The following is a 64,990-nucleotide window of genomic DNA, read 5'->3' as shown; positions in this document are numbered from 1 at the left end:
GACACCCTTGGTACAGGAAAACACTGCAGCTGAAACCGAGTTCGTTGTTCAACTTCCACAGTTGGATGATGTTGACTATGTTCGCCGTGATGTCGACCCAACTGAAGTTGCAAACATCCATCGTGTGAATTCACAGCCTCAACAATTAGATGATTTCATTGTCGATGATGACAACGAGGGTCTAAATACCGAAGAAGACAACTCCTTAGAATTAGAGAGTGACAGTGATGATAATGCTGTATATGTAACTGATGATGAGGATGATGAATTGTAATTGACATAGTGTTTTAAATAAAATAAAAATTACAACCCCTCTTCTTTAATATGTTTGCAATATGTTAGTTTATTTTAAATAAACAATATGTGTTGTATATGTAGTATGTCTACACCGTGTGGCGACGGTTCGAAAAAGAAAGGCGTCGTAGGTAAATACAAGGGCAAGAATGTTGAGGAGGAGCTCTCCAAAACACAATACGCCAAGTTACCGATTGAGGTGCACGCAGACCGGCACCCCCGTAGGCAAGAACGGAAAAAAATTCAACAATATGGCCAAATGGATGACTCGGATGTCTATCCCCATTAATAAATTCAAATGGGAAGATGTCGGTAGCCGACATCAACGCACTGTGGGATAGACTTGAGGTATGCCTTACTAATTTTTTTAATTTCTAAATTACTATACTCTTATTAAATTGTAATTAATGTATTAATGTGTAACTTTTTGCAGACCAAGTTTATCCTCCCACGAGATAACCCTACATTCGTAGACTACGGTGAGTACGAGATGTCAAAGGGTTTACGTGACCGAGGCGTACCGCAAGAAGAAGTGGATACAAAACATTGAGGAGCTTGGACAGAGAGGCCGACATGTCACCTCCCGAGGGAGTAACTCAAGAGGTGTGGAGTGATCGCATCGCTTATTGGAGCACGTACAAACAAAAGGTACATTTTTTAAAATTTTAAATTTTGGTAATGTTTAATTTATATAGTCAATAATAAATAATTAATTGTTAGAAAAATTATTAATTTCGGGCGAGAGCGTGAAAAATAAAGAAAGTCGGGGTAAGATGAAATTTTTAGGAGGTCGGGCTCCAAGCCCATTGTTTCACATGTTGTCGAAGGGGTAAGTTTATATTTAACTATCATTCATTTAACTTTTTCTATTAAAATAACGTACTAATATATTTTCTCTTGAAAATAAGGCTAACCCCGACACGGGAGAATCGCTAATTGCGGTGGAAACTTTTCAAAAGTTTCACCATAAAGGCAACGATTGGCGCAACGAGTTCGTGCAACAAGCTTACGTAAGTTTACGTTTTAATTCAATTTTTATTTATTTCTTTCAATTTATTTTGTGTTAAAATTAACCATTTAACTTACTTGTTTAATTGTTTTAGGAGCAAATGGTTGAAATAGCGCAACTCAACCGGCGCCCACTTTGCAGATGAGCCCGAAGAGCTCGCTCGTCGATCCTACACGCACCCCCGAGACTTACCCGTTATGACGCAAGTACTCGGGGAACGATCTCGGCATCTTAGAGGCTTTGGTCATCTCCCCGGCCCGAAGGGAGTTGGGGCCAAAAGAGCACTGCCACGCATCCTTCGGCCCCAACCGACCGTTACAATGGAACAAGACGAGGCTTTACGAGAAAAAGTGGAGGAAGCGGAGCGTACAACTCAACATACGAGGCAAAGAAGTATGAGACACAACAACTCTACCTCGGACGATTCCAAGATCGGTTTGAGTATCTTTCTCGAGCCGTGCCGGTTTCAACTTGCCTCCCATGGATCTTCCACCATTGCCCACTCTGGTGCCGGATCATCGAGCCGTCGTCGGTGCTGGATCGTCATCGCAGCCTCCCGAGACTCGTAGAAAACAACGATGACGACATTACCCGCCTATAGTAACCGTACTTTTTATTATCCGGTTCGAACATTTAACATTTTGTTTATATACTGATTTTAGTAGTAATTAATGTTGGTTTATCTTGTAATGTAAATTATGTTGGTTTATTTTGTTAATATAATATTATAATTATTTAAAAAAATATAATTAATTATATTTAATTAATTAATATTAAAATTAATTAAATATAATTAATTAAATTTTTTTAAAAATAAAATTTAATACTTTTGCCGGCGCAATAGTGCGCCGGTAAAAAGTGGCAAAAACAATTGGCGCCAACGGTCAGATTGGCGCCAATAGTTTTGCCGGCGCATATCTGACCGTTGGCGCCAATAGATTTGCCGGCGCACTATTGCGCCGGCAAAACCTAATCATAGCAGGTTCAAGGCGGATAAGGGCATTTTTTAACACCGGCGCTTATTTTTTGCGGCGTTATTCCTCGCCGGTAAAAGGACGTTTTACGGCGCGCTAATGTACGCGCCTAAAAGTCCTTTACCGACCAAGCTTCCCAGATAAGCTTTGCCGGCGCACAACTGCGCCGGCAAAGCTTTACCGGCGCAGTCAGTGTACTTTTGCCGGCGCAACAATGCGCCGGTAAAAACTGGATTTCTTGTAGTGATATATGATTTCATTCATAAATTTTGTTCTTATCAATTCTATTCTTAATAAAATTGTTAGATGATCTTACTATTCATATGCATTATGATACGAATATACACCATACTAATTCGTTATACATAAATAATAAGATTTCATCCTTCATTTCCTTCAATTAAAATGCTGTATCATTTTAATTATTTTCGTTAATGATTTACCTTTAATTCTAATAATATTATAAATTAAACTTATTTAATTTATAGAATTATATTATGTATAAAAGATGCTAATACAATTTTATTAAAGACAATAAACTTATTTACACTACTCACATACTTAAATAGCTTTTAGAAATGACAGTATAAATTGTAAGTCATGGTGCCTTGTTTTCAGGTTTAAGTGTTCTATTTTTTTTTTTTTTTCTTCAGTTCTTTGGTGGAAGACTATCAATGGGAGTTTCTTAGGTTAAGCCTATTGAGAATGTACTCAAAATCTCAGTTGATGCAGCAACTTTTGACCACAGTTCATCAAATGATTTTAGGTTGGTGGCAAGAGATCACAACGGGTATTTGGTGGAGGCCAAAACAGTCTATCACAGGGGTACAATGGCACCAGACATGGCTGAAGCTTTAGCCATTAAAGAGGCGTTAAGTTAGATCAAGGATCATGAATGACATAATGTTGAACTCGAGTCCGATTGTCTCTCAATTGTCTAAGCTATTCGAAGTAACATTACCATGGTTTCGCATCTTGGGGGAGTGGTAATGGACTATCGACAACTTTTATCTATTTTAAAGAATGTTTCTTTGTTTTTTATTATACGATCTGCTAATATGACTGCGCACAATTTTATTAGAGCGTAATATTTTTTTTTCAAATATAGTTTTTAGTGAGATGAATATTCCTACTCAATTATAATCTTGCCTTTTGAGTTATTTAATAAATTAATAAAATTTCATTTTGCATTCAAAAAAGTACTTAGCAGACAAAACAATAATACAGCTGGTCCTGGTACAGCTCTAATACTTCTTAATCAAATGTAATTTTCTGAAAAATAGAAAAAGAAAAAAGAAAAAGAAACATCTTAAAAGAGAAAAGATTGAGTTGGCTGGCTCTATGTGGTGCAAGTCAGATAAATACCTTAAAGTTTAAGATGATTGTCGTTTTGTGTTATACCTTAGATTTTAGAACAAGTAAATGCGGAGAACGAGGCAACGAGGCACTGTCATAAAAGAGACAGTTGTCGAATACCTATTTGTTGTAGTATTACGTAAATGACGTGGCATATCAGTCCCATATTTTTCTCACTTTTTATCTCCAAACATGCCATGTGCATGTCCCCACGTACTTTACTCTTCTTTAATCTTTCCAAAGAAAAGAGAAAATTATAATGCATACGTCTTTTAGCCTATATGGTATTATTTTTATAATATTTATCATTACTTTCAAAAATTGACAACCTCCAACCCAAACTAATTAATTAATTTTTCAACTTTTTAGTTTGATTATTTTTTATGAACAAAAACGTAATGTAATTATTTAAATTATGTTATAGTTTTTTAAATAACTTTAAATTTATTATTTTGAAAAAGAATTCAAACAATATTTTTCTCAATGTATATTTTATTTATTTGATATCGAGGTTAAAAAAAATTACAAAATGGTGCAAGATTATACACTATCAAGATTTTTTTAATTTCAAACGACCCAAACTGGGACCTAAACTCCGGACTCAGACTTGGACTCGAATTCGAACCTGAATCTCGTACCCCGGATCCCAAACCCTAACCCTAGCCCCGAACTCTAAACCTGAAACTGGACCTGGACCAGAACCCTGGACCTGGATCCAAACCAAACCTTTGATCTGAACCATGGACCCAGGCCTGGAGTATAGGCTCATGGTTAGGTTACGAGTTCGGGTTCTAGGTTTGGGACTCAAGTCTAGGTTCAGGGTTTGGGGTCCAGGTTTATGGTCAGGGTGTGGGTATGTGTTATAATAGGTTTGGGACCCGAGTTCAGGTCCTACTCTGGACCCACACCCGAACCCTGGACTCAGACCCGAACCCTAGACCCCAACCTGGTCCCGAACCTCAAACCCGGATCCATACCCTGACCATTGACCCAGACTCAAACTCTGAACCCCGAACCCGGACTCAGGTCCCAAACCTAAACCCAGACTTGTACCCTGACCATGGACCCAGACCCCAAGTTCGAGTCTGAGTTGAGGTTCTGGGTCTGGAGTCGGGGTTCAGGTCCGGGTCCGAGTCAGGCTATGGGTTCGAGGTTGGCGTTGGCATCGACCACATACCCTTTGTAAATATTATAATACAAGCTAATACAAGTCATTTGTTATGTATTAAATAATACAACTCACATTATATTAAAATTTATGGTCATAATAATTGGTACAATACAATGTTTTATCCAAACATAGTGTTATTTGTTATTTAATCTAATACGACCCTTTTACAACCTACCAAATGAGCTCTAATGATTTTTTTTGCTGAAATCAAAACTTCATAAAACCAAATAAAGGAGGCAAGATCAAGAACAAGATCAGTCATTAGTAGCAAGAAAGGGTGCTAATTCCTCTTCAAAAAGAAATCGAGCAACATCATGGGACGCAGCCCAAGGTGCCAAATTGTGAGCAACATAATTATCCTTACGATGGATCCAAAACACACAGCTCTTAACATCAAAGTTTAAACAAGAAAATAAATACAAAAAAGATTAGAAAGTTTCTAGGAGGGGATGTTAGAAAAAAAAATTTATAGGAAGAGATAGAAGAGTTTCTCACAGCATGAACCATATTAAAACAATACGAGAAAAAATTGGCCTCCTTACAATTCATCAACACACACAGGAAGAAAGCATGGCAAAAAGCCCCAACATTCAACTTCAAATGTTGAACCACATCTGACTTTAGCCGTCACAATATCAATAAAGTCGCCATCATTGTTATATACCATAGTAACAGTAAAGGTCATATCACCACGAATAGCCGCATTTCATAGAAATTAAGTTTTTCGAAACGAGATGGGTTGTCAGCCATTCAACCAGACGATCATTAGAACAAGACCCCTGTCTCTCCACACCCCTGCAGTATTCATTAACAGTAGCCAACATGTTGGCAATAATCGCATAAGGGGGAAGATCCCTAATGAAAAAAATTGATTTCTAGCGTGCCAAAGGAAAAAAAACAAATATAATTAGTAGAAAATTGAAAGAACTATCACTAACAAAAGTCGAAATAGAACCAGTAGCTGAAGAAAAAATCCAGGCAACAATCTTGGAATCAGAGTTGAAGCTAATCAAATCACTACGAATTGCATATGGGCTGGAAAACCAACAAGCTCTAGCAAAAGGGCAGTGAGAAATAGATGGACCAGAGAATCAACATTACCTTTACACAAATGCAATGAGATTTGTTCCCAAACACAACACGAAGCCCATCACCACATGGGAGAACGTTCTTTCTCACCTTCCAAAGAAAAAAATTTACACGCTTCTGGGTAGGGGCAATGCAAATTCTTTTTCCACAAGCTATCTAAACCACCAAGTCTTGACTTAATCAACAAAACATAAGCTTTCCTAACAGAGAATGAACCATTGGTTACGTTGAATCTCACCAAATAAGCTTATCTTGACCCCACTAATGATAGCCTCGAGTTTATGACCTTTCAAACTAACAAAAGGCGTGAACCAATCACCAAGAAGGCTCACATCGAGATCGCCCGCCCCCTTGATACTAAGATTGTTAAGCATAACTATTTTTGGTTGTTGAATTCTTGGATTGAAGGCAGTTGTATACTCATCCTAACTGAGCTATGGATCTAAGAAGAATGCCATATATCAAATACTTTTTCCATCAACAAAGAGCTAACAAGTCTTTGCCCGAATAAAATTCCTAAAAGCCATAATGCCTCGAGCAAATTTAAAGGCCAAATCTGGAAGAGACGAACTCCAAAAGGAATCACCACGTTTGTAATATTTAGCTCGAAAAACATGACACCACAAACGGTCATCACCTTTTTTCAAGAAACCAGGCGAGTTTCGAGATCAATGCCATATTTAGATCAAAAAACTTCTTGATCCCTAAACCACCAAACTCCTTTGGCATGCAAATAGAATCCTAATTGGTTAAGGCTAAGTATTGATTCTTCTCAGAGCAACCAAGTGCATGTTTGACATCATAACTAAAAACTATTTTTTGTTTTTAAAAATAGAAAATTATTTTTTGAAAACAATTTGGCTTGTTTGGCCTTATTTCTTGAAAACAGTTTTCAGAAAATAATGTTACAAAAAATAAGTATTTTGAAAACAACAAAATGTTATTTTTTGTTTTAAAAACCAATTCACTTTTGGTCAATATTATTTTTAAAAAACACTAACCAAACGTGACTTGTGTTTTAAAATTTCAAAAACTATTTCTTATTCTCATTTTTTAAAACAATTTTCTGAAAACAAAAAACAGAAAACAATACTAAACATGCTTCATTCCACCAAAATTTTCAAACGATCGTGTCCAATTCAAAACACAGGGTATTTAGGAGAAGAAAGATAAACATAGAAAAAAGCGGGGCAGCGGCAGCCACGGAGCCCTTAATAAAGTTACCCTCATATATAATATATAGGGAAAGACTATGGTAGGACTTAGCAAAAGTTCCCTACCGGTAGGGTACTTTTTTTAACCATTGATTTTAGATCGGATGGTTATTATAGTTTAAGATATATATTCTTATCATACAACTAACTCTATACAATAAAAATTTTATACTTTCTAAAAAAATATATTTATCTTTAAAAATAAAAAAATATTAAAACTTAAAAAAAGGGACCCTTAATTTTCTCACTCTCCATTACAATATTGTTCTTCCAAAAATCTGAACGGCATTCTCTGCAGCAAACCCACGCCATCTCTCCAACCAGCCCAGATAACCCCACAACGATCCCAGGACGACACGATGGCGACCCGACGGCGAACTCATTGTGAACTACCGAACCCGGACGACGTAAACACATACAAACAATAGGATTTTACTTAGGGAAATTTACATGGTATACTAACTTTTGTCATTTTTTTACAAAAATACTGTTAGGCGGAAGTTTTTACTTTTTTACTGTATTTTTTTATAAGTTTCACACTGCAGTATATTGTGTTAAGTTTTCACTGGTGTTCTACTGGTGTTTTACTAGTGTTCTACTGTTGTTTTGAGTTATTCTGCTTTGTGTTTTACTGGTGTTTTATAAAAACACAGTATTTTTGAAAAGATTTCGTGTGACAGTATTTTTGTAAAAGTTAACCCAAATTTCAGTATTTTTGTAAGTTTCCCTTTTACTTATTACTAAAGCTTAAAAAAAATAAAGCCCAAATCTTAAATAACAGGCCTACTCTTACCAGCCCGTGCGTGTGAATGACAGAAATAATCTGATACATTTTTTTTAGGGATTTTTTTTAAGAATATACTAAATTAAGTAACTTTTTACAAAAATGACGTTTTTTTTTAAAATGAAAACAAAATGACGTGACACGTACAAAGAGTGTGTGTTTTAAAAAATTGGGCCGAAAAAACCGGGATTACAAGCCCAATATACAAATCGTTAAAAATAGAAAATTACCATAAAAACGTCAACTACATATACGGAAACTTAACATAATAAAAATAACGTCATTTTTGAAAATAATTGCCAAAATAAGGTGGCCCATGAAAATTTCCCTTTTTTTTAATCAAACTTATATATATTTTTTCCTTTTTAAAGCTCTGATTAGTTAATATTACTTCCCTATAGCATAGGGTCATTATACTTGGTCCTACCATATAAATTCCCATAATTTATATTTAAAGTTACCCTCATATATAATATACTAGGTGATTGCTACGTGCCAAGCCACGTAGTGTTAGTTTTATTTAATATTTTAGTTTTTTATTTTAATTAATAATTAAAATAGTATAATTATTTGAACGATTTGTTTTATAAAAATAAAATATGTGTCAGTATATTTAGTAAGTAAAACATAGTTGTGTTATAATAATGTATGTTATTAATAGTAAAATGTACATTAATCTTCTAATTGAAAAAAGTTCTATTATCTCATTTCATATCTAATAATAGCTACACAACTATATATTTATAGACTTTCACATTCTTTACAAATTACTAATAAGCACCAATAATATTTTCATATTCTAATATTTTTCAACCTTCTCCTCTTGGTGATAAAATTAAAAATAAAACTAAAAATAAGCACAAACATATAAGGTAAATACTAATTACAGCCCATTTCATCTTTTTTTTTTAATTATTTTTTTAAGCCCAAGCCCAAAAATCTCTAAGCCAACACAATCAATCTTCTTTTATAATAAAATTTTAGAAATTATAACACTTCACAGTGCTCATCAAATTTATTATTTAGAAATAACTTTGGTATAAAAAATAAATAATAATAATAAAACTTTAACATACTGTGTATATTTGCATATATTCAATAATAAGAAATACTCAACAAATAAATTTTCAAAAAAAAAATTCTCCCAGATAGGTTTGTTAGAGAGATATGTAGCTAAGATGATTTTTTTAATTTAAAAAGAGATTATTAATATTTAAAAGATTGTTTATTTAAAAGATTGTTTAATTTTTTGGTTTAATTATTGGGTTTATTTTTTAACGACAGATCAAACCTAATCGTTAAATTTAACAGAATATTCTTTTATTTTTAAAGCTCTGATTAGTTAATATTACTTCCCTATAGCATAGGGTCACTATACTTAGTCCTACCATATAAATTCTCATAATTTATATTTAAAGTTACTCTCATATATAATATATATTTGACTCTTTGTGGGGAGGTTTTATGTTTTCGAACTATACAAATATACCATGACAGTGTCTATTAGATAAGGTAAAATACCATAAATCTTGATGACTTGTAACTAAATGGTCCTGTCCTTCTAAGATCTATTTGCATTAAAGGAGTTTCCTTCTTTGTCGTGTCTACCAAGCTGTTGTTACTTAATAAATTTTAGCCTTTTCTATTAACAAAATTTATAAAAACAAAATCTAAAACTTGGAAACGACTAAAAAAGAGGAAGCTTATATTTATAATCAGATGACATAACTTGTAAAAGAGAAGAAAAGGACAAATGATAAATATTTCAGCACTCCCAAATTGCCCATGCCATACATATGTCTTCTTAATATGGTGTGATTAAATTTTTTCAAAAATATATATTTAATTTAAATGATTAGTAATATTTATTTCTATGTTTTTTTTTCATATATTTATGTCAATTAGGTATTTTTTTTTTTTAACTTTTGTGAAGAGTTGTATTAGAATTACTATTATCTAATTATTAATTTAAATAATAATAATAAAAATTAAATTTAATATAAAATTATATTTTTTAAATATATTAAAATTAATTTAATTTTAAATTTATTTATAAAAAATATATTTAACTAACTTTATTAAATAATAAAATAAGTAAATAAATTTAAATATTTTGAATAATATAACTAATAAAATTGTTAATTAAATATGATTAATTATTTGAATTAACGTCTAATTTAAATTAAAATTAAAATTAATAAAAAACATTATTTAAGTTTATTTATACTTTTAAATAATTATCGAAATTATATTTTAATAAATAAATTAAATTTAGATAATTATTTAAGTGAAGCTTCTTTGCTTTGTTTTTTTGTTTGATCTGAATGCTAAAGTAATTCTATTTGGATTGGGACAGTACCTTCTATTGCTAGTCCGTTTGTTGGATTGGACTTGCCTTTCCATTTGTAATCTTTGAGTTTGGCTAAATGGAATAGCTTCCTTTCAAAAAAGGAAAAATGATTTACGGCTAGTTATATATATATACCAAGAGAAGTCTCAAACTTTTCTCAAAAATGTCACTTCGTTCTCAAATTTTCATTTGCACACTCAACTCCCTAAACTCAATTAATCTGCCTCACATACTATTATTGGTGGGAGACTCGAATACTTGCATTAGTGCAATTTGTGTTTATGAAAAGCTACCAACTCGTATTACAAGTTAGAAATAGTGGTAGACATGGTATGGTCTTCTCATCATTATTTACATGATATTATTGTAGGACTGGTTTAAAGTAGTTTGTACTGTTTTTCAACCTTAAAAGAAATGATTCAATTTTAATGAGGCTGCATTATTGTGAAGCTCCCTTTTACCAATAATTGACTGAAAAAATAAACTGACATGATTTACTAAAAAAATCTAGTAGCAGTGTAAGTGATATACAAAAAAAAAAAAAAAAAAAAAAAATCCAGAATAATCGATGAAACGTACAAATTAAAATTATGTAACCGGTCAAACTGTCGAAATTAGTCATGCTATATATATATAAATATACTAGGTGAATGTACGTGCCGAGCCACGTATTGCTAGTTTTATTTAAAATTTTGGTATTTTTAAGATTTTGAATGTATTTTATTTTTAAAGATTACAAATTTTTTGTTTGAAAAGATTAAATATTTATATTTGAAATATTATTTAATAATGTATTAAAAATAATATTAGTGTAATTATAAAATTGTAAATAAATTTATTATTGGAGTAGTAGATTATTCTATTTAGTTCTTTTTTTAACATAGCATTGTAATGTAAGTTTATATTTATAAATATTCTGTAAAGTGTTAATATTATATGAACATCTCCATTTATAAAGCTAAAAAGTGGGTCAATGACAGAAGTGGTATATCTGCAATCACACAAAGATAGAAGTGGTATTTCTGCTTCCTATGCTTATCCAGAGAAAATATTAGATAACGTAATGTTAACTTTAATATATAAAGATTTTTCTTTTTTAAAAAATAAATAAAAAAAATATTAATATTCTCCCAAAATAGGTTTGTTAGAGAGATATGTGGGTAAAATGATTTTTTTCATTTAAAAAAAGATTATTAATATTTAAAAGATTGTTTAATTTTTTGGGTTTAATTATTGGGTTTATTTGTTAACGGGAGATGTTAAATTTAACAGAATATTCTTTTTATTTTTAAGAATATTCTGTTAAACCAAGAATTGCCGTTAGATAGGCACTTTTAATATATAAAGATATATATTTATATATATATTTTTTTTGAAAGAAATTAGTCATGCTATATGAAACACAATTGGTAAGTGTAAACAGAAAATAACGTTGAATGAATGATATAAAAGACTAGGTTAGGTCCAACTCCAATAAATGAGCTCTGAGTCAGCCAACTATCATTTTATGTGTAAATAGCCTTCACAACTATCATTTTTTTTTTCTATTTCAAATCTTAATTGTGCTGTTATCATGGATAGCTCTACTTTTCTTTTTACAAAGAAACTATGTGAAATTTGAAGTTATCAAATACGTGAGAAAAATTTTCTTACTTAACCAAGTGAAAAGGATGATATTTGAGTAAGAATCATAGATCAATCTTTTATTTTATTATTTATGCCAGGAATTTTCGCTAAGCATAAATATTGCACCTTCTATAAAATTCAAATTTCAAAATGCAGCTCTCGGCAGAATAGAACATTGGCAGGAAACAATTTGATTTGAGAGCTCTCCTTACTAAAAAAAATTTATCAAAAAAAAAAACCCTCACATGTTCATATACATAGTGAGTATGCCTCTGGAACAAATAAAATTAAAAATCAAAAATGCATTTCATATCAGGGGCAAAACCAGTACTCAGAACTATTACTAAGAGAAATACTGAATAGGTAAGTAAAGTAAGTACATAATATTTTTTAAAACAGTAAAGTATTTTGGGAAGTCATATGGTTATTCATCATGCATAAACTATTAGACACTAACCGTCTCATCACAGGTTGGACAATCTTTAGATGGTAATGGTACATGGAGATCGAATCGACGGTGGATGGATGGAAGGTGATTCAACCCAGCCCGATTATCAGCCATTGCATCTGCAATGCATTCAGCTGTTGCCTTCTCACCACTGCATGAGAATAAATAGGGGATGGAAATATACTAGATTATAATTGGTATGCTCTGAAAACATGACGCAGGGTATCTCAATATCAGATATTGGGTAAGGCTGCAGATGGGCCATAAATACGTTTGGCTTTAATTTTCATTGGACAAATTTGAACATGAGCCAAAATCCCATACTCAAGTACCCACTTGATTCACCAAATTTTAATTAAATCTACTGTTAGCTGAAACTTTTAATAATATGCATGGGATTTAATGTGCTAAATAAAAACTCCGCACCACAGAATGAGCTTTTAATAGAGAAATAACTACCATCTTGTCATTGAAGAAGAAAACATACTTGGCTCATAAAATTACATGGTCTACACTCCAGTGACTCCACACCTATAAAAGTGAAAGCTATATGGAAAAGAATTTTCTTTTTCCATTGGTAATTTTTCCCTTGATATTGCACCCTCGCTGATCCTCTGAACAGAGTGCACCGCAATGCCTGCCATCCATTGCAGGTTTCACAGTTCCTGCACTTCAAGACCAATCATTGAGTACTAATTACTATGCCAACCACAGAATAATAATAATTCCAATATCTAAATCAAAACAGTTAATTATTCTTAGATCACCAATTATACCTATAGAAAAGAAAAGAAAAATTTAAAACCCATTTATCTTAAAGAAAAATGAAGTATAAAGCTTATATAACAACAAGAACTCTTTGAGAAATTTCGTTTTGTTAATTGGAAAGGTTGCAAGGTTTGGATTGAGTTGAGGGGCACAGAATGGAAAAAGAAGCAAGCAGTGGTAGAGTTGTGTTATAAGTAAAACAAAAGATGCATTTATTTTGCTGGGACCAAATTGTGGGCTTATAGTTCCCAATTCTGTCTCTTTCATCGAAAAAAGAAGAGAGAGAAGGGTGTATACAAAGTTTGCCCTATCCTTCAAGAATTTTAAGTGGCTATAGAAGGACCAGCAACTACCACAAATGTTCATATTCATGGCAGTTTCTCCACCTCAGAAACCCTTCACTCTCAACCACGTCAACCCCTTATCATCAATTCCTTCTTTCTCAAGTAAATTCCTTATCATTTCAGCCCTGATGTCATGCCATTGTGTTAGTACCATTATTCTCACAGTTCTCCTTACTCTTTCTCTTCAATAATGGCAGATGAAAGTACGGGAAGCCGGCGGGCTTCCAATACTCAGCTACTAGAGGAGCTCGAAGCACTCAGTCAATCTCTCTATCAGTCTCACACTGCTGCTGTCACTCGAAGAACAGCCTCCCTTGCCCTTCCTCGAAGCTCGATTCCTCCGATATCATCCAATGATGAGATCGTCCCTAGTGCTGGAGTTGCAGCCAAAACTGAGGCCGTTAAAGTCAACAATAAACCTCTTCGCAGACGCCTGTCTTTGTCCCCATGGCGGTCTCGTCCAAAGCTTGACGAAGGAGGTGATCAGACAGAGAGTCAGCCTGCTAGGGGATCGAATCAAAGAGAGTTCAAGAAGTTGGAAGAAAAGCCTAGTTCAGAAGAGAAAAAGGGGCTTTGGAACTGGAAACCAATTCGTGCACTTTCCCATATTGGAATGCAGAAAATAAGTTGTTTGTTTTCTGTAGAAGTAGTCACAGCCCAAAACCTTCCAGCTTCAATGAATGGTCTCCGGCTCTCTGTATGTGTTAGAAAGAAGGAAACGAAAGACGGGTCAGTTCAAACAATGCCATCGAGGGTCTCACAGGGGGCTGCTGATTTCGAAGAGACCTTGTTTATTAGGTGCAATGTTTATTCCAACCAGGGTAGTGGAAAGCAACTCAAGTTTGAGCCTCGTCCGTTTTGGATATATGCACTAGCAGTTGATGCGCCAGAGCTTGATTTTGGCCGGAGTTCAGTGGATTTAAGGGAACTGATTCAAGAATCTATTGATAAGAGCCATGAAGGAGCTCGAGTTCGACAATGGGACACAAGTTTCAATCTTTTGGGAAAGGCTAAAGGAGGCGAGCTCGTATTGAAACTTGGATTTCAAATCATGGAAAAGGACGGAGGAACTGGGATTTACAGTCAAGCTGAGGAACCCAAGAACAAGTCCAAGTACTTATCATCCACTTCATTTGCCCGAAAGCAATCGAAGATGTCGTTTAGTGTTCCAAGCCCAAAATTATCTAGCAGAAAAGATGCGTGGACACCTTCACAGATTGGAACAACACCTAATGATCTTCATGGCATTGATGACTTGAACCTCGATGAACCAGCTCCAGCTCCAGTACCATCAACATCAAGAGCTGAGAATAAGCCAAAAGAACCAGACAGCAAAGCAGAAGACCTTGATATTCCAGATTTTGAAGTAGTTGATAAGGGAATTGAATTCCAAGAGACTAAAAAGAATACTGCGGAGGAAGATGAAGAAGAAAAGGAAAGGGATTCAGTGAAGTCTATTGGAGAAACATTAGCTGGAAATGAAGTTGTAAAGGAAATTGTTCACGATCAAGTTCATACTAAAAGATTGTCAGAGCTAGATTCCATTGCGCAGCAGATAAAAGCTCTTGAATCCATGATGGGAGACGACCATAAGTCAGCACATATAGATGAAGATACTGAGTCGCAGAGATTAGACGAAGACGAAGATAAGGTGACAAGAGAGTTTCTTCAAATGCTTGAGGCGGAAGAAACTAATGAATATAAATTCAAGCAAGAAGATATTCCTACTATGCAACTCGAAGGAGCAGAGGAATCTGAAGAAAAAGAATCATCGAAAGCTTACCTCCCGGACCTTGGGAAGAACTTGGGCTGTATAATCCAAACCAGGGATGGCGGATACTTGGCCGCCATGAATCCTCTAGATACTGAAATATCAAGGAAGGAGACCCCCAAATTGGCTATGCAAATCTCAAGACCGTTTGTGATTCCGTTGAATGAGAATGAGCCCTTGAGTGGGTTCGAGTTCTTTCAAACAATGGCAGCCATGGAGCTCGACGAACTAACTTCGAAAATTCAGGGCTTGATGTCCATGGACGAACTGATGGGTAAAACTGCCGAACAGGTGGCGTTCGAAGGCATAGCTTCAGCGATCATCCATGGCAGGAACAAAGAAGGCGCAAGCTCGACCGCGGCTCGGACGGTTGCAGGAGTCAAAATAATGGCGACAGCTATGAATTCCGGGCGGAAAGAGAGGATCTCGACTGGAATTTGGAGCCTAAGCGAGAATTCAATGACACCAGAGGAGATCCTTGCGTTCTCGCTTCAGAAGATAGAGGTCATGGCGATGGAAGCTCTCAAAATCCAAGCGGAAATGACAGAAGAAGAAGCCCCATTCGACGTTTCACCACTAATTATTCCAAACACTAAACGCACTCATCCCATTTCCTCTTCCGTTCCATTGGAAGATTACAGTAGACACTCCAAAGGTTCAGAAACGCTGGCAATGGCGGTGGGGATTCAACTGAGGGATCCCATTAGGCGATACGAGGCAGTGGGAGGACCCATGATAGCTCTAATATACGCGAACCCAGCTCCAGAAGAAGAGGAGGAAGAAGAGGAAGAGAAGAGATTCAAGTTGACAAGCCTCCATGTGGGAGGGGTGAAGGTGAGAAACAGAGGAAAGAGGAGCGTTTGGGACAGTGAGAAGCAGAGGCTGACAGGCATGCAGTGGCTTGTATCGTACGGAATGGGAAAAGCAGGGAAGAAGACGAAGCAGAGTGCGTCGTCCAAAGCTCAAGACCTCTTGTGGAGCATCTCCGCTCGTGTCATGGCTGATATGTGGCTCAAGTCTATTAGGAATCCAGATGTTAAATTTACTAAGTGAACCTTCTTTCATTATTTATTTTCTTTATTATGTGAAGAATATATTTTATACGGAAATATATGTTAATGCTTATTATACTTTGTAGTTTGTACCAATGAAATGTGAATGAATAATTCAAATTGTTTAGAATAAAATTTCATTCATAAATTTGATATCATATTTATCCAGCCTATGCACTTGACACAAAGTTCAATTTCTGGGTGCTCACAATGTGAAAATAATCTTCCTTTCTGGGTTCAATTTCTTGTTCTTGTTGTTACAAAAACAAGACATTATGATAAAAACTATCATTTCATAACAAAATTATTACAATAATTATATAATTTTCTGCTTAAAAAGAATACCACATTGTGACTTGTTTTATGGTATAAACTATAAACTAAAACTAGTGCAAGATATTAAGCCCCAAGTAAAACATATGTATAAACTTGGATACAATCAACCAAAAATATTACTAGCACCATTTTTAATCGCCTCGAAGCATTCACCTTCAAAAAAACCACCATCTACGCTGCCGACGTGTACTCTGCAAGGGCATGGCGTTAGATCACAGAAATTACATCATTGGAGAAAGAATAAATTTGTTTCTCTTTCCCATATGTAGTTTAATGAGAACATTCAACATGTTATAGTGATACAGTGATAAACACTAAAACATTCTTTGCTAAGCTATCAAAATCCAAAATCCAGTTGAAGTTTACTTGAAGTCGGATTTGAGGGAAAAAGCAGGCAAATCAGTACAAATTAACGTGGTAATGCATGGCTATAGACTAAAAACATAATGTGCGAGATGGAATTGTCCTAACAGGGTAGCAAAAAGAATTTATTTATTTTGGGCATCTTTCCATGCAGAAAATGAATCACCTCTGATAGTTGCTTCACACAGTTTTAGGAAATTCAAGTTGACCAATAATTTATAAGATCGTAATGCAGTTTAAGGAGGAAAGAGAGAAACCTTCTGATTCTTATCTTGAGACTTCAGTATAACAGGTTGAGAAAGGATAGTGTTATCAATGTTTCGTACATATGGCCGCACCTTCTCCTCCAACAACTCATTCAACTGAATATTAAAAGAGATCAATAAAATGACTGAAAAAAATAGCAATGGTTTTATAGTACAAATGTGGCTAAAAGATGATATATAAATAATAAATTGCAACAGTACTCAGAAAACTACACACCAGGAGCAACTGCTAATGAAACTTTTTACCCCCATGGCATGTCATGTATTATTGTTAGTCCCTATAGCTATTATTTTCATCTATATTCTCCATCTTTACATTATAAGTGGTTCTGAATTTTATTAGTCAACACCTCAATTATAAATTACGTTAGATTGTATTCCGTCCTCTTCATGATTCTTCCAAAATTGGAAGAACAAAAGATTGTGACATAAACAGTGATTTCAAATCTCTACCCTGATCTATATAATTCTTTTTGAACCTTTTCAAGACACTCCCTCCTCACACTTTCTCTCCTAAAAAAAGAAGATGTTTATTATTATGGACGAAAATATAACCCAATCATTCCATCCACGTAAAACTCAGAGTTTACAAACCTTTTCTTGGCGCCATTTGTTTTCCCACTGAGCATCCAAAATCTTATCAGCAAGTTCTCTTTGGGCATTAAGAAGGATGGTCATCTCATAAAACTTTTCAGGATCTTTAAGGTCCTCCTTGCTCCACGAAGAGGCATTCAAAGGAAGGTCCAGCTCCTGCGACTGTTATACAATCAGTTTAGAAGGCTTATGCATCTTTTCCCTGACATGTCATATATAATATAAATCGAATGTATTGCATAAGACCCTTGTATCTATCAAAGCTAGAAATATGTAGATAAGAACAACAAACACCTATCCAAAGGGATAAAAAAATTGATAAACAAATAGAAATGCATGCAGAAGAGGGACTTATTTATGTACTGAAAAAGGAAAAGAATACAAACACTGAAAATTTAGGGCTCAAACTACAGTTAGCATTTTACGAGACAGTTTTTTCTAATTAAATTATATTTTTTTAGCCATCTAAAAACTCTTACGTAATCACCAAGTACAACGTATCACTAACCACAACCCCCAAAAGGAAAAAATAGCAGAGTATTCATGACGTTTATTTTTAACAAAATTGACGGGCTAAAGCCTGTGGAAATGTTGAAAACAAGACATATAAGAACAATAACAAGTCCAGGCAATGCATACCCCCCAATTTTTTGGCCTTTGTGGAGGTATGAAATTCATTACTTCTGCTTCAAGTGTCTTCTTGGCTTTGTAGTATGGAACATTTTTCACTATAACAGGATCCTCCCTGGCACGAGCAGGATCTATAGAGATTAATGCCTGTCATAAATTAATGACTTTGTTACTTATTTATTTCCAGAAAAACTGAATATCAAATTCATCTGCACAAAGACAGAGGAGTTGCAATGGCAGGGAAAATTTACACAACATCTTAATGCTGAATTAGCATTCCTTACCAAAAGCTTTTTATTCAACTTAAGCATTTGAACATAACAGTTTTCACCTACAAAGTATCTATAAAATCATATGGTCTGTATGAGAAGCACACTCTATCGACTGCAAAAAATTCACACATTGTACTGATGCACTGCATAGTTCTTACCTCCTGCAAGTACTCCCATCCAGGCTTTCTCTTAGCCACAACATCACGAAGTTGATCATATCGCATGGATTCCTGATTCACAATATGATATGGTTAAAGCACTATGGAAAATACAAGTACAAACAGCACTATCATTGTTTGATTAATTAAATAAATAAAAGTATACTAAAATAATTTAACTTTCATTTTGTGATTAAAAAATTAGAAAACAAAATTGTTACCAAACGGCACCTAAATAAATAAAAGTATACTAAAATAATTTTCATTTGGACGAAGTAACAATTTTGAACTAGAAAGGGAGGAGGCATAATAAACCAGCAACACCTTGTATTGCCACCAAATTTTCTTCTTGATATTCTCATCATACTCAAAACCACCCACGACCTCAGGCAAGGTAAACAACCAAAATGCAGCAATACTGGGATCTTTCATGCTATGAACTATATGCTGAAACAAAGGAAAGAAAAAAAAAATATTACATAAAAACAAGAGATTTGATCTCAACCAAAGTAGTAAGAAAAAGGAAACAGAACAAGCTCTGATACTTGCCTCAAAGGGATAGTCCATCTTTTTCATAACATTGTAGGCTTTCCAAGGAGGTTCCATTATCTGCAGAAAATATAAAATTAGTCAGGATGACTGAAATACAACTGTTAAGTGCAAACAGATAAAGTTGAATGGATGATATAAGACACTAGGTCCAACTCCAATAAATGAACTTTCAGTGCCTACAATTTTTAGCTAATAGTATAACCATGAAATGCAGAAAGTTATCTTAAATTCTTACTAACCAATAGTATAACCATGCAATTCTGAATGAAGCATAAACTATATTTGATTTAGTTGCATTTGGAAATCAATATGTGAAAATAGCCTTCAAAACTATCATATTCTATTTCAAATATTGGAGGAGATTGCATATTTAGGTTTCACTTTCCTTTTTGAAAGAACCCAAGTGAAATTTGAAGTAATCAAATGTGTGAATAAAAATTTCTTACTTAACCAAGTGAAAAGGATGATATTGAGTAAGAATTATAGATCAATCTTTTATTTTTTATGCCGGATTTTTGCTTAGCATATTGCACCTTCTATAAAATTCAAATTTCAAAATCCAGCACTCAGCAGAATAGAACATTGTCAGCAAACAATTTGATTTGAGAGTTCTCCATAGATAAAATAAAATACTAGAAAAAAAATGAACTCACATCATCTGCAGAGATCCTGACTTGTAATTTGTGTTTGCATTCTGGACAACTCATTACACCCTGCGATACTAGAAAACATTACATGTAACCTCTAATATTAATATGGTAAACATTTATACATATCTATGCCCGGAACAAATAAGATTTATAGAATTATATATGCATTTCTTATTAGTGACAAAAGCATAAAGTATATTATAGTCAGAACTATTACCCAGACAAATACTCATTAGATTACTAACGTACATATTTTCTATTTCCCTATTTTTTTAAGAAAAAAAAAAAACAATAGTAAAGGATTTAGGGTCATATGGTAAACTCCTAGACAATTACCGTCCCATCACAGGTTGGGCAATCTTTAGTAGGTAATGGTGCATGGAGATCGACAGTGGACGGAAGGTGAATCAACTCAGCCCGATTATCAGCAATTGCATCTGCAATGCATTCAGCCGTCGCCTTCTCACCACTGCATGAGAATAAACAGGGGATAGAAATATACTATATTAAAATTGGTATGCTTTGAAAGCATAATGCATGGTATCTAATATCCCATATTGGGTGAGGCTGTACATGGGCCATCCCATGGATAACTTTGGATCAATTTTCATTGGAAAACTTTGAGCATGTTGACAAGAGCCAAAATCCCACTTGATTCACCAAATTTTAATTAAATATACCATGAGCTGAAACTTTAAGAATATTTTTCTATTAGCATTTTTAGTTAGTAAACACATGTCACATGATTGAAATATTTTTCAGTTAGCATTTTAAGTTGGTAAACAAAGGTCACATGAATGGGATTCAACTGATAAAACCTCTGCATCATAGAATGAGCTTAATAGAGAAACAACTACCATCTTGTCATTTAAGAAGAAAACATACTTAGCTCATCAAATTACATGCACCTTAAGAGTGAAAGCTATATGGAAAAGAATCTACCTTTTCAATTGGTAATTTTTTACTTGATATTGCACCCTCCCTGATCCTCTGCACAGAGTGCAACGCAGTGCCTGCCATCCGTTGCAGGTTTCACAGTTCCTGCACTTCAAGACCAATCTCAAGTAGGAATTTTTTTCCAACCTCAACAAAAAATCATGCACTAATAATTACTTTGAAATTCAGCCACCGTAGACATTAGACAGGACAGGATGATCCTTCTACCATCAACTGTCAGTTTAGATTGCACTAAGATGGAAAGAAAAATAAGTTTTTCACAGCATTTACATGAATGGGCTTCATAAAGGCAGTAATAAATCAACTTTGAAACTGGATTAAAAAAAGAAAGGCATGCAACAAACAAAAATTATGGATGTGGGACCTTTTCATTCCAGGAAATCAAATTACAGTAATTAGTAAATGCAAGCTTGGCAGTGGCGCCTCAAACAACTTTAAGATATTGCATTACAGAAGGACTGAGTGCAAATAATACATTACCAATGGGAAGAGTGCATAATAAGATAAGAGGGAAAAAAGAAGAAGACCACAATACAATGAAGTCACAAGGAAAAGTAATGGCGATGCTGGCATTACCTCTGACAAATCACTTTTTTTCCCAGATCCCATGCTATGTCATAAGTCCCCAGAGTAGCTACAGCCTGCATTTAGCCAATGTTGAAAATATAAAATTTCACAACAGCAGACAATACAATGCAGTATATTTAGTGTCGTTCCAAGAATATCAAGGCCATGTAACAGACTTATTCCATTACGAATACCTTCCAAATGATAATATTACTCAAACAAAAGTTTGAATTCATCCCATGAAGGCAAATTATTAAGAAAAAGACATGCGGACAGATGACCCATGTATCCAAATGGCTAATAAAAACCAAAAAGTAGCAGAAAAAATTGTTAAGATACTAATAAATTGTATGTACTCTAAGAACTCAAAACGCAACGTTAAGGTCCAGTGAGACAATTCAACAAACATCTGGTGGTTCATAATAGCAGACAAATTCGCATACTGGGATACATAAAACCCAAAAAAAAAGGGATTAATAAAGGAAAGTCGTGGACATAAAAACAACTCACAAAAATTGAAGCGTAAGAGAGCTTGGAGAGTAGCTCAGGGACACCAAAGCCACGTGGAGCAGAGCCGGCAATGTCGATAGCGAGAGTAAAAGGAGAGAGAACAAGCTTAATGGGGAAGTCGAAAATGTCAATGAGTTGTTGGCCATAGCGAGTTGTGAAGAGCTTGTACTGAATATCAGCAAACTTCTTCAAGCTCTTGACTAGCTTTTCTGTTCCTCGAGACATTGCAATTTAGAGAAACATCAAGATAGAGAACAGAGATAGCGTAGAGAGGATAGAATATAACATCGTCTAGACACAGAAGCCGGCTTATATTGGCACAACTCATCATCATAACTGGGTGGGTCAACTTAAAGGCCCAAACACTTTTGGGCTTTTCTTGGGTTTAGTGGGGCTATTGGGCTTATAGTTAGTTGGTCTCAATTTTAACATATTAATTATATGTTTTAAAAAAGAAATAATATATTAAAATTTAGTAATTCACTACTAAATCTCTTATGTTTTAATTTTTATACACTTAATCACCTTATTTTTATTTTGGCACAACTCCTTTAAGTTTACTTTCTTTATAAATTTGAGGTGAAGATAAAACTTCGACCACTGTGTACGCTTGTGTAAACGTGAAGATAAAACTTCAAAGTCAATCCAGTAAAAATCTAATTGGTATTTAATGATGATATCCAGTTGGTACCTCAAATTCACAAAGAAAGTAAATATAAGAGGATTTTGTTACAAAAAAAAAAAATAAGCGAGTTAAGTGTATAAAAGTAAAACTAAGAGAGTTTCGCCGCAAATAATACCTTAAAATTTTAAAAATTTACATAATAAACCAAAAATTTAGAATAAAATACAAAAAATAGTTCAATATGAAAAAAATTCATTTTTACGCTTTGAAATTTACTATTTATGAAAATACCTTTTCAATAAAAATAATAAATCATTTTTTTATTATTTTACCGTTTATTTATAGTTGTCATAATGTTATTTTTCTAGTTGTTTTATAGTTTATTATAGTTGATTTTATAGTTATTGTAGGTTAATTTTTAATTATTTTTTAGTTATTTTCTTATTTTTTGTTGAAGAAAACATATTTTTATAATTTAAAAACTTTACAAACATATTTTTGTAAATAAAAACTTAAGATCGTAAAATTATGAATGAAACATAAAAAATAAATATTTTTGATTTCTTAAAATTTATTTGTTAAAAAAAATTTATTAATATAAACCTTAAATATTCTCATATTCTTTTTTAATAATATTATTCCAAATTTAATAAATTAAATGATTTTTTCATCAGCTAAAATGATTATTCTTTCAAATATTAGAGAAAATGTTATGCCAATATAATATATATTAATAATTTGTATTAAAAATTAAATTAAATTTACTTTTATTTTTATTACATCCAACATAATTTTTAAGTAATCCAAAAAATAAAATAGCAATTGTACTAAAAAAAATAGCAATTAATTTATCCAATTGAAAGTGACGGTTTTATGATTTATTTTTCCCCCACATATGATTCGCCTACAAAAGGTATTTATTCCCATTAAAGCATTTTTGAAGCTTTAATTTGGTCGACTCATATAGACATATACTGCTGTCATCAAAGGATATTATATATTAATTGCGAAACCAGCTTCTGAAATTACATAGAAAAATATAAAGCATCAATAATATATTTTAAGATGCTTGACCTCACAATTAGTTTTTAATCAACAAAATAAAACTAAAGAATGTTGCCAACTATGGCACTAAATTTTCTCTCTTCGGCCTAATTGACTTGCAACACAATGGCAACACTGTTGGAAATGGAATACCTCTCAATTCATTTTTTTCGTAATTTTATTTTGTTTTTAGAAAAAAAAAAATGTAATTTTAATTTTTTTTATATATATATTGTAATTATAATATAATTGACTGGCAACACAATGGCAACACTATATTACAATTTCTTTTTTATTTCTTGAATTAATTTACAATATTAAAAATTTAGTTGAAAAAATAATCAATATACATTTTCCTCTATTATATTTTCCATAATTTTTTTTTTTTTTTTTTTTAAATAAAACTTCTTCCATTTCCAATCCCCCAATCCAACTTTAATAGATATTTTTCCTAAAAAGAAATTAAAATAAATAGGCCACTATAAATTTTTAGCTTCTTGACATATATCAAGTTATCTTCTTCAATTTTTTAAAAATTCTCTTAAATTATTGAGATTGTTAAATTTAATAATGTTTATCTCATTCTTTTTAAATTTTACTGACATAAAAATTATCCTTCTATTAAATTGTGTCCTTCAAATTTTAATATTTATCATATAGTATATGTAATAAATTATATTCTCTAAACTTTCATTTAATCAAAAGTCTAAAAGACTTTAACCACTTAATTTTTTTTTGGCTAATTATCAATTTTTCTCCCTGAACTTTGACATATACCAAATTATGCCCCTGAATTTTTTTCGTCGTTAAAAATTCCCCCTGAACTATTGACTATTGAGATTGTTAAATTTAAGGACTTTTGTCTAATTTCATTCAATTTTATTGTTTCGGTGATTGTTTATGTATTAAACCATGCTCCCTAGACTTTGATATCTATCAAATCATTCCCCTCAAACTTTGATATGTACTCAATCATGCCCCTAAATTTTTATCCATGTTAAATTTTTTTACTGAAATTAGATAAAAGTCTTTAAATCTAACAATATAGTTCATGAAGAATTTTTAACGGCCAAAAAAGTTCAAGGGACATGATTTAGTACATGTCAAAGTTCAGGAAAAAATTGCTAATTAGCCAATTTTTTTTTAAAAAAAGATAATTTAATATAATCAAAATTTGAGGGCAAAAATTTATTAAATGAACGAGAATATAGCAATAATTTTGACAAGATATATAATAAACAAACAAAACAGAATACAGAGGACAGCCCAGCCATATTCCTTTCTCAGTCCAATTAGGACCCAACTTTCAGTCACCGGAGAGTAACCGCATCACATCTTCCTTGCTCCAAAATCTTACACAAAATTTCAACCATTCTCTCAAGCTAGCCTTCTTCAGTTATTCTCCCTCTAAAAACTAGTCTTTATCTCCATAGACAAACATGGCGGCGGCCGTAAACGGAGTGAAGCTGGGGACGACGTCGCAGGCGTACATGGAGAGCAAGGCAGTGAATGACACCAGGGTTCTGTTATCCGACCTGTGCCGCCATTTCTACACTCTCGGATGGGTCTCAGGGACTGGTGGAAGCATCACAATCAAGGTCCACGATGATTCCATTCCTAAGCCCCAACAGCTTATCGTCATGTCTCCTTCCGGTACTTTCCTTTCCCCTTCGATTTATGGATTTTTGTTTTACCAGGCTCAATGATATGTGATTTTTTTATTCAATTGTGGTTGAACTTTGGTTTCACGCGTGTTTGTTTTCTTAGTTATGGGTTTGATACTCTGTTATGTGAGCTCTAATATATTGAGTATGTTGGGGGATTATTTTAGCTTGCGAATGCATAACTAAGCTGTTTGGTTTGTGGAGTTTGTTGTTTGCGCTTTGCTCTGTGCACCGGATTGAGTTTTTGAAACTGTAGTATTTTAGCTCGGTTTGCATTTAATGCTCAGATAGGAATTTCGTTTGACTACATGGAAAAGTTATAAATCTCGCAGTTGTTTGTACTTTCTGACGAGTGTAGGTGTTCAGAAGGAAAGAATGGTACCTGAAGACATGTATATAATATCTCCCAATGGATCTGTGTTGTCTGCTCCATCTCCCAAGCCATATCCACATAAGCCTCCCAAATGTTCTGATTGTGGTCCGCTTTTTATGAAGGTACCAGCTTATTATTCTTATGCCCAATAGGTAGTATAGTGTGTTGTTTGATTTTGGTAAATCACTATGTACTCATTCTTATAGTTTGTTGTGAGAGCTATTATCTTTGGATAAACTTATCTTCATAATAACCATTGATTAACAGTGAGTGTTACTCTTGCTTATTAAATTAATCTTAAGAATAAGAGCCCGATGTGATTCAATATTTCGCTCATAAGTGATTATGTAGCCATAATGTAAAGCCTCTGTTGGTGCCATTTTGAGTTTTAAGATTGTTTGCAGGTGTAGAGGGAGTGATTTCTTCTGCACAATGGAAACAATGCTCTGAACTCATTATTAGTTCAAGTAGTTATAGTGCTTTCTTGTCATAAATTATTTATTTACTTTTTCACTTTATTCTCTCTTGCAATGCGAGAAAGAATGCTGCAAAGTGGATACTATTACGGTTTAAGGTTTAAAAGAATTATCAAAACCAAAGTCCATTACCTTATTATAGCTTGAAGTAGATAGTATTGTAGTTCATTCTCAGTAATGAAAATATTATTCAAATAATTCCTAATTTTGGTTGGAGAGAAAATAAGGAGTCCTAGAAAGTTGACTGCTAATGACTGTTCGATCGCCATCAGAAAGCCAAGAGGCGATTGATATTGCGGGGAAAGAGATCAAGGAATCTCAAGTACGAGGTACAATGCAGCCTATGCTCATGCTGGACAACATTGTTTCTAACATGAATTCAAATAAGGATTCTAGTTGTGTCTATTTTTTTTATTTGAATAGGATTTCTAGTTGTTACTTTGATTCCCTTTTGTTTTTGCTTTGTTCATTTGTGTGTTAAAAAGTTTAGGATGTAAACCTACCCTATTTCTTGAATTATACACACTATAATTTTCAGTATGGAGAGGAAAATCGTTTGTCAGTTACTAGAATCTTCTCATCATTAAACTCCCATTTTTTTTTTCTGGTCTCACGTGTGCCTTGTTTGTCCAATCTGATTTATTCTTGTTGGTTCGTTTCGTTAGCGGCTATGTTATGAATTTTTCTAGAACCATTATTTATGGTTTAATTTATGAAGGTCTATCTCTTTCTGGTCTCTATGTTTTATTTTGTTTTGTTTTTTTCTTGTTTATGCGAAATGTATTTCCTTATATTTACAGGCATATGAAATGCGTGATGCTGGAGCTGTTATTCATAGTCATGGGATGGAATCTTGTTTAGTCACAATGATCAATCCACAAGCGAAGGAATTTAGAGTATGTTTTTTTATTTTTTTTGTAGTTGATATCTTTCAGTTAAAAAAACAGTCCTTAATGTGCACAGAAGGCAAATGTAGAGATACTTATGATTCTTTAGTATATTTTTCTTTCTTGGAAGAGTTTGTGGGTGCCCTTTTTCCCCACCAAATGTTCTTTAAAATTCAACATCCATTTTGGTATCTAGTAGCATAGTGACTGATAGGAAATAGGTACAAGTAGGTTGCGTAAATACATTACCTGAAGAGGGAAAATATAATTATAACAGGTTGGTAGCCAGTATTAGGAACTGAAAGTTGACAATGGCATAAATTATGCATATGCCCTTTCTTCCTGTTCATCTCATTATGGTCTTTGCAAATGTGAAATAAAAAGACCATATGGAATGTCTCAAAATATAACCAGATGGCAATATATTGTAAACTTAGTATATGAATGTTGTCCGAACACATTTATAATCGCTAAGGTTTAAGAAAAATAAGCTGTAATCATACTCAATTACAGTTTTTTTTAATTTTTTTGAAAGGGTTGGCTCTAGATCTTTAATGGCCATTGGAATACATGGAAGAGCTGATAGATTTTTTTTATTGAACATGGGCTTAAGCTTTATACTATGCTAAAGGAACATAATTTCATCATTCCAAGTGATAGCACAGGGTCCCCTCCTTTATAAATCTCCTCTTTTATGTTCTTTTTTCCCTTTCCAAGTTAAGAGAAAAAAAAATGAAGTCATTAGTACCTGATAGCTACCACAAGCTAACAAAACACCCCACCTTTTATATGACATGTAATAATCTTTCATATTATAATTGGTTTGTGGTTATGCCTACTACATATATATTGAAATGTTTCTCCTCTTTTTTTATTAAAAAAACCGCAGATCAGTCATATGGAGATGATCAAAGGAATAAAAGGGCATGGGTATAATGATGAACTTGTGGTACCCATTATAGAGAACACTGCCTACGAATATGAGCTCACAGAATCTCTTGCCAAAGCTGTATGTATAGCAATGGGAACTTATAATCTAATAAATTTATGATTGGCATAGACATTTGGTGGCCTATGTTTCTATATTGTTTAATTAGCTATGGTGATATTTCTAGTTTATTATTTGATCTTTATTATTTCATACATTAATCTTGATGAGCTATTTCAAATCTTTATAGCCTGCATGTTCACTTCCCAGTAGGGCATGTTTCCACCTACCAAAAGGACTGACTTGGCTATCCTCCACTATATGAATTTGTTTGAGAGCTGATTTTCATTTAGCTGACTACTTCTTACCCTTTTACTTTGTCATTAGTGAAACACTTTTTCTTGTTATCTTGATCTGTCCTATAGATTGAAGCCTACCCGAAAACAACAGCGGTGCTTGTTCGCAACCATGGGATCTATATATGGGGAGACTCATGGATCAGCGCCAAGACTCAGGTGTGTTAAAAGATTATTTAAAATTAGTGGTGTGTAAAGATATTTAACTTCATAGTTTTCTGAAGTTGATAGAATTTAGAAACCAAATCATGCATTATGTATCATTTATGGATTTCAATTAAATTGAAAATAAAAGCTCTCCTCTAATGCTATGGTAGACTTTTGTACTCACCTGATTGGTATAGTTTTATTTCCTACTTTTGTTTATATTAGGAATTTATTTACATGGGGCCTCTTATTCTTATTGAAAATTTAGGGTTCTTTCCCAAAAAAAAAAAAATGAAGCATCCTTGTTGACTTCTGAAAATTGTTTTCAAATTCTCTCATCTTCAACCAGTTACTTGTGCTTTCAGGCTGAATGCTATCACTATCTGTTTGATGCTGCAATCAAACTTCACCAGATGGGCCTAGAATGGTCTTCCCCAAATCACGGGAAAGGAAGTGGTGGGAACAGAAACATTTCTGTCAAGGCAGGGACTGCAGGTTCGAACAATGACTTAGAACCATCGCGAGTAAGATAACATTTTTTGTTATCATTGTGGTTATGCATTCTTACGTTTCTGTTTCTGTTTTGGAGACAGCTGTATTGTCATTTTTCTTTAATTCTAAGCATTTAGTATATGCTTCAATTTATTGATTTTATATTCACTTAAGTTAGGACTACAGTGAAGATATTTGTCTTTGGTTTGACTTAATATTGTTTTATTTTATGCAGCGGTGCATTGTTCTTGATATTGAGGGAACCACTACTCCAATATCATTTGTCAGTGATGTTCTTTTCCCATATGCCCGTGATAATGTTGCTAGACATTTGTCTGCGACATATGACACTGCAGAAACCAAGGAGGACATAGAGTTGCTGCGCTCGCAGGTGTGAATTTCATTTTTCAGTTGTGTTGATTTCATGCACGTATTTGTGGAATATTCATCAATGTTTATTACTAACGCTACCATGGGTACTAGATTCATTTTCATTATCACATATGGGAAGATACTCATAGCAAAAGTTTCACATATTCATTTTCATTATCACATATGGGAAGATACTCTAGTTAATTTTTAACTCTACACATTTTCTTTTGTATATGCTAACATTCTTCTTGTTTGATAAAGCTTTACTGCTAAAGGTTATATGATTTGACTTGGTGACATGAGAACAATCCGTTTTGCATCTTATCAGTTGATTAAATTTGTGGAAAGTGAGCATAAAATTTTGATCAATATGTTGCTTCTACTTCAAAACTGAATAATTCATAGCAGAATTGAATAGTCTGGATTAATTGTTTAAATTGCAGTCTATGCTATACACGGAGAACTCCCAACTTTATCAAAACTCTATTGATATGAATGTTAAGATTTTGGATCATCATTGTGGCAGGTTCAAGATGACTTAGAAAATGGTGTTAGTGGTGCTTCTCCCATCCCCTCTTATGATGCAGGTAAAGAGAAGGTTATTGCAGCTTTGGTTGCAAATGTGGAAGCTATGATAAAAGCTGATCGGAAGATCACTGCATTGAAACAATTGCAAGTAAGAAAATATGGTAGTATGTTTCTCATGTAGCATGAATTTTGTGAATATGGCTGACCTTTGGTTATGCAGGGTCATATCTGGCGAACTGGTTATGAAAATAATGAACTGGAGGGTGTAGTTTTTGAAGATGTACCTACAGCTCTTGCTAGATGGCATGATTCCGGGATAAAGGTAGATTCAGCTAACCCTTTTTTTTCAGTTTGTTAATTGTCTGGGCTAATGGCCTTTGAGCTTCAAAGGTTTACCCTTATAGATTTCATAAAATAAATTATTAATAGGTTCAACCTTGTTAGAACATAGTGAACAACCTCCATGTAGGTACTTGCACATGTGCTTTGAATTTACTGCTGACATGGTATCAAAAATGCCACATAAGTCAGTGATTTGGTCCAATATGTCCCATACCCAACTTGCTTACCTAGACAATAAAACCCTGAAGTCTCCTCACACTTTCTTTATATCATTACAGTTTTGATAAAGTTGGCTGGTTGTATGGTTGTGGCATCAGTGAGGGTTAATTGACTATTGCAGCAGTTGGCTGTGACTGATGATCCTGAAAATAATAACTGAAGCTAAACTTATTAGTTATAAGTGTGTTGCTATATAAGTTCAATACTGATTTTCCTACTTTGTACACTGACTTTTATTGACTGGTGTATTTTTGCCATTTTGGTTGAAATTTTGATTGATGGATGCTATTTGTTGATGTAAATATCAATTAATTATTTTTAAAAATTAATGTAGACGCTCTTCGCATGTTCCATAAATTAATCAACGTGTCTAACACTGTTTTGTGCAGATAATTATCTAATAGTTCATGTATAGTTGATATAGTTGAGGCCTAATCAAACTATGGTTTTTGGGGATGGAATTTGTGTATTATTATTATTTGCAAGTTGTTGCAGATGGATTTACCGTTGATACTATACACCTTTATAGCGGCAGACCATACATTTTGAAGGAGGTTCATGTTTGATCTTAAATTAACTACCTTCACCTTATATTCTTGTGCTGCAGACATACATTTACTCTAGTGGTAGCAGGCTGGCACAAAGGCTTATTTTTGGAAAGACAAACCATGGAGATTTAAGGAAATATTTGTCTGGATTTTTTGACACTACAGTGGGGTGAGTTTATAAGTCGCAATTGTTTTGTGTGCTTTACATTATGTTGTTGCCTCTTATCTGCCTCCTTCCTACTCCGTTTTGATCAAAAACCTCTGCCCTTCTGCTCTCTCAGGAACAAAAGAGAGACCCGAAGTTATGTTGAAATTACACAATCTCTAGGGGTCGATAAGCCATCAGAGGTTTTATTCGTAACAGACGTCTTACAAGAAGCAGTGGCAGCAAAGGCTGCAGGTAATGAATTTCTACTTCTTTTTCCCCCTTTTCTACTTGACGGTTGATAGACTGAACTACGGAGAATAGGGGTAGTTTTTCCCTACTTGAACCTCGGTTTCTGTATTTATTAGTATGAGAATATGAACTTAGGGAAGAATGATCTACTATTTCTTTTCTCTTAAGAGCAAAATAAATAAATAAATGACTCTTACGGAAGAATGATATGTTCCAAAGACATGTTTTCGAGAATTATGTTCCATAATGTTTAGAGAAGCCAGTATGGTTTATTCTTCATTTCTTAGTAGTAGAAATTGGCTGCTATGAAAGCACTTTGGCTACTTCTGGGGTCTATTTCGTGTTGATATTCTTAAAAAATATAATAATAGTAATAATCCTCTTGTTTCAGGATTGGAGGTGATAATTTCTATCCGACCAGGGAATGGACCTCTCCCAGAGAATCATGGCTTCAAGACAGTCACTTCTTTCTTGGAAATTTAGGAGGCTGTCCATGGTTCTGCTTAAGAAATAAAAGTCAAGTACTATTTATTTAGATAAATATAACAATAAGCTTGCGAACGAAAATTTCTTGGTTGTTGACTCACTTATAAGTATAATATATAATATTTGTGCCAGTTCATGACTCATGAGTATTTTTTTTTCTTTTCCCGCTAATTGCATTTCTTGGCCAATATTATAAAATATTTTATATTATTTTCTATAATATTAAGGCGTAGCATAGGACAAAAGGCATATGAATATGAATACTGTTTTCCAGGCTCACTTGATTTCTGGCCCTGTATTGCATGTTAAAGGTTGAAGAAGAGTTTATGTGTTACTAATTATTACAAAACTATTTGTTCTCAAAGAAAATGTTATAATGATTTGTCACCAAGATATTTCTTTTCTGGTTTTAATAAATAATTCGATTAAACGATGTTTTTATAAATAATAGATTCCCTCAATAATATCAAGGACTAACTAACAAGCCCAAAGAATTGACATGCATACACAGTACACACGCTATTCGTAGTTCCAATATTTAACAAGTAACATATTAGCATAGATTAGTACGTAAAAACAGAGGATTACGCTCACGTCCCAATCAATGGGAAATCACGACGAGAATCCACAAACTAACTAACTAAACCAAAACTTAACATAGCAACAACAAAACTACTCTGAAGGTTCTACGAATCTAAAGTAAGAAAAACAAAAGCCCACCCACGACCATTGACCCACCTGCTGTTAGACTCTGGATTAGTAAAGGAGGATATAAGAGTCATTGTATCTGGGTGGTTACTGAGTGGAAATTGGTTAGAATATAATATATAATATAGATGAGCGTATATATAGCTTCTGATTTCTTTTTCATTCAATAAAAGCTCACTTTTTTCCTCGTATCTTTACTGTTCAAATAAAATTCTGGTGCTGGTGTTAAAATATTGTCACTGATATTGTTCTAATCCTGCCTCTTACTATTTTAAGGAGTTGGGTCTTATCACCTGCGCACCAGATACGAGCGTCAAACGTAGCTAGCTAGGCCAACAGAAACCATGTCCATGGTGGGTCATATATGCAATGCAGTTCTCCACATTCTTCGACCAAGAACTTTTGACAACCCCAATTAAACAAGTCAACTCTGCTGCAACAGAACCTTAACCCCTCGTTCCACAGACGACCTCGATCCTGCTACTACAACCGTCCGACCAACCACGAGAGATTGGTCCAACACCATTGGAGATGAAAACTCCTACAGCCTTTCAAAAGAGAAAAGAAAAAAAGAAAAGTCCTTTCGATTAGACTTTAGTTTAATCAGTATTTAAATTAGAAGATTTTACTAACTTCACCTTAGTTCAATTAATACTGCAAGAAAAGAAAAAAAAAATAGCTCCTTCAATCCTGTTGTAATATTTTAAGAAAGATGCCAAGACAAAAGTAATTCATGATTAAGTTTTTAAATAAAAATGATTAGATTAGATTCAATTTGTTTGCAATCTCTATCATAACGAAGAGACTTTCCTTTTCACTGTTAATATATTTTTTTCCAAATGTTGTTAATAAAGTACGTCATGAATACAAATTTTCTTTAAATACGGTTAAAAAAAATTATTAAAGTTGCTGTCAAGTCGCAGATTTGATTCATTCTCCTAGAATATGTAGCATGTAATATGTGTATATATACATGAATAAGTAGGGATAGGTTTGGTGGTGGAGCACATCGAATCCAAAGACTTTGTATTATATGCTCGCCCAAGAGTGTTAGCAAAACTTTCTACTCTATTCAGTTGAGGATTATTTATTATTAATTATGTTATTATTGCTTAATTCTCTTTTTATGAAAAAGTTGTCACTTAAAACAATTATTAATAATTAATAATAATAGCAGTGGACAAAAAACCAATCTATATTCTTACTATTGGATCCACGACTATCTAAACTTGTGATATTTACTTTTGCTTGAATCCACTTTTTCTGTTGTTTCTTCATAAAAATATAACTTGGCTAATAAAGAGTTCGAGAATCCTGAACCCAAGCCAAATCAAGAAGCATTTCAAATCATACTCTCTAAATATATTTTTTAAAACTTAAAAAAATAAATTCTAAGAAATTGTAAAGTATTATAATTTAGAAAAAAAAAATAGAAAAAATATTAGAATTTTTTTAGTATTTTGTTTTAATAAGTGATCTCTTATTTATACACATATGAGAGTCAAACATTAAAAAATTTAAAAAAAATATATATAAATTACAATTAATGATAATAAATAAAATTTTAAACATCCATATATTTAGCTCCTTATTATTATTATTTTTTTTTGCTAATCTTATTACTTTTTCATTATTTATAAAATTAATTTATATTTCACAAATTTAAATTATAAAATATTATTAAAATAATCAAATACTAAATAATATTTAAAGCATGAAAAAAATGAAGTACCATTCGAGTGAAATGTATATTCCACCTATCAGTGTTCATCAAAAATACTAACTTAAGGTGGGAAATGTGAATTAAGTACATATATTAAAATTAAACAAATAAATTTAACTAAATCATGAACCAAATGTCCCCACTAAAAAAGCTGAATCTCAACAAACTTCCCCAAATATCTCTATATCTTGTAGATTAATTGTGCAGGATAAAAAACTTGATGTGATGAATTCATATTTGTACTCTCTAATTATTATTTGAATAATAAATTCATTATTTAAAATAAAAAGTTTTTTTAAATAACATAAATTTCATATTTATTTTTAGCACAATTTTATATACAATAATATTTATGCCTCTAAAAATAAATATTAAATTGATTCCATATACAAACATAAATTTTTTGTACTTATGCTTCAATTTATCCATTATTTTATTTTACTTTTTTCCATAGGTAAAGACAACATTATTGCTATCCCAATTGAAATTGAAAGCTAGTATTGGTAGGCAAATTTTTCAAATCTATATTTTCATAGTAGCTTCAACTTTTTTTTTTTTTTTGGTTCAAATCTATACATGGGATATTGATAAAATAGATGTTAACAGCACGATGTTGAACAGCTCAGACACCATGTCAGTAGGTGGAAGTTTCAACTTTTGTACTTTGGTGTGAAATAGCTAATGTGGTCCTCAATCCAGGGGACCAAAACTCTCTTACAAGTTTGACTCTCTTGCCCTCTCATTCTGGGCACTACAAAATTATATAACTTCACATACATATATATTCCTATTTGGACCAACTTCATATATACCCATTTGGAGGGGTCCAAACTAAACAAAAGACCCCTTCATACACAAGTTGACTTCCTCTTTAGATAGTTTTCTCAACTTAAACTTCTTCAATTTTGCTGTATCACACAAAACCTTTACTCTGAAAAAGTCCTCACATTCTTGCACCAATAAAACTTGAAAAAAGACCAATTTTTGGTTTTGTTGTTTAATCCCAGAACCAAGATTTTATTTATATAACAGTACATACATACATGAAAATCATGAGACACACTATCCTAACAAAAATCCCATAATATTAAATTATATATAAATTAAAAAAAAAAGTCTTAAAACACTTGGAAAAAAAAAGTTTTTTTGGTTATGATCATCCTTATGGAAAAGAAGAGAAATTGTACAAATTGGGAGCAAAGGAGCTGAATCTCAAATCAAACACTCAGAATTACTTTTGTTTTTTTTTTCTTTCAATCAACAAAGTTAAAATAATTATACTTACTTTGTTTTTGGGTTTTTTTTTTCCTTCCATAGCCTAATTATTCTTCCATTAATAAGAATCTTCCTCAAGACGAAGCTGCGGCGGAGCCAGAAACTCTGGGCGAAGTGACCGGAAACAAGGGCAAAAGCTGAGGGGGCTCGGCTGGGTCTCTGGGTGAAGGATGCAAGTAAAAACCCTTCTCGGCAATCGCTCTTTCTTCCTCCAACGATGGAGAATTACTCATCGTTAACAACGGCGACGGCGACATAGACTTGTTGAAGGCATCGTCGTTTAACGGCGTGACCGGACTGAGAGTCAAGGATGGGAAATCAAGTAGACTTGGGGACAAGATCTCAGGCTTTCTCGGAGAGAAACCGGAGTTATTGGCAGCAAAATTCGGCAAAAGGGTGTTGATCATAAGGCTATTTTTGAGATTATTACTGTTGTTGTTGTTGTTGCAATTCCTCCTTTCGTAGAGTTTGAAGCCTTGTTTCTTTGGTGGTATGTTGAAATTCCTCTGCTCCTGGGGTTGCCTAGAAGGTGTTTGTTTAATTGTCTCAGTGGAACCTGTAAGCATTTGAACCACTTGTTTGAAGTTAGAGGTATCAGCTTGAACAAACGTTGTTGGGTAAGGGTTGTTGGGATCAGATCTGGGAGTGGTAGGCTTTGAAACCGGAGTTTGAACTCCATTGTTGTTGACGTTGCTGCTGCTGCTTAAACTGTTAATACTGCCATTGTTGGTGGCAGTGGTGGTGGGTGAGTTTGAAGGAGATGATGATGATGGGTTCTCTGGTCTCTCATGAGATGATTTTGAGATGTACTCCATGGATGATTAACAGAGATGGATATTGGATACAAAATTAACCCCCACCTCCTCCACCACCACTTCTACTTTCTTTCTTTCTCTAAAGAGAGAAAAAAGAAAAGAAAAAAGAAAGAGAAGGTGATTGTAAATTGTAATGTAAACAAACAAAGAGTGAAAAACAAGGCTTGATGGGAGAAAAGGAAAGGGGGAAGGAAGGAAGGGTTGCTTTTTTGTATTGTTGTGCAACTCTTTCTCTCGCTATCAACACACATTATATATATAAACATAGTTTTAGGTTCTCTCTCCTTTTTTAGGTTTTTATTTTTTCTTTCTAAATAAGTATTCAACTTAATTTTTTGGGCTTTTTATTTTATTCATTTGAGAGGAATTTCAAAACTCATTAGTTAGATCCTCATAGGTCATCTCATCTTGTTTTTTAACCATAAATATTTTTCTTTTTTCTTTAAAAATAATAATAATAATTTTAAAAGACACAATGCATTAGACTTATTAGACATTGTTTTTTTTGGGCATCACCATCGTATAATCAATCAAATATTGAATATTTAGCACTTATAGAAGTAGCCAGAGTATTATTATGAGGTATTAAAATGTTTATCGCTACTATAACGTAATATTTTATAATTAGTTAACGATTTTTTATTATTTTTATTAATATAAAATAAGTAGAATGTAAAATTAAATTAAATTAATAATAATATTATTTATTAGACTAATTAGCAATTTTTCTTCCAAAATTTTTTGACGTATCAAAGTTTGAAGTCCATAATAGATGAGGATGATTTAGTACATAAACAATCACTAAACAGTAAAATTGAATGATATTACACAAAAATTCTTAAATTTAACAATCTATTTTTAACCACAAAAAAAATTTAAAAAATATAATTTAATATATATCAAAATTCACAAACAAAAATTATTAATTAGGCTATTTATTAACAATGGTAGGAAGAATAGAACATGTTTAGGGTTGTGTGTGAGTGAGTGTAATATTTTATATTTTTGTTTTATTATAATAATATTGAGGAGAGAGAAAGCATTGACTTCAGAGCCGTGACTGTAGAGAGACTCTTGTGCTGTTTGATGGGATTTGAGAGAAGAAGATGGAAACATTTCATTTCTGATGATGAGATAGAGTATGAGAACATAAGCCCCATCTGTTCCATTCATTGGATCACCCAATTAAGGCGCGTCTCTTCCACGATCCAATCACATGACTCATTCCAAAGTTTACGTGGCTCTACGCTATTGGTTACCAGGGTTCTTTCCACTACTCATAAAAATGCTCTGCCCATTGCCCAATCAAACAACACAACCATTTCAAATATTAGGCTTTGTTTGGTAAAACCAAATAAAGCGGTAAGAAGATAGAAAAAAATATAGATGATATCATGATCAAAATTACTGTATTTTTAAACTGTATATTTATTAACTTTATTATTTAAAATATACATAATTAATTAATATTATTTATTTTGTTTTATTTGATTTTTTTTCAAATAAAGGAATTTCAAAATTTTGAAGGAGTCTCCTCTCCCTCATTATTATCTTATCTGTTACTATCCATCCAAAATTTATGCCTGGTACCAAACATAATGTTATATTTGACTAAGAAAAAAAAAAAAGCTATTAATTGAATGCATAGCCTAATTTTAATTTTGCTAATTCATAATTCCAACACAACAGTATTCAATAATGACTAAATAAAAGTCTCTCAATTTGAATTTCCTTGTTCTGTCAGTCTTCATCCAACTGAATGAGTCAATTAAGTTGTTGATATCAAAATTATATAAATATATATTGGAAATTAGTAATGTGCAAACTTCATGATAAGATTCGAAGCCTATAAAATTGGTATCTATAATCATGATCCTAAATTCTAGGAATTATCGTAAACAAGAACAATACTTTATTTGATATTATTTTTCATGCGAATCGGTTCGTTTTTTAACAAGTGATTTTCAACACCAAGCAATATTCAGATTCTAATCACAATAATCTTTTTAAAGATAACTTAATCAAATAATTTTTTGTTTACTTTGTCACCCACACTAGCTGAAATTAAGGGCTCCTAATTTAAGATTAGACCTTAATAATTATTATAGATAATAATAAAGTACAGCAGAATCAAATTCTAATTATACGGTTGGGGTTAATTGAAGAGAAGAAAAAAATTAAGTGGGGGTTGGGGGGACCAAATTTCCATTATAAATTGTTTCAAAAGGAACTAAATGCATACAATGTTTCACAAATATAACCACGATTATTGGTTTTTTTCTTTTTCTTTTTAATGTACGCTTTACAGTCTCTTAAAAATATAGCCATCCAAATTAAAAATATAGAGGAATTAGCTTAAGTTATTGGTACGATTTGATTAATTGTACAATTTTTTTTTAAAAAAATATAACTTATTAAGATAAATTTAGTGATATAAAAGAACTCAAAAATCGTGGACAAACACCTGTCTATATACACTCTCCTAAACTAGTAACAAAGGTTATTAATGTGTGGCTTGATCGTGGGATGTTGATGCAAGAACCACCATTAATAGCAGCTAATAATAAATTAATATCTAATAAAATGGATTGAAAATAAAATTTATGTAAAACTTTTTAATCCAACCAATTATCATAAGAGAATTAATAGAGATAATGAAACTAAATTGATGCGCAAGAGTTAACCACACTCGCAGTATCACGTATCACTCCAGTCAATTTGACAAAGCCCTTTCTCGAAACCATTAAAACATTAATCGCTAGAATAAAGAAATCAAGAGGAGATAGCATCCATTGATTTGATTAATTGTACAATTTATTAAGGAAATTTGTTATATATATATTAGATGCTCCACTATTCATTCATTGGAATAATTCATAGAGATCTTATAAAATTTTAAGTTATGCAAATCGAGTCGAGTTAATTAAAGTGACCAATAAAATAGAATTATAAGCTCCATAGTAAATCGATTTACACAAATTTAAGGACTTTTTCTATTAAAAAAAATAATGACATTAATAGTATTTTTTTTATATTGAGGGAGAGAGATTTAAATTTGAAATTCTCTTTATGAGGAAAAGTATAGAACTATTAAGCTAAGCAAATGACCACGACATTAATACTATTGATTAGGGAGAAACGAGAGCTACATTTTGAATATTGATTATATTTTTTTATATAATATAAATTAAAAATATTCAATTTGTCAATATATATTATATACGAGGTAACGACCTGTATCATGTTAGATTCGTTGAATGTATCAATTTGTGTGAAAATTATAGTATATTTTCAAAGTAAACCGTTAACCTTTTGCCCTAGATAGATAACATTAATTGTGAAGATTAACAATTCATGTAAATATGGCATGATACTTGGTATTTGGTATTATAGGATATTTCTTACTGTTTTTTTTTTTTTTTTTAATTATTATTATTATTATTATTATTTTGAAAAAAAAAATAACAACAAAATAAGGAAATTACTTCGTTCTAATTCCACCAAGTTTGAAAACTAAAAATAAGAAAGTTCATAGAAAGGAGAAAAACCAAAATCTTTTGGTGAAAAGGAAGGTTTAAAAAACATGATTATTTTTTTAATAGAAAAAACATGATTAATCTATGAGCTGAACCCAGGGCCGGCCCTGAAAATATATGGGTCCGAGACGAATTAAAATTTGGGGCTCTCAAAATTATATTAAAAAAAATATCAAAAGATGAGTGTTATGGGATTTGAACCCATGACCTTGGACATTATGCCATTCACCTCAACCAACTAAGCTATGAATATTTATTGCTTATAATACACTTAAATTTTACTTAGATAAAAGCTTAACAAATTTTATTTATTTTTTTATTTTGGGCCCCCAGAAAGTGTGGGCCCTAGGCACGGGCCTAGCCCGCCTATGCCTAGGGCCGGCCCTGGCTGAACCCAACATAGTTTATCTTTATTTGTATTTTCTTGTGTGTGTGTGTGGGAGGGGTAAGAAATTATAAACATGCCACTGAGAAGTAATTATCATAGATATAAGCAGTATAAGATCACAATGATTCATTTGATATTATTTTGTTTTTTCCTTCTATTGCTTTAGACTTTCGTACAAATTACAATTCACAAATGTCAAAAAGGTCATCAATGCATTCAAGAATTTAATAAAGGAAAAAGACGAAATAAAATAGTAAAGCTAGCCCATGATGAATTGTGTTAGTTATAAATAAAAATTAACTCATATATAATATTTCTCAAATTTTCATATTTATTTTTTCAAAATTAGTATTTGATACTAATATTATCACGTACTTAAGCTAAGAATGTACACTTTAAAATGGTCCAATTGTTGAGACTTGAGATAGAGACTCAACACTCAAGCTTACATGTATACACAAACATTAATAACAAAAATTATTTATTGGTTGTCATCCAAAGAATTTGTTGGTAAAGAGTGTTGGAATTCAAAGTTTTACTCATTAAAGATTAAGCAAACCAAATTCATGTTATTATTGAAAAGAAGAAGAAAATAAGGAAGACTTCAACTTTGCTTTTTTCGTTGTGTTTCTTAATGATTAAAAACAAAGAGCAAATGTGCTCATAAGTTGTTAGACACGGCACTTATAAATTCACATGAATGAATTAATTTAATATCTATATGAATATGCTTTTACACGAAGAAATTAATATAAGTAAACATGAACATTATATATTATAATTAAAAAGAGGTATACGAGAGAAATTAGCCGGCTTGACTTAAGTTTTTAATAACATAATAGTATTAATAATAGAAAGTGGTTATTAGGTGGCAACTTTGGTAGTTCTTATGTTATGGATATATGGCTGTGAAAGGTGATGACAAATTTATTAGGTTTGAAAATAATTTCAATTCTAACTTTGTAGGCTTCGCTTTCTTTCTTTCTTTCATTCTCTTTAAAATTTTGTCGATGCACATGTTATCATCTACAAGTTTAAACTATTGGGAAATTCTATAATGCACTCCCTTAAAAGGGATACACCGTTACATCTCTATCTGTTTTAGTATCCGAAATAATTTTTTAGTCAAATTTTTTCTCATGGTCATGTAAATTATACTTATTTAAGACATCCTGCAAAATTTTAAGAAATTCAGAAAAGTTTAACACGTCGAAAACTGCGTTCAAGTAGTGTGTTGCACGCGTGACTATTTTATTTTATACGCGTGTAAAATAGACTGTTTGAAGTTTGAACATTATTTTCTATATTGTAAATTATTCCAAATTTTTTAAAATTTTGTAAGATATCTTAAATAGCTATAACGTACATGAATATGAAAATATTAGACTAAATTTTTTTTCTAGATGCCGAAATAAGTAGAGGGTGCATCAATGCATCTAATTAAAGGGGTGCATTGTAGAATCACCCTAAATATTTTCTTCAATTGGAAAAATATCCCCTTTTTTAATTGTTCTTTTTAATACTTATGAATAATTAAATATAACCATTAGTTTTTAGTTTGCCCTTTTGTAATAAGAAGTAGCTAGAGAATTATACGACTAAGTACTATAATAGAAATTATTTGATATGTCATTTAATATTATTTGCTTACTATTCAAACTTGGTTTAAATTTATACGAAATATGAGCTAAGAGGGCTAAGAGTAGAGTTAAGAGTTGTCAATATGGAATTGGTTCAAATTGGAAAGGGTCAAAGGGGATTTAGTTGAGTAATCGTGCTTAAAGTTTCCATTTCTGCTTTGACATTAATAAAGTAAAACTTATATCTATATTGTATTTTCTTATACTCGAATCGGGTGGTCTCTTTAAATTATTATTATTATTATTATTATTATTATTATTATTATTTTTTTTTTTCATCTGAATTACTACATCTTAATTTGGTATAGGTTGGCCTTACAAAAAACAGGTTAATAGATTGGTAGTTAAAATTTAATAGTGCTCATTCTAAAGGGATTAGATTGTAAAACGTCATCTACGTAAAAAAAAGTGTAGTACCACTAATTAAATTAAGTTGATACAATCTACTTCTTTCTTTTAAGAATGATTGAAATAATAAATCACACATTGCTAAAAAGTCACATCCCATAGCCATTTTTTTTAAAAAAAAAAAAGTTTAAATTTTTTTGTAAAATTATTAAATTTTCTATATACTTGGAATAACTTTGTAAATGTATACATTTTACTTGGGGTATTTTTAGTTTACATTTTGTAAAGTTGACTTATAATTAGGTTTATCATATTCTTTGTATAAATATAAATTTTTGAAATTCTGGATAAAAAATTTAAGTTTATATATTATTATCCAATATCTAAATTGATATAGATATGAGAGAAGAAAAATATAATAATATAATTTAATATAAGATGCATTAATATAAAATAATTATATTATGAGACTCAACCATATTAAATTATAATAATTAATTTTGTTAAGTTAGCCATTTTCACCTAGTCATTTGAGATTAGCTCAAGTGGCTGTAAAGAGTATTGGAGGATTATAAAATTGAATCTCATTTAAGTAATTTAAAGAAATTAGCCCTTATTACCTGTTCTTACTAAGAAAAATTTAGCAGCCAATTTTAATTGTCAAACTTAAGTGATACATACAATTTGTGTTCCCTTTTGTTATTGAATAGAAATTTATAATCACATTACTGTTTAAATAAGGAAAGTCGGTTATTTTTTTTTTAAAAAAAAAATATATAAATATATATTAGTATGTAAGGTTCTACATTTATATAGTCCACTTTCAATCGAAAAAACAACTTACAAAAGAATGGACAAGTTAACTTTAAAAATACAGTAGAACTTCTATTCAAGAATATACTTAGGACCAAGCAAATTATATTCTAATTGAGAGGTTATAACTAAATAGAGTTACACTAGAAAAAAAATTAAAATACCAAAAAATATCAATATAACAATAATAACAATAAATAATTATTAATACTTTATTATAATAAAATTATTTTAGAGTAAATATAATGTTAATACATATATTATAATTTGGAATAAAATTTATTAATTTTATCTAAATAAATTTACAAAACATATGTATTATTTTATTAAGATGTAATTATTCTTATATAGAGGTTAATACGGGACTTAGAAAATGTATAATTAATTAGAATTTAGAGGTTATTTTTATTTATAACTGGCCCAAATTAGGACTTATTTTTTTTATAACAAATTAGAAGTTATTTTTGAATAAAGTATTCTTAAATAAAAGTTTTACTGTACTTTGAAATATATATTACTTTAAAATTAGTAGATTAGGAATTGACTATTATCATTCTTTGAATTTAGATTCATAACATTGCTTGCCTAGATATATATAAAAAAGAAAAAAGAGAAAGAAAGAAGCAGTATTAGTTCAGTCTACTCAACTATATTAATTAATAATTATTATTATTAAAGGTAAAATACAACAATTATAAAAGTTAACTAGTGTATGTAAAATTTGGTGGCAAGGCAATGAATACATTTAGACCCAGCCAGTGCCAGTGGTAGTGTGTACCACCTCGCCACTACTTGATCTTTCGAAATGAATATCTTCGAAGCTAATAAACAATATTCAAATAACCAAATTTTATTACAACAACAAAGGATATTATGTTTTACAACCAAATTAATGACAAAAAATAATCCTACTATTTTGAGTTTCTCATCCTAATCCCTTTCATGTTCACAAGCTGTGAAGTATTCAGAAACCGCTTATAGATACATATACACAAGCCTTTCAAAGTGCCTGAGCAACACATTTAAACTCTGTCAAGCAAGAGAGCAGAATTTTCTGACGTTTTTCAAGAGACTGCTTCTCATTTTGCAAAACGTCAATGGCTCCCGGAGCAACAAACATGTCCATGAATTTCTCATCATTTACAGCAAACAAATCCAACTCCACTGCCTGAACAAGCCCATCCCGGCTGCAAAAGTAAAGGACAAACAGATATATAATGTTAAATTTGATGCGTCCCATTGTCATTTTGCCAAGAAATATGATATGAAAATCCACTTCTACATATGTGTGTGTGTCCGTAGGAGTTCTGAGGACTTGAACAAGAAAAGATGCAAAAAGGGAAAAAGTAGAAGATTCTCCTGAACTCCTATCCCTAATCTGTAGTTTGTACAGTACTGCTCCCTACTATCGAAATAATTCACTCCATGAGTGAACTTACAAGTTGTATGGCAAGAATGTGGAATATTCCATTACAAGAATGGACAAAGCAATGGAGACTAAAATACAGCACAATATGAACCAACAACTTTTGAGGCTTAGAGGAAAAGATGCAAATTAAAATAATTGAATAAAGCTTACCAAGGAGTTAAGAATCCCGAATTCAGAGCTGAAGCCACATTTCTCTCCACAAGAACTTCACGTATCTGTGAGAAGTGATGAGCTGCTGATAAACAAATATCTGCATAAGCCGAGCCTGGTCTTACCCCACCATCTCGATTTCCAAATAAAAGACCACCACCATTCTGAAATCTCATGTGATCAGTATTTCTGCTGTTGCCAGTCATCCTTGAGCATCGTTTTCTCGCCCCGATATCAGCACCATTTCCGAGCTCCTTGGCCCCGCCGTATGTTGGATCACATGGCTGATCAGGTGATGGGGTCTCAGGCACTGTCAATTGGCATTCTCTAAGAGCATCTCTGGGTTCTGTACCTTTACCTGGTGTGGTCTGCAGAGCACTCTTCTCTGGAGGCCTGTTCTCCTGATCTTTAGCTGATTCTTCGTGCCCTGATGCCCCACCATCAGACAATTCAAGTGAAAGCCAACCAACTGAACATTGGTTGGACTTGTAAACAGAGGCTGCAGTAGATCCAAAACCAACTTGAAAGTCATTCTCATTACACACCAATGAGTATGGGCTTGTTACTGAATCGAGGTGGTGCCGAACTAGTTGCTTGCATTGTTTTGAGATATCCTTGATAAATTGAATGTAAGCACGCCTTAAAGCTGCATGAAAACCAACATAACCATCCATGTTTCCTGATTTGTTTCCATCTGCACAATGAATGAATAATAGCATGTCTGATCAGAAAAATGGAAATCTAATCTGAAAATAAGCAGAGGAAAGGAAAAGGATGATCAATTATTTTAATTAAAGAAGAATTTCTAATATCAGTTCCCTCCCCTTAAAGGAAACTTTTTCTCTTTCTTGCATGGTAGAGGAAGTTGATATGAAAATGGCTTAAAATCTGAAAATTATATCATAAGAGAAAAAAAGTTTTCCACTACTAACTAACTGGCTGCGATAAATAGTAGGTACACTTAACATATAAATTAGCGGTCATTTACAGATTAGATAAAAGCATTGGTAAAAGTTTCTTACATTCTGAGTCATGATTGCGATTTCGCTCTAAAGCAAGATCAAAGAGATTCCCTAACACAAAAGCAAGGCGATCACAAGCAGTATCTAGAAGAGGGGCAAGCCATGATCTTGCAGCAGCTCGTGCAATTTCTGCTGCTGCCTGAGTTGCTCCTGCACCTCCACCTCGGCTAGCGTGGGCAAGTAATATATTTGCAACCTATTACAATGAATTTAGCAACTTAATAGTCATCACATTATAAAAAGCAGTGCCACCCCATGTTGCTTGAACAAAATAGAATATACCTTCTCCCTGGATACCGGGGGACATTCTATCGAATATGCAGCACATCGAAATTCATGCATTACTCGTTCAAAAGCAGCTCCTCCATAGAGCCGGAGAGTAGCATTAGGAGGCTTTATTTCTGCAATGACACCTGGCCAACCCCCAATACTACTTTCATACTGCTCCTCCACTGTTGTTTTACCCCACTGCTCTGGAGCAGGATCTGCTGCTCCATCAATCAGTCCTCTCTTTAACAATGAGCAAGAGTTAAAAAAAAAAAAAAAAAAAAAAAGCATAAATCAGCTTGTGAAATCAAATTCTGGAACTACTTGTGTGTGGAGTCGCAATTTAATTGGTACATGGAAAAATATATTGCTCCAATGACACCACTATAGATAGTTTGTAAATTATATTGTTTTCCATGATTATTGAGTTGATTACGCACCACATTATTGCAGATAGAAGCAGTATACAACATTGCAAATCTTCTGAGTTGAGAAACATCAGAAGTAGCTTGTATTTTGGAGTCCATTCTGGACAGTTCAGTGGTGACTTCACTAGAACGTTGTTCAAGCAAAGCAAGTGTTGCTGGTGCAGCTTCTTTGTATCTCCTCTGAAGTTCAGACTCCAGATATTCTCTCAGGCAGCTGAAACCAATATATGGCCTGAACTTTTCTTCATCAAATCCTCCTGCAACACCCTCACGCAAATGACGGATGACTTCTGTGTCCACTTGAGATATTTGCCTACGAAACTCATCATTTGAAATTGTATTCCTATCCTTTGGTAGGGCAACAAAAAATGGGTGAGTGCTATCTCCCAAATAACCACTTGCACTCAAATATCGATCAACTTCCCATCGATCACTAAATTCCTGCATAAAAGAATTCAGCCATCAAAATCAATTAGAAGAAATCATTATTAACCCTATATGACTAGATTCACATAATATGATTGGAATTCATGTCATAAAGATGACTAAAACAGCCCTAAATTGCAAATCAGTCTATTTTAATCCATTAAAATATGATTGGAATTCAAATGTCATTCTTTCTAGTATATTATAAGCTCATACCTTGAGACGATTATCAAACTTTGATACAACGATTACTGTACGCCTAAATGTTGGGTCAATGTCCCGAATGGCATCCAACCACAATGAGGAGCACCACTCCACACTACTCTGTTGAAGAAAGAGAAGAATGCGGTGTGGAGGACTAGCAAGTGATTTCACCATGGAAAGAATCTCATCAGGTGTATTTTCAGGTTCTCCCTTCTTTGCCTGCCAACCAAAATGGAAATTACAAGGCTTGTTAGTAAATTGCAGATGACCAAGGCTTTCATTACCTTATCAATTCATCAAAATTAAACCGTTATCATAAGGCTAAATAAAACATCATAAATAGACACAATTCAATAACAGTATAGTACAAACAAAATTCTAAAAAACTCCACTCTGAACATTTAATAAAACACAACACACCTTAAGAACAAAACCTGGAGTATCAATAATGGTGAGGTTAGGACAATGTGCATATTCAGCTCTCATCACAATTGGTTTGGGAGAAACAGCAGTTTTGGTTTTCTTCAAAATGGCATCAGTCCGAGACTTTATGATATCTGCAATTGCAGAGGCCAACACAACAGGACTTCCATATTCTTCAGAGTCCTCATCCTGTTTATAATAATTCAGGCCAACATCTCGTGTGATTAGTCTAACATCTCAATTACTTGAATCATACTAAACAGAATTTATTTGCACACAAACAGTTGAAGCCTGTTCATTTTAAAAACAAGTCATTCTAGAACCCATGAAGAAAAAGGCCGTTTTCAGTTATAGAGGAATTACAGCAACAAACTCAAATTTTCTTTTTGTTTGATCGAGGTACTCAATTGTCGAAATCCCTAAAACTATATTAAAACCCTAGAACATCCCAAAAACTATAAAAATAACTATTTTTGTAATGACCAATAAAGCAATAAGACATTGCTTTGAAACAGGAGCAACCAACCTCACCGAATCATTGCTACATTTCTTCAAACAAAGAGTAGTACCTGGAAGCGGCAGCGAGGCTCGAGAGCTGTGGGATCGTGAACCATCTGGAGAATGAGGGGGCGACGAGTGCCCATCTCGACCTCGCGAACATTGAACCGGAAGCCGAGTAGGGCTTCAAGAAGGGAGCTCTTTCCATCAGACTGTCCACCGAGGGCGACAATCTCCGGAATAGGCAACTTCTCGCCGAAAGCAACGGCAGCGGCCTGAAGGCGATTGTAGGCCTCGAACCGGGACTTGGACAACGATGATGATTCGAGCATGGTATGGTTCCGTTTGTGGTGCCTTGCCGATTGGGATTTCTCTGATGGGGTTTTGGTTGGGGTGATGAGAGATGAGTTCGTCGTGGTAGCCATGGCTCAGGCTCAGATCAAGATCAGAGTCAGAGGAGAGGAAAGGAGAGGAGGGAGAAAAGAGATTTGAATTTGAATTTGGAAATAGACGTTGCTTATTGGTCGCCACTTTCTTGAATTTGGGCCTTATTTGTCAATAGGTTTTTTTTTTACAAAAATACTTATAATCTTTTTCTTTTACATAAACATCAATATTTACTTCTTCTTGCAATAATATGTGTATTTACGTTTTACAAAAAAAGAGGAATATACCTTTTTCTTATTGAAATAAATATATAAAGGTAGATTTTTTTTGAAGTAAAAAAACATAGGAGAGTCATTATCAGAAAAAAAAAGCATAGGAGAGTAAGAGTGGTACTCACTATGGGAGAGGTTTCATGAGAGTTGTACTGATTTCAATTATGGGCAATGATTTTGGGCTCATTCCATTTGGTGTTAAAAGATGTGTCCTGGCATACTGATTGCCTTAGCTGATATTAATCGTCCTCTGGCACACAGTTGTTGTTCCATTTTGATTGGAAACTAGCTCATGACAATGTGATCAATCAAATCAATAGAGTTTGGATTATTGAATATGAAATGAATGAAAGTTCTAGTTTGACTGTTATTTCTGTACTTGATTCCAGTTATTTAACCATATTTTCACCAAAAAGTTACCATCAACTTCTTATTTTTAATATAATTTTTAAAAAATGTCACGGAATTTTGTCACATTAAGAAGAGTGTTACATTATTATTTTTTTGTTACCTTAAAGAGTGTTACCAAGAAGGATTAATTTTTTTATTATTTATTATTATTATTTTTTTGGCCATTATTGTTTAATCAAAAAAGAAAAGAAAAAAAACAATCTCTATCGTGTTTTGTAATTATTGTCGTTCCCCCTATATATTGTCGTTTCTACAAGTGGTGTCGTTTAGTCTTCTTCTCTATAAAGTATTGTCGCTTTTTCACCTAGGGCGTTGCTCTTCTTGTTTGTAAGTTATATTGTCGTTTTCTGCGTTGCGCGGTCGTTTGTTATCGTTTTTAAATTTACTGTCTCGTTTACTTAATGTGTGTCGTTTTAATAACAGAATGTCGTTTTACTGAATGAGTCGAACAAAAAGGCAAGAACACCGCGGACACGGGCATTTCCAACCCAAACTAATCCCAGGGGCGATTGAGCGAGCAACGGCCCTTCAGCCATGGCTGCCAATAGCTTCAGATTACCGACCTTGCTAAGAAGAGCTTCACATGCTTTCAAACTCACTCCTTCCCTTCACTTGAATCAGAATGTATCTTCCTATTGCACCCTCTTCTCTCCTCCTCTCCCTACACCTTTGGCTTCCTCAGGTACATGATTACATACATACTCATTTTACTTGATATTTATATATTCGTAATATAACAGTATCAAGGTTGATAAAGAAAACGAGAGAGTGGCCAATTCGCAGGAGAATTTGCACCCTTAATTGTGTTAGCCTGGTCTTGACAATATATGAATTATCTATATATATGTATAGAAGGCTGCTCAACTTTAAATAAGCTTCTCAAAGCACACACTTGGAAAATCAAGTCAACAAGTTTTATCCAAGTTTTGGAATTTGTATTTAAGAACTCGTTTGTGTTATACCTTTCCGTTTTAGTTTACACACATTAGAATCAGCATTTGGCTTTAGATACCTTATTGTATATTAATTGGAGAACTGGTTTTTGAATTGTTCACAAGTTAAAAGTCAACCATTTGTGATATAGCTTCAGGAATATGCCACATACCACAAGCTATAAAGGGGAACGACGTTGATGTTTTACTCAATGGAGTGGCAGATAAAAACACTGTTGAAGAAGTGAAGCATATTCTAGAGATGGTATTATCTTTATTTTCTATGGTCTTTTTTTTCGGCTATCATAGAATGATGTAGTTAAAGACTCTGTTTCTTTTCACAGTGTAAAGCTTTATAATTATTATTTTTTTATGCAAATTTATGCATCTTTGACAATATTGGTTGCTAGTTATTAACAGTGAGATCTTGGTTGTGAAAAAATTCTTATAAATTATGTAAAACAACCTGAAAAAGTCAATGAGATGCTGCTGATATGTTAGCTAAATCTAGAAATTTGAACAATTTCTCTCTTTCTACTTAAGGCTAGACGAGCATCAACAAGAAGAGAAGTTGTCCATACAAATTTTCTCACCCCTCCAGTGATGAAGGAGTCAATGCTAGCATTAGAAAAACTTGCTGATGTGGAAGCAATTGCTCAGGGTGGATATCCACAGGTTATTTTAATTTTACCAGATTCTACTCAATCTTGCAATATTTTTAACTGTTATGTCTATAATTGCAATTGCTATTTGCTAGAACTGGTTGGTTTGCTTAGTTTATCAAAAGGGTTTTTTTTTTCTTTTCTTCTCTTGTAGCTTAGTTTGAATGACCTTGGAGCACTTACCTGTTTGAATCTGAAATCCATATATTCATCAATATGTCAAATTCTCTAGGCTGAACGCTGCCGGATTTCCATTGGACAGCCAGAACTACTAACAAGTGATCCAGACATAGTGGCAGCATTGAGGTTAAGTAATAATTACAAAATTTTAGGCTTTGGTAGTTTCTTATTTAAATACTGTCCATCTCTGCTTATTTATGTTCTTTTTGTATTTCCAGTATCACAGGAAACTTTGGGTTTCAATCTTATTCTCATGGTGACTTCCTCGGCTCAATTCTTGGTACAGGGATTTCTAGAGAAAGGCTTGGTGATATACTATTGCAGGTATGTTCCCTCTAAGAACTGCTTTCCAATGAGAGTTTATTTACTGTGGATGCTGAAGTTACAAATCATATGTTTTAGCTTTCAGTTTTCATCAATGAATTTAACTAGTCTTTACCGTGAACCTGAACCAGTTGCAGGAACTAGTTATAAACTTAAGACCGTATTGACAGTATATGATTAACAAACTACAGAATGACATATCAGTGCTTTTAATGTCAAGTAACTCATAAAGCCTGAGTCCTTTAAGGTTGAATAAACAGACCATCTCTCTAAAAATGGTTTGATGTCTTAAGCTTAGTTGTGGTGCATCATCAGAATTTTTTTGTTGGGGTTTATTCTTATATCTGTATCTTACCTTTCTACACAACAGACTAAACAAAAGTATCTCATGTTCTTCCTGCCAAATCAAGTAATGTCAAACAATTAGAATGTAGATCCCTTTCATTCTTATCTCTGTATCTTACATTGTCACTCTATATTTAACTTGTACAATTCCAAAATACTTTAACAAGGATGTGAAGTCAGAACTTAAAACTTGTTACATTGATACAAGATAATGATGTATAGACTATAGATTTATTTACAATATAACTAAAAGATGGGTTGATATTCCACTTTTTTTTTCCAGGCTGTTGGATGAATCCAGTAACCAACTAGAAATCAGTCTGTGATCTTTCATGATATCATCAATTTTAAGCCTGCATATACTTGGTTTTTTTGTTTTTGGGGTTAAGAACATTTATCTTTTTCTACTATTTTATTACCTTCTGCCAGGGGGAGAGGGGAGCTCAGATCATTATTGTCCCGGAACTTGTTGATTTTCTTATATCAGCACTTGACAAGGTGAGCCACTCCCTAAGAAAGGCTTATCTGCTGTACTATTTATATTAAGGGTGCAAACTGAGTACTTTCAAGATTTCAAATTTTGGGTCGTGTTTGTTGTCCTTTCATACAACACAACAAAAGTACATCCAAAACAAGACAGGGAGATTGACAATCTATCATGAGAAAATGAAAGGGATTTACGTTCTAATTATTTGACAACAACTGCACCTGATAAATAAATAAAATGGGAAAGCTAATTATGCAGTGGACTCTATGCCTATAGATCTATTAGCTTTTGCTATGTTACTAATCCAAGTCATATCCCATTTTGGTTCCTGAAAAAAATAATTATTTTTGCAGGTTGGTAGAGTTCCGGTATCTTGTACAAAGATACCATTGGAAGCTATTGAATATGAACCACCAAGGTTACAAATCATTGTATTGATCAATACTTAATTCCATATAATCCATTTTACCTCAGATCAGCAGCAGTGAAAATTGTTTTCTCTTTGCAGTACCAAGTCATTCAAAACCATAGAGGCGTCACTAAGGCTGGATGCTCTTGCTAGTGCAGGATTCAAAATGTCACGGTCAAAACTGGTTGACTTAATCAGGTCGATTCTTTTTACTCATGTATAATCCCTTAAATACTAGTCATTTTTTTGCAGTGATCCTTGAATTGATTAACTTAAGTGTTTATCATGATTATGGGGCTTGAATTTTTATTTTTCCATTTACCTGCGGCCTTATATTTTGCCAACTCTTTTATAGTCTCCTATACACTTAAATACACTTAAGTAGGCCTTAATTTTATTGCATAATTATATTATAATCTATAACAATTCTAATGCTCAAAGCCTCAAACAAGTAATTATGATCCTTTCTGTAATACACCATGAACAAGGAACAAGTGATGATAGTCTTTTTCTTCCCTTCTATCTCATTATACACAACCATCTTAACACAGTCAAATAAATTAGAACAATACTTGCTCATCTTATGCCATAATAGTACAGTTCTCTATCTGTGTAGTAACGGGGATGTGCGTGTCAACTGGTCCCCTATTACAAAAAATGGAACAACACTTAAGACTGGTGACGTTGTCTCAGTAAGCGGGAAAGGAAGACTAAAGGTAATTTTCAACATCAACAAAACTTCTGTTGGGAATGACTTCAGTCTGTGTAGAAGTAGCATCAAAATTTCTCTATGGTGACATGCAATCATTCTTTCGTATTTGTTTTTGATAACCGCTATATCGTATTTGTATCATCACCAATTTCCATAAAACTTGTGATAATGTTCTAGTTTTTATTGATTCAGATAGGAGAAATCAATTCTACAAAGAAGGGAAAGTTTGCTGTTGAGCTCATTCGTTATCTTTAAAGCCTCATTCCTTCAGATTTGGCAAGTGTCTAATATGCGAGATCATATTTATTGTATAATGCTTTCATACATGTCATGTTGCAAATGTGAAGGTCAGTAGAAATCATGTCAAAAGTAACAAGCGTTTTCAAACTCTAGTCTCAACCTTTGAGCAAAAAAGAACTGGAGAGACAGGTGATTCTTTGTATAAATGTTATTATGAGAAAGTATATTCTGTAATGATTTTTGTATATTTTTGTAATTTATGATTCTAATGCTCTTTTACAAAATATGCTAATTAAATTGTGTTAACGTAATGTTGACTAATAATACATTCAAAGAACATTATTTCTCTTGTTTTTCTTTTTAACATTTTACAAGAGTGGCTAAAAAAAAAAGGAGTACTGAACTGGTCAACGACCATTTGTTCAGTTTAATCAAATTTATTTATTAGAATATTAAGTTGAATATATATTATTAGAAAATTCTACAACGCATCCCCTTAAAAATGATATATTGATGTACTCTTATTTATATTCAGAAAAAAATTTAGTCTAATTTTTTCTATAGTCATATATATTGTAATGATTTAAGATATCTTACAAAATTTTGAGACTTTTAAAAAAATTTAACATATCGAAAATAAGATTCAAACAGTCTGTTATACTCGTGACTCTTTTATTTTATACACGTGTAAAATAGACTTTTTGAACACTATTTTTTATATTGTAAATTATTCTGAATTTCTTAGTATTTTGCAGGATGTCTTGAATAACTATAACGTACATAATTATAAAAAAAAAACTAAAAAATTCTTCTAAATGCTGAAACACATAAGTACATCGGTGTACTTCTTTTAGGAGTGTATATTATAAAAGCATTCTATATTACATATATTTTGGATTGTTTTATTAATTTAAAACTTCTTTAGCTAATCCTTTTTACACGTTTAATTAAGTATATGTTGCAATAAATTGGCATGATTCTTTTCATCTCAATTAGTATAACTCAAATTTAGTTAGTTTTTTTTTTTCTCTTTCTAAAGCAACTTTTTTTCCATTAAAGTATGCATGTAGATGACGATTTTAATATAATTTTTTATTTGGGTAACGTAGGCTGGCATTCTAGCATCCCTCTTCATTTGTAACATCCAATCTCTAATTAGTTAGATTAATATAGAAAAATAGATTAATGGAATGTCAACTCCTAGTATTTAGCATTTCTCCTGTTTTATATATCCATAAAAAAAAAAAAAAAGTAAACAAACATACATAGAAGACTTAGTAGTGGGTATCAGATCTATTCACGTTACTGAAATGTAGTAGCATGTAATTTGTATGGACTTAAAGAATTTGATTATTTCTAAAAAAATGAATTTGAATCTAATCTGATAATTAATTATTACAAGCTGTCTGTTATATTAAAATGTATGTAGAGTGTGAGACTTGTTTTTAGAGTGGAATAAAAAAAAAAAAAAATTGACAATTTAGAGCATGTTTGGTATTGTTTTTTGTTTTTTGTTTTCAAAAAATTGTTTTTGGAAATGAAAACAAAAAATAGTTTTTGAAGTTTTTAAAAACAACTCATGTTTGGTAATATTTTTTAAAAACAATATTGACTAAAAGTGAATTGGTTTTTAAAATAGAAAACAACATTTTGTTGTTTTTAAAATTCTTGTTTTTTGTAACTTTGTTTTCTGAAAACTGTTTTCAAAAAATAAGGCCAAACAAGCCAAATTATTTTCAAAAAACAATTTTCTGTTTTTAAAAATAGAAAACAGTTTTTTAGTTATAATGCCAAATATGCACTTAGTAGTCCTGTTATTTTTTATTTTTTATTTTCTTATTTGAAAGGGAAGTAGTCCGGTTATTTAATGATGAAAATATTGCGACTATTGTATTTGTATGTACAAATACAGTACATGTATTTCGATATATATTACACCATATATACTTGAATTTGGTAATGTTGACCCAAGTTGTGTTATTATCACTAATATTGAATTATTGATCGTTCGGTTGCTGTATTTTCTAAAGAGGAAATTATACTCTATACTTTTTTTATGTTGTCTTCTTTTATTTTTATTCTCTATACTCTCCATGTGACTCTCTTATGTTAGGATATTTTGAGTACAATACATATAAAAAGAATTAATGTTTCATTTAAATATAAGATTAGAGGTAAATTTGATCAATAAAAGTAGTACATTTCAACTTACCTCTTTCTTAAATAAGTGTCCTTTTTTATTTTCAAAAATACTTATTTTTTCTCTATTTTTACAAAAATCAGCATAACTTGAAGAGGACAAAAAAAGTAACCTCATGTCAAGAGAACGGCCATCAGCATTTCACAATGAATACAAACGATTTCTCGCCATACACTTATGGCAAAAATACCAGAACAAAATCTATACCATTTAAAATATTTTTAAGAAAATTAGAGTAGACATGTTTGGTTGGGATGGGGTAATGACATGAAATAGAAATTTTATTCTCTTGGTTTGTTTCTTACATGTTTGTTTGGTTTGTTGATTGTATTCATTATGAAAAAAAATCTATTTATATAACATTGTATACTCCATTTTCACTTGGCAAAAAAAAAAAACAAAACGAAATTGTATACCATTTCATTCATATTATCTTTCTGAAGAAAGTGAATAACCACAGGCAATAGGCAAAGCCTGCACATATAAAAATCTAATACAATACAATCATGATTAAAATCAAGAAAAAATGAAACTGTTTGTCCAGTAAGAAAAAGTAAATCGCATTCTCTGTTTTACAAGTCATGTAAATATAATAAAGTTTAAGCTGGCAGTTTTAAATCCATTAAAAGTGATGCCGAGTCAAAATTTGAAAAATACATTAAAGGAAAACAAAAAGGGTAAGTTGTCTCTACTTGGGTAAAACATATTTGGACTGACTAAGCTACCACCCAGCATTATGAGTTTAGAGTCCATCCTAACAGGATGTAAAGAACGATAATAACTGAAAACTAACTATGACCAGACACCTTACCAAGCAGAAAGAATGGCTCACATTATTTCTACTTGATTATACTTCTTGCTAGCCACCATCTTTACATAAGATAGTAGTATCCAAGCAATAGAAGCACCACAACTACCGCTGCAGCAGCAGGACCTGCCCATAGCCAATAGTTGGCCGATTTTTTCCTCTTTAGGATGGCTTTCGGGATGGACTCGGGTCCTCTCCCTCGAGGTCGTGATCTGATACTTGTCTCTCTTGGAACCCTCTCCTTTGCTGTAGCTGGAGCTTCAACGTTTTCATCTGCCTTTTCTGGCTCTGCATCCTCTGCAACTGTTTCCACAATTTCTTCAGAAGTTCCCTCAGACGTGGCTCCAGCCTTCTTCTTTAATTTCTTTTCACGTTCCTGTGGTAAAGCCAAACAAATTGCATTAGATCGTAACTTAAAGCTCGGGCTTTGTAACCAAGAGCATGAAAAATGAAATACTAATTTACCTTATTCTTCTTTTCAGCCTCCTTTTGAGCTCTTATAGCTGCTTTGGCTGCATTTTTCTCAGCCAATTTTTTCTTCCGTTCCATGGCCATCTTAGCTTTTGCGATTTCCTCCTCTCTTTTTATCTCCTTCAATTTCGCAGCATCAACTTCCTTTTCCTTTTTAGGAGTTTCGACTGGCAATTTTTCAGACACTGCGATCTCCTTTTCCACCACATCAGTATGGTCCACAGCAGGTTTCGAATTTGCTGGTTTATTTTTTTCCTCTTTCTGAACCTTCTGAGTGGGTACAGCATCTACTTGAGGAGGTTTCACATCTTCTTTTGCACGTTTCGAATTAGCTTTTGCCACTGTCTCCACTTCAACGGGTGCAGATTCTTCCACCACCACCAATGGTTTTTCATCAGGGTTTCTCATCCTTCCATCCTTACTCAGTTGCCGACTATCAAGAGATGGCAATAATCTTTTCAAATAATCATCCCTAAATGATTTGTTACTGTTCCAGAGGGACATAAATTTCTCAGCCTGAAATAATTTGGAGGTCGGGGTCGTTAATGCACATACACAAGTACAAAATTTTTAATTAAAAATTACAGAATAATAAAACAAACCTCTGAATGACAATGCTCCTCGAGACCCTTAACATCTTTCTTAGCAGCCAGATCTCTGGCTCTATTCAAGATTGAACGGCTTTGGTAGAAGTGGGTATTCTGAAAAGGAGAATTTGTTAATTAGTGCCAGATCAAAGCTACACATTAATAATTTAGATAATAACACAATCTTTTACTCGAGTTCATTGAAGCTCTTAACAATCATCTCAACGTATAAATACTAACAATCATCTTTCAGTAACATGCAACCCTACTAATGAAGCTCTTAACAATTGCAATTCTGTAGAATATTAAACCTACCAGTATTGAGACCTACAATTATACAATATGCAGAACAATGTCATTAGGCCAGACCATATATATCACAAATCTAGAAATGTTGGTATTGCTGAAAGAAGGCTTCAGTTTATTACCCATCTCAAAATGAGCATGGCTTATTTTTCTGAACTCTATGTTGAAACCAAGCTAATGCACATGTAAAGCGAGGGAAAGAAAGACAATGTGATGTGCATTTTTTCTAGAATCCAGACACAAAAGAGGAAATTACACTGAAATTAGATCAACTTACAACCCTAAATTATTTAGTAAAATTATGAGTTTTGAATCGAATGACTACGGCGTTAAAACTCCCAATGCAAGTTTATGGCCATCAGAAATTTCATGCCACCTTAAATCATGTGGTATCCTATCAACACTTCTAAAGAAAAGGTGTTTATTATTAATAGCAATGTTTTGAAAGGCAGAAACGGGCGTTTTGCCATAGTACCGCGAGGCGTAAGCCTCGTGACGCTCCGAGGCATAAGCCTCAACAATAAGAATAAAAAATTCATACACATGATATATATCATAAAATTCATAACAAAAAACACATAATTTCATAATAAAGTCATGAAATTCATGAAATTACTAGCTATAAGTCTTAAAATATAACTAAAGGCATACAAATAGGAATGAATATATAAAACAATGAGAACATCAGACTGCTCAGAGTTCGAAAAATATACAAATATATAAAAGCGAGCAAGAGATCATTAAACATTGAACCAAAAAAATAAAAAACAAATAAGCAATAAAATCTCTTTGACAATAACAACCAATAGAAGTTTTTCTTACCTTTCATCTGTCATGAAATATCTAATAAAGACCATATTCATTCCTAGGTCGACCAAAGAAACACCATGCATAAAAACTAGAACTTTAAAAAGAGTAGATGTAACTACACAAATAAAACATACCCCATCATCGCGCAGTTTTCTGAAATGCTGAACATTTTCACGTGCTTTATCTCTTTTCTCAGTTAAAGCTGTCAGTTCATCTTGCAGTGAAGCAATCTCTTTGTCAAAAGCCTTCGCTGCATCATCAAGCTGCTTGATTTTTGCCCTAACCACTTGCTGCTCCTTTCTCACCCCATCCAAATCACCACCTATAAGCTACAATTGCATAATTTAGAATATTATCACCTCGCAAATTACATACACAAAAGGTTTTGAATACATTACAGAGGAGAGAAATAAAATTCAAAATCCCTTACTTTGACCTGGTCTTGAAGGACTTCTTTCTGAACCATGGAATCCTGAATTTTGGCTCTCATAGCATCATTAGCAGCAACTCTCTCCCTAGTGCTCTCAAGTTGCTTGATCTCTCGAAGGATTTGCTTCTCCTCAGTCAAGGGAATGCTCTCATGTTGAATACGATATTGCAAGCTATGTATCTGTTTTCACCAAGCCAATATCAGAAGGTATGAATAACAAAAAAAAATTCAACAGGTCAACAATAAAATGTAGAATTCACAGCAGTGAAAGATTGGATTTAGACATACCACACTATTAAGCTCTTGCTCAGATGAACAAACACCCCGATTTGCACTGTTTGCATTGCGAAGCTTTCCCAAAGCCTGATGCAGTGGTTCAATCTCTTTGATTTTCTCATCTACTAATGACCTAAACTGTCTGTTGTCATCTTTCAGAGCTCTAATCTGTGAAATCACCTCCGATCGATCAGCCTGCAAGAAAAGAAAAAATGCAGTCAGATATCTTTTCGGAGGATAAATATATAAAAAGAATAATAAATAAACAACTCTATCAAATTAAGAGTCTTTGAAAGATGGTATTGAACTGCCTTTGGCATTCAACCTTTGCCTAGATCATTTCATAGGAAAGGCAGGCTATTCAACTACTTTCATATTGTTCTACAGCACAATAATGACACCCAGACTATAGTCTACTTCAGAATCTACAACGTAATAATGTATTCGATAAGTGAAACATTAATCCTTTACAAAATTTAGATGCTAATCTTCAGCTGTAAAAAACTGGTTCGAATAATTTTACTTATAAAACCAAAAGCTTACCCTTTTTGCCTTTAATTGTTCCATGATCCTCAATCGGGCTTGATTTTTTTTCTCAATATCAATAGCAGCCTGGTCAATTTTGACTCTGATTTTGGGATCATCATATGACCTGTGCCTGATAAAATAAAAAGAATGAATCTGCTTAGGCGCAGGCCATTCTTCAACAGCATCCTGTGGAAAGTTGGCATTTGAAACACCATTCACATCTTCTTTGACAGGTTCTTCGCCATGTGAGCCAAATTGAATGGATTCACCAGACTTAGGCCCTTGATCTTGTTTCCCATTCTCCTTCTCGTGGAGAACAGAATTGTCTCCTCCAGCTACAGCCTCCAATGGACCATCGACCATCTCAAATCCCACAACTTCAACACCCATAGCTCCCACAAAAGAACAAACTTCACAAGGCAATCCTGCCGTAAAAGGCAAAATCAATTCATTGCAACAAAAACAGATGAACAAAACCCAAGATAACCAACAAATATTTATGCTTAAACCAGCAAAATAAAACCACTAGAACCTAACCCCTTATAACGCAGGCATAGAACACGATACTACAGAATCTACAATTCTCTGAATTCAATACAGATCTTCCAATCGAAACCCCAACAGCCCAAAAAATGTGGAGAAATAAAATCCAACAAATTCTATAGGTTATATTTCAAAGCATAAGCCAAATTCTTGGATCCTTTATTACCAACAGTAGAAGAAACTCAAACCCACCCAGATTCAATAAAAACAAAAAATCGAAATTAAATATGAAAACCATCAAGTATAAAATCGAGTAAATTGTGCTCGTTACATGCATCGAATCGAAGAAAATCATCAAAGAAGTAGCAAATAGACACATGCAGATTAATAAATGAGAGAAATAAATCGAAACATTAGAATCTCCATCCAAAATCCATGATTTCAAAATTAAAAAGAAAAAATTGCACATAAGAAACAAGGAAAAACAAACCCAATCTGTGATTAATGATCTATATCGGTACAGAGATCAATTAACCAGACCCGAGAAGAAGAAAAAAAACTCCAAAAACAACGAAAAACTATCAAATAGAATGTGAATGGCGGATCGTAGAAAGAAGAGAGAATAAAAAAAAATACCCTTTTGTTATGAAGGAAAGGAACCTCAATTTCGAGCTCAAGGCAGAGAGGATGGCCGAAAACGAAAGAGGAGATATCGAAAGAGAGTCAGATCTCCTTCTTCAAAGTCTCCCTTCTCTGGTTTCTTTCCCCACTGATTTGTGTGTGTATTTATATATAAAAATATATATACTTACATTTAATTATTTATAAAAAAAATATATATATATATATACTTACATTTAATTATTTCCGAAAAAAAGATATGTTCAAAAAAAAGATAAGAATTGTTTTGAAAAGAACAAAAAATAGAGAGAGAGAGAGAGAGAGAGAGCGAGAGAGAGAGAGATAAGAATTAAATTTTTTTGCATAGAGCTTTTTTAATTTTTTTGAAGGGATCATAGAAAAAATATGAGAGGGATTGCATTCTCTAAGAGCTCGTTTGTAACGTCGTATTAAATCGTAGTATATTTTATTGTATTATATTAAATTGAATTATAATATAATATTTTTTATATAATACTATATTAAACTTTAATTTATACTAAAATATTATATATTTAGGTATCCATAAAAGTTAATATCACATATAATTTTACATAAAAATATTGCATAAAATACAATCATCATCAATATATATATAAAGGAGAAATATGAGACGGTGACATAGCATTCTAAAAACACTCCAATTAACTCTATTTATTTTCTCATTTTAAGTAATAAAATAATACTCTAAAATATTTATTTTCTCATTTAAAGTAATAAAATAATACTCTAAAATCACTATTTATCTAATTTTTAATTTTTAATTATTTTTATATATACTAATTGAATAATTAACTAGAAATATATTTATACAATTCAAAAAATTTTCAAACTATTTCAAACTAACTAAAATTAATACTAATCGTGTACATATCTCATTTTTTTATTTTTTTTTAATATTTATCTTTTTTTTCCTAATTTTTTAAAAATTATTAATCAATATATATTTTTTAATATACATACCATAATTTAATATTACAGATACGAAATTTGTGTTTTTCATATCAAAATTCTTAAAATAAACACTACTAAATAATCCTAAAGTTATATATGTTTTATCAATTTGGCTGTTCTTTCTTTCTTTTTTTCTATTTTTTCGTTTCTTTAGTTTTTTAGAACATGCATTCTTCATCTTTCTCATTCTTTAATCTTATATGTTTTTTTTTAATATTTTTTCTTTTGTTGTTTAGAATATCATAATGAGTATAGCAATGACATTAATGGACAACATCTAGATCTCAATTTTCTATTGGGTATATATTTTCTTTTCATATTTTAAATACATTTTTGTAGAACTCTCTTTTTATGAATTCATTACAAAGTTCTCAATTTTTATTAATCATTATATTATATTTCTTTTTCTTTTGTGGATCTAAATTGTATATAGATTATTTTTTTTCTTTTATGAATTTCAGATCAGACATTTTATGGTAAGTTTTCTATAGATTTCTCTTTCTATGAGTTTCTTTACAATTTTTTAAATTTTTAGTATTTTTCATCTTTATTTTGTATGTTACCCCATGATAATCTCATGGAAACTCATGAGGTTAAGAGATTATCTAATTTTTATTGTTTTTAACCTATGATAAGATTTTGATAATTTGATAATATTATGTTTGGTGTGATTTTGTGTAATAGAAAATAATAACAGATGTAATGTGGTAGCAATGAATAAAGATTTTATAATTAGGTTTTCAAATTAAATTTACACAAAAATATTTAAAATATCTATACTAATAATTAATATATTATAAAATTCAAATATAAATGTTAAATATTTTTTAATCATATATACAATAAATTAATCTATTGAATATATATATTTATGTAAATAGAATAGTCCGAGGGAATAATATGATACTAACTAATTGATTTTATTAATTCAACTATTTCTTTGATATATAATTTTATTTTATTTTATTGAAAAAAACTAAATCAATAATCAATAATAATATATAATTAGATAATCTATTTTGTACTAAAAAAATCTTATTTCAAAATTTTTATATATCAAAATTATTATTTTTATGTTAATTTGTATTAATGAAACTTTCTTTTCTTTTTATTATATTAAAGTTTTATTTATTATTTAATTCGCCGCACGAAGGGCGGCTAAGTTATTTAGTTTAATATAATACTATACAATACAATAGGCCTACAGTATAATACGGCGTAACAAACGAACCCTAAAATGTCATATAAATACTATTAAGTATGAGCCTCATAAAATTTTTATGTATGGATTACTATTATTAAGTAGTAGTAGTGTTCACTACTTTTTATTTTATTTTTATGGATAACGTCTTTATGATTGATTTGTGATATATTTTAAAAGAAAATTATATTTACTATGGGATTTTAAAAATTGTTTACTTAAATATAATACTTGTAAGTTTGATCAATTTATATGATATTTTTTTTATTTTTAGGTATTTTTATTGTATTTGATATGCTATATATATATATGTAAATTAGATTTTCAAAGCCCATATAAAATATTGTTATTTGTTTAGGCAGTTTTATTTGTCACTGATGTCGAAAAAGTCATTGGAGTTTGCTGTCGGTGCCAGAAAAGTCGTTGGAGTAGATATCAATGCCAAAAAGTCGCCAGAGTAGCTACTAGTGCCAGAAAATTGCCGGAGTAGCTGTCGGTGTCAAAAAAGTCGTTGGATTTGTTGCCGACGCCAAAAAAGTTGTTGAAATTGGCGTTGTCGCTCAAAAAATCACCCAAAAAATCAAGAATCTAGTTTCTTGATGAAGAAATCGGTTTCTTGATGAAAAAATCACTTTCTTTGTGATTTTTCCAGCGACAACGCCAATTTCGACGACTTTTCTGATGCCGCCAGCAACTTCGGCGACTTTTCTCACACCGACAGCTACTCTAACGACTATTCTGGCATCGACAGCAAACTTCAAAAAAGTCGTCGAAATTGGCATTGTCACTGGAAAAATCACTAAGAAATTAGTTTCTTCGTCAAGAAGAAAAAGCCAGTTTCTTGGTGATTTTTCCAATAATTTTTCTGGTGACTATCAATTCCGACGACTTTTTTGGCGCCAACAGCAACTCCGACGACTTTTCTAGCACCGACAGCTACCCCGACGCCTTTTCCGGCACCTGTGACAACTCCGGCGATCAATGTAGTTTCATTTATTTTATTTTTTAAATAATATGAAGAGAATTTTATTATTTTTTATGGTAATTCAAAGTGACACATGTTATATATGTTAAGTTTTTATTTTAAATACCATATTTTTTCTTATTAAGTTTCCTTACTATATTTATATAAACTAGTTTTATTTTTTTTCAGTAAATATCTTATTTATTAAAAGTTATTTTCTTAAGTTATTATACTAATAGCAATATAACACCAAAGAGGATACTAGGCATCAGTGGTGCCTTTTAGTATTTCTCTAATCTCTAGGGTTGTACATAATTTTTTGTAAACCATCTAACCCAAATAACCCGCTCAAACTAAACTAAGATAACCTGACGAAAAATATAAATCGAAAAATCTGACGAAAATATAACTCACCCAATCTTTATATTAGGCAGGTTGAAAATAATACCGACCCACTTAATCAACCTAACTAACCCAATTAAGAGGATTTATATATCATATAATTAATATGATGATTTAAAACATATAAAATTGAAACTAATATGTTTCTTTTATAGTGTTTGATTTGAAATTTGAATTCAATCTATATATATTTATTTCATTGTTATAATTAACAAAAATATAATAATTGAATGTAAAAAAATATTAGTGGTTGGTTTAGACAAGTTAACCCAACCAAACTAATCAATTTCATTGGACATGTTACTATTTTCTTTTTTCTCAATTGGACAAAATTACTTAAAATTTTGTAAACTGACATTTATATTAGGTTAAATAAAAATGTAGCAAAAACAAATCAGACAGATCCACATACACCCCTACTAATATCTATAAAAGAATACCTCTAATTAACCGTAACGCAACATGTT

The 64,990-nt window shown here is 32.3% G+C and overlaps 7 protein-coding genes across 14 annotated transcripts; 3 read left to right on the top strand and 4 right to left on the bottom strand.

Annotated features, from left to right (window-relative positions):
• Nucleotides 1-12,149: 12,149 nt before the first annotated feature.
• On the bottom strand, nt 12,150-22,400 carry LOC115706292 (uncharacterized). 6 transcript variants are annotated; one of them, XR_009687313.1, is made up of 14 exons: nt 22,106-22,400; nt 21,605-21,669; nt 21,014-21,112; nt 20,408-20,540; nt 20,075-20,134; nt 19,419-19,478; nt 19,194-19,316; nt 18,870-18,941; nt 18,449-18,586; nt 17,810-17,971; nt 17,207-17,311; nt 13,092-16,777; nt 12,803-12,985; nt 12,150-12,466 (listed from the first exon to the last, which is right to left on the bottom strand). XR_009687313.1 is itself a non-coding variant. In XM_030633888.2 (12 exons), exons 1-12 carry the CDS (start codon nt 22,328-22,330, stop codon nt 16,742-16,744), a joined length of 1,278 nt encoding a protein of 425 aa, XP_030489748.2. In that variant the 5' UTR covers nt 22,331-22,400; the 3' UTR covers nt 12,150-16,741. The 6 variants fall into 6 exon arrangements, 3 of the variants coding, with proteins under 3 accessions (XP_030489748.2, XP_030489749.2, XP_060969499.1); XR_009687312.1 differs by having other exon boundaries at nt 12,803-12,980; XR_009687311.1 differs by having other exon boundaries at nt 12,803-16,777.
• Nucleotides 13,618-16,398, top strand: LOC115706291 (protein PLASTID MOVEMENT IMPAIRED 1). Its single transcript, XM_030633887.2, has one exon. It carries the CDS (start codon nt 13,618-13,620, stop codon nt 16,249-16,251), a length of 2,634 nt encoding a protein of 877 aa, XP_030489747.2. The 3' UTR covers nt 16,252-16,398.
• Nucleotides 22,401-24,967: 2,567 nt separating the features above from the next.
• Nucleotides 24,968-32,132, top strand: LOC115706293 (probable bifunctional methylthioribulose-1-phosphate dehydratase/enolase-phosphatase E1 1). Of its 2 annotated transcripts, XM_030633892.2 has the most exons (13): nt 25,001-25,427; nt 25,797-25,933; nt 26,560-26,616; nt 27,088-27,183; nt 28,064-28,183; nt 28,528-28,617; nt 28,971-29,129; nt 29,333-29,488; nt 29,996-30,145; nt 30,218-30,319; nt 31,166-31,275; nt 31,388-31,506; nt 31,895-32,132. In XM_030633892.2, exons 1-13 carry the CDS (start codon nt 25,214-25,216, stop codon nt 31,984-31,986), a joined length of 1,602 nt encoding a protein of 533 aa, XP_030489752.2. In that variant the 5' UTR covers nt 25,001-25,213; the 3' UTR covers nt 31,987-32,132. The 2 variants fall into 2 exon arrangements, with proteins under 2 accessions (XP_030489753.2, XP_030489752.2); XM_030633893.2 differs by lacking the exon at nt 26,560-26,616 and having other exon boundaries at nt 24,968-25,427.
• Nucleotides 32,133-35,547: 3,415 nt separating this feature from the next.
• Nucleotides 35,548-37,211, bottom strand: LOC115706294 (VQ motif-containing protein 4). Its single transcript, XM_061113502.1, has one exon. It carries the CDS (start codon nt 36,508-36,510, stop codon nt 35,770-35,772), a length of 741 nt encoding a protein of 246 aa, XP_060969485.1. The 5' UTR covers nt 36,511-37,211; the 3' UTR covers nt 35,548-35,769.
• A 6,846-nt stretch (nt 37,212-44,057) lies between these two features.
• On the bottom strand, nt 44,058-48,604 carry LOC115706296 (dynamin-related protein 5A). The gene is made up of 8 exons (XM_030633896.2): nt 48,154-48,604; nt 47,582-47,773; nt 47,174-47,380; nt 46,544-46,972; nt 46,119-46,346; nt 45,837-46,032; nt 44,815-45,508; nt 44,058-44,422 (listed from the first exon to the last, which is right to left on the bottom strand). Exons 1-8 carry the CDS (start codon nt 48,505-48,507, stop codon nt 44,236-44,238), a joined length of 2,487 nt encoding a protein of 828 aa, XP_030489756.1. The 5' UTR covers nt 48,508-48,604; the 3' UTR covers nt 44,058-44,235.
• Nucleotides 48,605-49,622: 1,018 nt separating this feature from the next.
• Nucleotides 49,623-53,790, top strand: LOC115706297 (uncharacterized). Of its 2 annotated transcripts, XM_030633897.2 has the most exons (10): nt 49,623-49,834; nt 50,237-50,349; nt 50,628-50,759; nt 50,979-51,052; nt 51,145-51,250; nt 52,025-52,093; nt 52,436-52,500; nt 52,591-52,689; nt 53,108-53,207; nt 53,396-53,790. In XM_030633897.2, the coding sequence occupies exons 1-10, from the start codon at nt 49,687-49,689 to the stop codon at nt 53,456-53,458; spliced, it is 969 nt and encodes a 322-aa protein (XP_030489757.2). In that variant the 5' UTR covers nt 49,623-49,686; the 3' UTR covers nt 53,459-53,790. The 2 variants fall into 2 exon arrangements, with proteins under 2 accessions (XP_030489757.2, XP_030489758.2); XM_030633898.2 differs by lacking the exon at nt 53,396-53,790 and having other exon boundaries at nt 53,092-53,207.
• Nucleotides 53,791-56,153: 2,363 nt separating this feature from the next.
• Nucleotides 56,154-61,163, bottom strand: LOC115706298 (proton pump-interactor 1). The gene is made up of 8 exons (XM_030633899.2): nt 60,979-61,163; nt 59,875-60,284; nt 59,344-59,526; nt 59,056-59,235; nt 58,760-58,954; nt 57,525-57,623; nt 56,917-57,438; nt 56,154-56,827 (listed from the first exon to the last, which is right to left on the bottom strand). The coding sequence occupies exons 2-8, from the start codon at nt 60,247-60,249 to the stop codon at nt 56,516-56,518; spliced, it is 1,866 nt and encodes a 621-aa protein (XP_030489759.2). The 5' UTR covers nt 60,250-60,284; nt 60,979-61,163; the 3' UTR covers nt 56,154-56,515.
• Nucleotides 61,164-64,990: the final 3,827 nt, after the last annotated feature.

The sequence above is a fragment of the Cannabis sativa genome, chromosome 1, assembly GCF_029168945.1.
Source record: "Cannabis sativa cultivar Pink pepper isolate KNU-18-1 chromosome 1, ASM2916894v1, whole genome shotgun sequence".
Lineage (NCBI taxonomy): Eukaryota > Viridiplantae > Streptophyta > Magnoliopsida > Rosales > Cannabaceae > Cannabis > Cannabis sativa.
This window is presented reverse-complemented; position numbering and strand designations above follow the sequence as displayed.

Bases quoted from the DNA above. Each gene is read 5' to 3' on its own strand.
- LOC115706291 (XM_030633887.2), top strand. From the start codon at position 13,618: ATGGCAGATGAAAGTACGGGAAGCCGGCGGGCTTCCAATACTCAGCTA.
- LOC115706292 (XM_030633888.2), bottom strand. From the start codon at position 22,330: ATGTCTCGAGGAACAGAAAAGCTAGTCAAGAGCTTGAAGAAGTTTGCT. The intron at 19,479-20,074 runs GTGAGTTCATTT...TATTTTCTGCAG, and splicing joins TCAGGATCTCTGCAGATGAT to ATAATGGAACCTCCTTGGAA. The intron at 17,972-18,448 runs GTATGCATTGCC...ATTGTATAACAG, and splicing joins AAAGGCCAAAAAATTGGGGG to TCGCAGGAGCTGGACCTTCC.
- LOC115706293 (XM_030633892.2), top strand. From the start codon at position 25,214: ATGGCGGCGGCCGTAAACGGAGTGAAGCTGGGGACGACGTCGCAGGCG. The intron at 27,184-28,063 runs GTATGTTTTTTT...AAAAAACCGCAG, and splicing joins CACAAGCGAAGGAATTTAGA to ATCAGTCATATGGAGATGAT. The intron at 29,489-29,995 runs GTGTGAATTTCA...TCATTGTGGCAG, and splicing joins TAGAGTTGCTGCGCTCGCAG to GTTCAAGATGACTTAGAAAA.
- LOC115706294 (XM_061113502.1), bottom strand. From the start codon at position 36,510: ATGGAGTACATCTCAAAATCATCTCATGAGAGACCAGAGAACCCATCA.
- LOC115706296 (XM_030633896.2), bottom strand. From the start codon at position 48,507: ATGGCTACCACGACGAACTCATCTCTCATCACCCCAACCAAAACCCCA. The intron at 46,347-46,543 runs GTGCGTAATCAA...TCATTGTTAAAG, and splicing joins CTTCTATCTGCAATAATGTG to AGAGGACTGATTGATGGAGC. The intron at 46,033-46,118 runs GTATATTCTATT...TCATTGTAATAG, and splicing joins CCCCGGTATCCAGGGAGAAG to GTTGCAAATATATTACTTGC.
- LOC115706297 (XM_030633897.2), top strand. From the start codon at position 49,687: ATGGCTGCCAATAGCTTCAGATTACCGACCTTGCTAAGAAGAGCTTCA. The intron at 51,053-51,144 runs GTTAAGTAATAA...TTGTATTTCCAG, and splicing joins GACATAGTGGCAGCATTGAG to TATCACAGGAAACTTTGGGT. The intron at 52,501-52,590 runs GTTACAAATCAT...TTCTCTTTGCAG, and splicing joins ATTGAATATGAACCACCAAG to TACCAAGTCATTCAAAACCA.
- LOC115706298 (XM_030633899.2), bottom strand. From the start codon at position 60,249: ATGGGTGTTGAAGTTGTGGGATTTGAGATGGTCGATGGTCCATTGGAG. The intron at 58,955-59,055 runs GTAAGGGATTTT...ATGCAATTGTAG, and splicing joins TCCTTCAAGACCAGGTCAAA to CTTATAGGTGGTGATTTGGA. The intron at 56,828-56,916 runs GTAAATTAGTAT...GCTTTACCACAG, and splicing joins AGGCTGAAAAGAAGAATAAG to GAACGTGAAAAGAAATTAAA.